The sequence below is a fragment of the Beta vulgaris genome, chromosome 3 (genome assembly GCF_026745355.1).
Source record: "Beta vulgaris subsp. vulgaris cultivar EL10 chromosome 3, EL10.2, whole genome shotgun sequence".
Lineage (NCBI taxonomy): Eukaryota > Viridiplantae > Streptophyta > Magnoliopsida > Caryophyllales > Amaranthaceae > Beta > Beta vulgaris.
The window spans coordinates 41,626,931-41,699,019 of record NC_079204.1 but is presented as its reverse complement, the minus strand read 5'-3'; the positions used below and the strand labels follow the sequence as shown (position 1 = coordinate 41,699,019).

The 72,089-nt window shown below is 35.6% G+C and overlaps 3 protein-coding genes and 1 long non-coding RNA gene across 8 annotated transcripts in view; 3 read left to right on the top strand and 1 right to left on the bottom strand.

The window, feature by feature from the left end:
• The first annotated feature begins 4,833 nt into the window (after positions 1–4,833).
• Positions 4,834–11,838, top strand: LOC130590926 (uncharacterized). Its single transcript, XR_008968823.1, has 2 exons — positions 4,834–5,317; positions 11,077–11,838. It is a non-coding gene; the product is annotated as an uncharacterized LOC130590926 (long non-coding RNA).
• A 13,123-nt stretch (positions 11,839–24,961) lies between these two features.
• Positions 24,962–59,448, top strand: LOC104906826 (hypothetical protein). 5 transcript variants are annotated; one of them, XM_010695650.4, is made up of 43 exons: positions 24,962–25,237; positions 25,452–25,590; positions 27,670–27,748; positions 29,037–29,117; positions 29,193–29,273; positions 31,629–31,705; positions 31,812–31,866; positions 31,994–32,042; positions 33,177–33,314; positions 34,584–34,665; positions 35,585–35,660; positions 36,017–36,063; positions 36,183–36,377; positions 38,998–39,073; positions 39,998–40,078; positions 41,036–41,116; positions 42,314–42,384; positions 42,946–43,000; positions 43,092–43,140; positions 44,039–44,176; positions 45,117–45,198; positions 45,290–45,368; positions 45,732–45,778; positions 46,430–46,641; positions 46,881–46,968; positions 47,087–47,203; positions 47,293–47,411; positions 47,488–47,560; positions 47,654–47,773; positions 50,318–50,386; positions 50,482–50,652; positions 50,787–50,834; positions 50,988–51,129; positions 52,400–52,497; positions 53,163–53,307; positions 53,489–53,577; positions 53,660–53,770; positions 55,800–55,874; positions 57,351–57,416; positions 57,659–57,847; positions 57,939–58,049; positions 58,729–58,809; positions 59,022–59,448. In XM_010695650.4, exons 2-43 carry the CDS (start codon positions 25,480–25,482, stop codon positions 59,199–59,201), a joined length of 4,134 nt encoding a protein of 1,377 aa, XP_010693952.2. In that variant the 5' UTR covers positions 24,962–25,237; positions 25,452–25,479; the 3' UTR covers positions 59,202–59,448. The 5 variants fall into 5 exon arrangements, with proteins under 5 accessions (XP_010693952.2, XP_010693953.2, XP_048497460.1 ...); XM_010695651.4 differs by having other exon boundaries at positions 25,449–25,590; XM_048641503.2 differs by lacking the exon at positions 33,177–33,314.
• A 6,080-nt stretch (positions 59,449–65,528) lies between these two features.
• On the top strand, positions 65,529–68,015 carry LOC104906825 (glutathione S-transferase U7). Its single transcript, XM_010695649.4, has 2 exons — positions 65,529–65,882; positions 67,532–68,015. Exons 1-2 carry the CDS (start codon positions 65,577–65,579, stop codon positions 67,889–67,891), a joined length of 666 nt encoding a protein of 221 aa, XP_010693951.2. The 5' UTR covers positions 65,529–65,576; the 3' UTR covers positions 67,892–68,015.
• A 3,046-nt stretch (positions 68,016–71,061) lies between these two features.
• LOC104906824 (U4/U6 small nuclear ribonucleoprotein Prp31 homolog) overlaps positions 71,062–72,089 on the bottom strand; it is a 1,483-nt gene continuing 455 nt past the window's right edge. The window contains exon 2 of the mRNA XM_010695648.4: positions 71,062–71,870. Within this exon, the coding sequence (XP_010693950.2) occupies positions 71,193–71,870 (678 nt within the window). The 3' untranslated portion in view covers positions 71,062–71,192. The remainder of the gene's footprint in view (positions 71,871–72,089) is intronic.

The window sequence follows — 72,089 nt, the reverse complement described above, 5'->3', positions numbered from 1 at the left end:
TCAGATAGAGATTCGCGATTCCTTTCGAATTTCTGGAAAAAGGTTCAGGAAGCTTTTGGTAGTGAGCTATTGATGAGTACAGCTTTTCACCCAGCTACAGAGGTCAAACCGAAAGAACTATTCAGACCTTAGAGGACATGTTGCAGAGTGTGTGCCTTAGAATACCAAGGATCATGGGAAGACCATTTGGACCTCATAGAATTCTCATACAACAACAGCTACCATGCTAGTATTAAGATGGCACCATTTGAAGCACTATATGGGAGAAAGTGTCGTAGCCCTTTGTGTTGGAACGACATTAGTGAGACTGTGGTGTTAGGACCTGAGATGATTCAGGAGACAGTGGATCAGGTGCGATTCATTCAAGAAAAGATTAAGGCTGCACAGGACAGGCAGAAATCCTATGCGGATCAGAAGCGAAGGGATGAGAATTACGAAGTCGGGGAAAAGTATTGCTTAAGGTGTCTCCAATGAAAGGAGTGATGCGATTCGGGAAAAAGGGGAAGCTAAGCCCTAAATTCATAGGACCATATGAGATTCTGGCGAGAGTAGGCAAAGTCGCTTATCGCCTAGATTTGCCCAATAACTTAGAAAGGGTCCATAATGTGTTTCACGTATCCCAACTCCGGAGATACGTACCGGATGAGTCACATGTACTTGAACCGAAAATGTCGAAATAGACGAAACCTTATCCTATGAGGAGAAACCTGTCCAAATTAGACCGCAAAGTGCGTAGTACGAGGAATAAGGACTCAGAATTGTCAAAGTGTTGTGGAGAAATCAAAATACTGAAGAAGCCACCTGGGAAGCCGAAGATGCAATGCGTCTGAAGTACCCTGAGCTTTTTCAAGAGGTACGTGAGTTACGGGGACGTAACTTTTCTTTTAAGGGGGAAGAATGCGATAGAATTTCGCGCTTTCACCCTAAAGTATGTTAATTATGATAGTTATTTGTAGTTATTGCTGATCTGTTGTGCGAACGTTAGAAAACGCTTATGAAATTTTGGGACTTAGAAGTGCAAAAGATCGTCGTTAAGACTGGCTACCTCCAAGTTTCGGGACGAAACTTCTTTTAAGGGGGAAAGCCTGTAATACTCCGTATTTTTGGAATTAATTCGTAATAATTAAGAAAATATAAAGAAGTTAATAAAAAGGATTTTAATATTATTTACAGAATAATAAGAATATAATAATATTAATACGAGTCGATTGTGCTAATTTCGGATTTATAAAGGTTAAGCCGAGTTTACCCGATCTAGGGTTACTACTTTTAGAAGGTTATAAAAAGGAAAGGAAGAGGAGAAAAACTTCAGAAACCCTAAATTTCTTCCTTTCCTCCTTCAGCCGTCACCTTCCTTTCCTTCTCTTTCTCTCTCGTTGCTCTCCTCTCCCCTTTCGCTGCCCTCCTCTTCTCTGTCGTTGTTTCCTCCTTTTCTTCATCTCTCTCTCGCCGTGTGTTGCTGTGCGAGGCTCGCGTGGACGAGGCTTCGCGAGTCCGAGGCTGCAAGCGTGTCGGTGTGTGCGAGACGAGCAAGGGACGAGGGTGTGCGCTGAGTTGTTGTGTGTGGCCGGGTGAAACGTCGAGGGGTGCGAAGGCTGTGCGAGACAAGTGAGCAGGACGCGACGTTGTGCGACGAGGCTCGAAGCGCGACGAAGGTGCGAGAGGTTTGGTGCGACGAGGGCTGCGAGTGCGGTGCTGGTGCGAAGGCTGCGAACGACGAAGCGTGTTGTCGTGTGTGTGCTGCGAGCAACGAGGCTGGATCGAGGGCTGCGGTAGTGCGCGAGTGTGTTGCGCCGTTGCCGGAGATCGGTCGCCGGAATTTGATTTCCGGCGAGCTTAACGGTATAAAATTCAATTTTATATATTGAATATATTATATTAAGTTTAATTATAATTTATGTTTTCATAATTATGTTAAATTATAATTAGTTAATTAATAATTCAAGTTAATGAGTTCATTTATTATTCTGACTATAATTGCGGATATAACTTTTGGACATAATACTGGATGGACCTAAGACTTTTGGACATAAGATTTGGACATAAAACATGGTTGGACTTATAATTTAACTGGTTTGGTAAAGATAGTGGACTAATGACATAACTAATATTAGTATGTTCACTAGCTTTGACTCCTAAAAGACGTTAAACTCTTTATAATAAGAAGTAACGAAAATCATAAACAAGGGTTTAGTTATCGTTTACGTTCGAATTATTAAACCGTATAGTCTTAATTACGTAGTAGTTGTTAATGTTATCAACGACGTAGCACTAAAGTTTTATTTAACGATTTAGGTCCCAATTTCATAAGCGGAACGTTCGATTAAGACAGCGAAAATTCTCCGTTACAAGGTACGTACGCGTACCGTTTAATCCCAAGTATTAGTATCATGATTAGGTTGCAATCTATGTTATTGGAACCTAGAACATGATAGGGAACGTTTGATTGATTGAGATTGTCTGGTTAGACATTTGTAATTGAAATTGATATGTTGCATGGAATGCGTAATTCTATCGTAGTATAAACAAGACATTTTTTAATCTTCCATAGTGTAACAAGGTTGTTACAAGAGATATGATTCGAGCATTGAACTAAGAGGACAGGTAAATGATTCTATGTATCCATAGTGTAACAGAGTGTTACAAGAGATACGATTTGAGCATTTTAATGAAGAGAACAGGTAATGATTCTATGTATCCATAGTGTAACAAGAGTGTTACAAGAGATACGATTTGGCATGTAACAAGAGAAAGTAAATGACTATATGTGGTTATGAAAGAATGGTTAATATTAAAATGAATTATGCAATATCTTGTAGTGGACTCCCTACAAGTGATGAACAATGGGGGAGTGTGGGACTTGTCCTACGCTCCTACGCAGGCCTACTGTGACGACAGTAGTGTCCTTATATTTTTGACACTCAAGTAGGCGGAAGGTTCCGTTCGATCTTGGGGGTATGCATACTAAGGTGATGGGTGTGAGACGGAACAAAACCGTATTTGCATTTCATCTAACAGACCTAGTGTCTGTTAAGGATTCAGTAGCCCGTATGATTCTAGTAAGATGACGGTGCCCGTTCGATGCCAATTAAAGATTAAAGATATAAAGGTTAAAGGATGTAACATAGTGTAGCATCATGCTTAAGATTGTTCATGTGTGCATCATTTATGTTTACATGTATTCAATGGTTCATTACGTACTCAGCATAGCTGATTGTGTGTTATTATGTGTTTGATGAACTGCGATGAACCATTGATGCTACAATGGGGAGCAGACTAGGTGTGCTGGTGTTGCTGCATAATCTCGAGCATACGGGGACTAGGCTTGGGTATTTACATTTAAAGCATTTTGAAATAAGTATTATTGGTTTTTCTAAGACTTATATATGGTTTGTGGTTTGAATGAAAGGGGTCATTGATGATTCCCGAGTTGTATTTATATTTTAATTCCGCTGCATTTTAGTTTTCAAGTTAATGTTTTAAGTTATCGTTAACCTATTATGCCTTGCGTTCCATCGCGGCGGTAACGCCCCGAGGTCGACGCGACGCAGTAGTGAGGCGCGTGTGGATTTTGGGGGTGTTACAAAACTGGTATCAGAGCCGAAGGCTCTGAATTTCAAAGACGTTTTAAAAACGATTTCAAATGGGTAGTATGGGATAGGAGCATATAGAACATATTATGTTATGTGCATTAAGTCATAGGAATGATTGCAAATGTGATTTCGTTTCGTGTCTTGAACTCGAATGTGTTGTTTGATTGTTCAATTGAAGTTGCGAACGATTCTTGCAATATTCAAATATGAATAGGTTAAGAGGATGTACAAGGATGTTTCAAAAATGGTGTTGAACTAAAACCTTATTTTTCGACAAAACTATTACTTGATTGAAGATCGTTTTATCTCTTAAATACATATATATATACATATATGATATATGTTCGAAAACCTTTAAGGATACTTTATGATATTCCTTGTTATGGTTGTGACGTCTCATGTGAGATGTTTGTGTTGCAAGTCAATAAAGACTTAATATTGTTCGTGACAATGCTTGCTATATGTGCAATGTGTATTGGTTAAGAAAGGACAGGATGATGTGTGTCACTGAGATAGCTATTATGTTATTTTCAGCGTAGAATGGTTCGGGAGGGAGGCACGCCTGAAACCTCTCTGAATATCGAGCAATCGATACGTGACTTGGTGCAAATCACTGCCAACCTAGCCCAAGGTCACAATCGTGAAGGGGATTTATCTGAAAAGGTTGCCCGTAGGAACCCACCAATACTGAATGGGAAAGGGGGACCTGAAGAATTAGAGAACTGGGTTGGGGAATTCGATAAACTTTTCTTCACCTTATCCTGCCCTGATGAGAAAACTGTGCCCTTAGCGAGCTACTACCTTCAGGGAGATGCTCATTTCTGGTGGACCCAAGCTAAGAGCAACCTCCTGAGTCAGCCTGGTTTTGGGTGGGAAACTTTCAAAAAGGCCTTAAGGGACAATATTACCCTCCATACCTTAAGAAGCAGAAAGCCCAAAATTTATGATGTTGGAACAAGGGACTCTGTCTGTTGAGGAGTACTACGGAAATTCATCGAGCTGATGAGATTTGCCCCGGAAATAGCACCTACTGAGGAATCTAAAGCCTCACGTTTCGAACTAGGACTTACCCTTGACCTGCAAGGAAGACTAGGGGGAGATACATTCACCTCTTTAGATCATGTGTTTGGCAAAGCTGCTCATCTTTATGCCATCAGGAAGAGAGAGGAAGGGGGTAAGCAGGGTGAGAAACGAAAGGATAATCCAAACCCTGAGGTCCAGAAGTTTGAGAAAAGCATAATGGGAACCAAAACCATCAAGACCCTCAAAGGAATTTCGGTAAGGGACCCAATAACAACAACGCTAATCCCAACAACAATAACCGCAATAACAACACCAATAACCGCAGATCTGAGCGTGTGTATAGGTGTAGAAAGTGCCCTAACAACCATCCTGGTAGGGACTGTGAGGGTAACAAGGTGGAATGTCGAGAATGCGGGAAATTGGGGCATAGGGCATATGAGTGCTACTCGAAGAACAAACTGATCAACCCTAATGGCCAAAAGAATGGGAATTATGGGGACAACCTCGAAATGGAAATGGAAACGGGAATGGAAATGGGGGAAGTGCTTACAATGGGAATTCTAACTACTCCAAGCCTGTAACCAACACCAATAATCAGACATCTAATGGGAACAATGCAACCAATTCCCAAGATAAGGGCAAGGGGAAGCTGTATATGATGTCGACTAGAGAACAAGAGGCTCGAAGGGATGTTGTCTCGGGTACATTTTCTATCAACTCCACTCTGTTAAAGTATTGTTTGATTCTGGAGCATCATTGTCATTTATTGCCCATTCAACTGTTAGGACTTTAACATTGATCGAGTCTGAGTCGATTTCTATGCCTATAGTCATTCCGTCTGGGAGACTGTTAATTCTCTAAAAGATTTCTAAAAGTGCCACTGAAAATAGGAGAGAGTTTCTTTCCTTCTGACCTGATAGAGTTTAACTTATCAAACCTAGACTTATTTTGGGATGGATTGGCTTGGAAAGTACATGGCTAAGATAGATTGCGATGCGCAGAAAGTGGAACTGAGAGATCTTTGGGAAAAAGATGTCATATAGGAGAATACCTCGAGAACCGGATTAAGGTGATCAATGCCTTACAACTTAAGAACTATGTAGACAAGGGATGGCCTCTCTTTATGTGTTCGGTGAGAAGAATTGAGGATGATCCGTTGAGCCTGAGGATGTGCCCGGAGTCCGAGAGTTCCAGGATGTTTTTCCTGAAGATATACCTGGTATGCCACCAAGGAGAGATGTAGAGTTCACCGTGGACCTAGTACCTGGGACTGGACCAATTTCGAAAGCCCATATCGAATGGCTCCAGCAGAAATGAACGAGTTGAAAAACCAGTTGGAGGAACTACTGCAAAGGGTATATTAGACCTAGCATGTCACCATGGGGAGCACCTGTCTTATTTGTGAAAAAGAAGGATGGTAGTTTGAGGTTGTGTATAGACTATCGAGAGTTGAACAATGTCACTGTGAAAAAAGTACCCATTGCCTAGATTGATGACTTGTTCGACCAACTTCAGGGTGCGGGGATGTTCTCCAAAATAGATCTAAGGTCAGGTTACCATCAATTGAGGATTGTTGATCATGATATACCTAAGACTGCTTTCAGGACTAGATATGGCCACTATGAGTTTACGGTAATGCCTTTTGGGTTATCTAATGCACCTGCAGTTTTCATGGATCTTATGAATAGGATCTTTCGACCCTACCTCGAAAATTTGTCGTTGTGTTCATAGACGATATACTGATCTATTCTAGGAGCAAGGAGGACCATGAGGGTCATTTGAGAGTCATTTTGCAGACACTTAGGGACAACCAACTATATGCGAAGTTTTCGAAATGTGAATTTTGGTTGGAAAGAGTGTCATTTTTGGGTCACTTTGTCTCCAAGGAGGGTGTGTCAGTCGATCCTGCAAAGATCAAAGCCGTGAGTGAATGGCCTACTCCAAAGAATGTCACAGACATAAAAGTTTCTTGGGTTTAGCCGGTTACTATAGGAGATTTGTGAAAGACTTCTCCAAAATAGCAAAGCCCATGACCACTTTGATGAAAAAGGATTGTAGGTTTAACTGGAATGAGGACAGTGAGAAAGCCTTTCAAACGCTCAAAGAAAGGTTAACATCAGCCCCTGTCCTAACCTTGCCTAATGGGAATGAGGGATATGATGTTATAGGATGCGTCCAAGAATGGGTTGGGTTGTGTTCTTATGCAAAATGGGAAGGTCATAGCTTATGCGTCTCGGCAGTTGAAGCCATATGAAGTCAATTACCCAACACACGACTTAGAATTGGCCGCAATAGTGTTTGCCCTAAAAATCTGGAGACACTACCTTTACGGGGTGACTTGTCGAATCTTCACGATCACAAAAGTCTAAATACATTTCACCCAGAAAGACCTTAATAGGACACGCAGATGGTTAGAGCTCATCAAGGACTATGACTTAGACATCCAGTACCATGAGGTAAAGCCAACGTCGTTGCTGATGCGTTAAGTCGCAAGTCTAGCCATAGCCTGAATACATTAGTCGTTGCCGACAAACTTTGTGAGGAGTTTCTAGACTCCAGATAGAAGTTGTTCATGAAGGGGAGGTAGAAAGATTGCTGAGTGCCTTAACCATCGAGCCCAACTTTCTAGACGAAATAAGAGAGAGTCAACCTGGGGATGTGAAGCTTGAGCGAGTCAAAGCAAAGCTTAAGGAGGAAAAGCAGAAGGGTTTGCGATCCATGAGGATGGAAGCATAAGATATAAGGGTAGGTGGTGTGTGCCGCAATAATGTGAAGAATTGAAACAAAAGATAATGAGTGAGGGTCACAACATGACTTATTCCGTCCACCCAGGGGGAGATAAGTTATATAAGGACCTCAAGAAGATGTTCTGGTTGGCCTGGGATGAAAAGAGCAGTAGCTGAATTTGTTTCAAAATGTCTAACGTAGAAAGTCAAAAGTGAACACAAGAGACCTCAAGGAAAGATTCAACCTTTAGACATTCCGACATGGAAATGGGACTCTATAATGGATTTCGTTGTAGCCTTACCTAGGAGTCGGGGAGGCAATAATACCATATGGGTGATAGTGGATAGACTAACCAAAACAGCAAGGTTCATACCTATGAAAGATACGTGGAGTATGGAAGCCTTAGCCAAGGCCTATGTGAAAAATATCATTCGATTGCATGGAGTACCCACGAGTATAGTATCAGATAGAGATTCGCGATTCCTTTCGAATTTCTGGAAAAAGGTTCAGGAAGCTTTTGGTAGTGAGCTATTGATGAGTACAACTTTTCACCAGCTACAGACGGTCAAACCGAAAGAACTATTCAGACCTTAGAGGACATTTGAGAGTGTGCCTTAGAATACCAAGGATCATGGAAGACCATTTGCCTCATAGAATTTCTACAACAACAGCTACATGCTAGTATTAGAGATGACACCAAGATTAAGTGAGAAAGTGTCGTAGCCCTTTGTGTTGAACGACATTAGTGAGATCTGTGGTTTAGGACCTGAGATGATTCAGGAGACAGTGGATCAGGTGCGATTCATTCAAGAAAAGATTAAGGCTGCACAGGACAGCAGAAATCCTATGCGGATCAGAAGCGAAGATGAAATTACGAAGTCGGGGAAGAGTATTGCTTAAGGTGTCTCCAATGAAAGGAGTGATGCGATTCGGGAAAAAGGGGAAGTTAAGCCCTAAATTCATAGGACCATATGAGATTCTGGCGAGAGTAGGCAAAGTCGCTTATCGCCTAGATTTGCCCAATAACTTAGAAAGGGTCCATAATGTGTTTCACGTATCCAACTCCGGAGATACGTACCGGATGAGTCACATGTACTGAACCGAAATTGTCGAACTAGACGAAACCTTATCCTATGAGGAGAAACCTGTCCAAATCTAGACCGCAAAGTGCGTAGTACGAGGAATAAGGACTCAGAATTGTCAAAGTGTTGTGGAGAAATCAAAATACTGAAGAAGCCACCTGGGAAGCCGAAGATGCAATGCGTCTGAAGTACCCTGAGCTTTTTAAGAGGTACGTGAGTTACGGGGACGTAACTTTTCTTTTAAGGGGGAAGAATGCGATAGAATTTCGCGCTTTCACCCTAAAGTATGTTAATTATGATAGTTATTTGTAGTTATTGCTGATCTGTTGTGCGAACGTTAGAAAACGCTTATGGAATTTTGGGACTTAGAAGTGCAAAAGATCGTCGTTAAGACTGGCTACCTCCAAGTTTCGGGACGAAACTTCTTTTAAGGGGAAAGCCTGTAATACTCCGTATTTTTGGAATTAATTCGTAATAATTAAGAAAATATAAAGAAGTTAATAAAAAGGATTTTAATATTATTTACAGAATAATGAGAATATAATAATATTAATACGAGTCGATTGTGCTAATTTCGGATTTATAAAGGTTAAGCCGAGTTTACCCGATCTAGGGTTACTACTTTTAGAAGGTTATAAAAAGGAAAGGAAGAGGAGAAAAACTTCAGAAACCCTAAATTTCTTCCTTTCCTCCTTCAGCCGTCACCTTCCTTTCCTTCTCTTTTCTCTCTCGTTGCTCTCCTCTCCCCTTTCGCTGCCCTCCTCTTCTCTGTCGTTGTTTCCTCCTTTTCTTCATCTCTCTCTCGCCGTGTGTTGCTGTGCGAGGCTCGCGTGGACGAGGCTTCGCGAGTCCGAGGCTGCGAGCGTGTCGGTGTGTGCGAGACGAGCAAGGGACGAGGGTGTGCGCTGAGTTTGTTGTTGTGCCGGGTGAAACGTCGAGGGTGCGAAGGCTGTGCGAGACAAGTGAGCAGGACGCGACGTTGTGCGACGAGGCTCGAAGCGCGACGAAGGTGCGAGAGGTTTGGTGCGACGAGGGCTGCGAGTGCGGTGCTGGTGCGAAGGCTGCGAGCGACGAAGCGTGTTGTCGTGTGTGTGCTGCGAGCAACGAGGCTGGATTGAGGGCTGCGGTAGTGCGCGAGTGTGTTGCGCCGTTGCCGGAGATCGGTCGCCGGAATTTGATTTCCGGCGAGCTTAACGGTATAAAAATCAATTTTATATATTGAATATATTATATTAAGTTTAATTATAATTTATGTTTTCATAATTATGTTAAATTATAATTAGTTAATTAATAATTCAAGTTAATGAGTTCATTTTATTATTCTGACTATAATTGCGGATATAACTTTTGGACATAATACTGGATCGGACCTAAGACTTTTGGACATAAGATTTTGGACATAAAACATGGTTGGACTTATAATTTAACTGGTTTGGTAAAGATAGTGGACTAATGACACTAACTAATATTAGTATGTTCACTAGCTTTGACTCCTAAAAGACGTTAAACTCTTTATAATAGAGAAGTAACGAAAATGCATAAACAAGGGGTTTAGTTATCGTTTACGTCGAATTATTAAACCGTATAGTCTTAATTACGTAGTAGTTGTTAATGTTATCAACGACGTAGAACTAAAGTTTTATTTAACGGTTTAGGTCCCAATTTCATAAGTGGAACGTTCGATTAAGACAGCGAAAATTCTCCGTTACAAGGTACGTACGCGTACCAGTTTAATCCCAAGTATTAATATCATGATTAGGTTGCAATCTATGTTATTGGAACCTAGAAACATGATAGGGAACGTTTGATTGATTGAGATTGTCTGGTTAGACATTTGTAATTGAAATTGATATGTTGCATTGGAATGCGTAATTCTATCGTAGTATAAACAAGAGCATTTTTAATCTATCCATAGTGTAACAAGGTTGTTACAAGAGATATGATTCGAGCATTGTAACTAAGAGGACAGGTAAATGATTCTATGTATCCATAGTGTAACAAGAGTGTTACAAGAGATACGATTTGAGCATTTTAATGAAGAGAACAGGTAAATGATTGTATGTATCCATAGTGTAACAAGAGTGTTACAAGAGATACGATTTGAGCATTGTAACTAAGAGAACAGGTAAATGACTATATGTGGTTATGAAATGAATGGTTAATATTAAAATGAATTATGGCAATATCTTGTAGTTGGACTCCCTACAAGTGATGAACAATGGGGGGAGTGTGGGACTTGTCCTACGCTCCTACGCAGGCCTACTGTGACGACAGTAGTGTCCTTATATTTTTGACACTCAAGTAGGCGGAAGGTTCTGTTCGATCTTGGGGGTATGCATACTAAGGTGATGGGTGTGAGACGGAACAAAACCGTATTTGCATTTCATTTAACAGACCTAGTGTCTGTTAAGGATTCAGTAGCCCGTATGATTCTAGTAAGATCACGGTGCCCGTTCGATGCCAATTAAAGATTAAAGATATAAAGGTTAAAGGATGTAACATAGTGTAGCATCATGCTTAAGATTGTTCATGTGTGCATCATTTATGTTTTCATGTATTCAATGGTTCATTACGTACTCAGCATAGCTGATTGTGTGTTATTATGTGTTTGATGAACTGCGATGAACCATTGATGCTACAATGGGGAGCAGACTAGGTGTGCTGGTGCTGCTGCATAATCTCGAGCATACGGGGACTAGGCTTGGGTATTTACATTTAAAGCATTTTGAAATAAGTATTATTGGTTTTTCTAAGACTCATATATGGTTTGTGGTTTGAATGAAAGGGGTCATTGATGATTCCCGAGTTGTATATATGTTTTAATTCCGCTGCATTTTAGTTTTCAAGTTAATGTTTTAAGTTATCGTTAACCCTTATTATGCCTTGCGTTCCATCGCGGCGGTAACGCCCCCGAGGTCGACGCGACGCAGCAGTGGTAGGCGCGTGTGGATTTTGGGGGTGTTACAGTTGGGAGTTAGGCGGTTAGTTTCCACAACTTTAGCCACTAATACACGCGTATCCATTATCCCACGCCTTATTGGTATGTGGGTTGTTGTGGTTCCTAAAATCTAGGAACTACCACAACTTATCCTCATTAGGCGCTTGTTAGGTTTGTTTTTGACGGCTCTTCTTCAAGGACTCTATCCAAAAAGCTGCGCACAAACTAACTTCACAGAATATTATGGAATCACAAAATATCACAATTTTTTATCCATAATATAAACGGTTTGTCACAAACACAAATAAAGTTTAACAACTTAATTTTGATTAATCACCTAATCAATTCTCCATAAGTTATTTAGCATATTATTTGTGATATCTAAAAGATAATAAACTAAAAAAGAATAAATCTAGATTATAAACTAAGCAAAAAAAAAACGACTAAATCTAATAACATAAAATTAAACTAATAACACACGAAAGAAAAAGAAACTAAATTAAACAAAGTTAATTATTTGTCATTATCAAAATAGTGAAACAACAATATTCCCCCTTTTTGATGATGACAAATAATTGGAAAAAAAAATTTATGTTTTTATGTTTTAAGAAAGAAAGGAAAAAAAATTGATAAAATAAAACTATAATACACACACACAAAAAAAAATAACACACAAACTAGACCTAAGTAGACTCAACTAAGACTGGGAACAAGAACAGGCTCTACTGGGAACAGGGATGAGAAAAACATGCATAGGAACTAAGTAGGAACGAAAAAAAAATTATACAACAATATTTCTTCCCCCTTTTGTCATTATCAAAACCAAGTTATGAACCTGCAGCACTAGAGAGTTAACAGTCTAGGCATCAAGCAAGTTGCTCAAACATACAGATCTCGTAATATTAGCCATCCATGCACAAAAATAAGCAGATAGAAAGCAGCAATATGGACAGCAGAACACAAGAGTAAAGAAGAAAAATAGAAGAGATTAAAGTGCTTCATGTGTCTCAAAAGGACACATAAAGAGAGAACCAAACGAAATTGTTTAACAATAATAACAGCCACAAAAAAACCTTGTCTGATTGTTTCAAAGTTAAAGGAAGTTAAGCTTAGAGCGTTTGAAGAGAGTGGAGACCACATAATCAATTTTTTAGATGACACCATCCACCTTGTTCCTAATCCCAATATCAACATTCTTAATGGCCATCATTTGTTGTTGTTGCTGAGAATCCAGAGTCGAGACAGTGGTCTCTATAGCATTGATCCTGATGTGCAATAGGGACAAAGAGTCTTGAATTTCCCGGAGTAGCTTGTTGAGCCCAGTATTAGGTAACAAAGGAAAATCAACAGTGGTAGAAGGAACTGGATCTGAGTCTAGGTGAATAAACACTGTTTCACCTTGATCCTGCTCCTTCAGATGCTTAGACCCAACAACCCTTTGACTCTTCCTCACAGACCCACTTGGAATGCCCTCTTCACCCAGCTTCCTCTTACCACCCACCTCAACCTTAACAGGAGTTTCTTCCCTCTCAAAATCTACTTCCCATTGACCAACCTTAACTAAGCCTTGAAGAGTTCCTTGTGTAGATAATTTTCTGGCTCAAGACAAAAGGGGACGCAGGCAATTGATTTGCAATTTTTGAAAGATAGGAGAGAAGTTTCCATAGAACTTTGGTGTTATGGAAATGCAGTGAGAGAGATGTGAAATAATCAAAGAAGGGAGGTTGATTTTGATGTATTTGCAAGGCAGTACATAATGGAGAGATCCATTAGACTGCCTGGTTCTTTTTGAGGAACGGGGTAGAATGAAACGCCAAACAAACTGGAATACAATTGTTGAAAGGGGACAATTCTTTTTGATCTAAAGATAATGCATTAGAATTCCTTAAAGAAAGCAAGAATTTTAGCATTAGACTCCATTGATGTTAAGTTTGCCCTACCCTTAATATATTTTGTAACCCTCAATTGGACATCAAACCATTCCCCCAGCTTCTTTTCAGTTAAGTACAACACAACCATTCACTACACTCACACATACCCCTCAGTGTGTTTAAAACTTGAACAAAACTCTTTCATTTCTTTTTCATAAAGACCCTCATCTAAACTACAATTTTCCACCATTTTGAAACTTTAATATGTTTCTACAGTTCCGTCCACTTGGACTTTTTGCACCATGCAACATCAACACAGAAACCCACAAGAAATTGGGATGACTTTGTTTTCTTACCTCGCTTTGTAGGAACTGTAATCTCTTTTTCTTGTTTGCTTTCAGCTTCGTTTTCACCATCTTCTTGTTTGGGAGAGAGAGAAACAAGAGCAGAGGATTCTGATTTTCACCCACTGGAATCGCCTTTGGTCTTAGATGATTCTTGAGCACTAATTTCATCAAGGGATGGTGTTTTCTCTCTGGGAAAATTTTCGTGATCACTGGTATTTTTACTGTGAGAAGACATGCTGAAAGGTTTTGGAGGGAGGTTGAAGATGAGCGATGAGAGAGAGAGATGAAGTGATGTGAGAGTTGAAAGTTGTGAGGGGTCAGTGATGTGATGGGTTGGGTTATAAAAGTAATGATGATACTGTGTGAAAGAGAAGTAGACGGTTAGGTTTAATGAAAAAGTTTATTGGGTTTTGGAAGATATTAATGAAGTTTCTTCATTTAACTCAGATTAACGAACGTGTAATTGTGGCAATAATACATTTAACGCATTTAATTATGGAATGGAGGTGTGAAAAGAAAAAATGAGCAAGGAAATTTGGAGGGAAAAATAAAAAAAATAGAAAAATTAAAAAAAATACTCTTGCATATGATAAAATTTGTCCATAATGTACAAACTACATACGTACCAAATATGTGCAAGGACAATAAGGGTAATATTCAAAGACATATGTGAGTCCTTATACTAGCTTGACCCTAGGTGTATGAAATTTAATTCATGAAAGTTGCAGGGCATACTTAGTACGAAATAATTTTTGGGGAATAACATCATTTGTACATTTAAACAATTTTTATCATTCCTAGTTCCAAGCGTATCTTTTCAAACCTGTCCCTAGATAGAGGTTTAGTCAATATGTCAGCTATTTGATTTTCAGTTGGACAAAAATCAACTTTGACTAATCCCTTTTCTACATTGTCTTTTAGGAAATGATGCGAATGTGAATATGCTTGACTCTAGAGTGATGAACTGGATCCTTGGAAATGCATATGGAACTAGTATTATCACAGAGTATAGGAACACACTTAAATTTTATGCCAAAGTCACGTACCTGTTGCTTGATCCATAATACCTGAGAGCAGCATGCAGCAGCTGCCACGTATTCAGCTTCGGCTGTTGAAAGAGCAACAGTGTTTGTTTCTTTGAACTCCAAGAAACTAAGCTTGATCCTAGGAACTGGCAATACCGAGGTGTTTTTCGATTCACCAAGTCTCCAGCATAGTCAGCATCAGAATAGCTTACTAGATCAAAGATGTCACTTCGAGGATAGAACAAAAAAGATCATCACTTCCTTTCAAATATCTAAGATCCTTTGACAGCTGTCAAATGAGATTCCTTAGGATTTGATTGGAATCTAGCACATAAACCAACACTAAAGGAGATATCAGGCCTACTAGCAGTTAGATAAAGTAAGGAACCAATCATACCTCTTTAGAGTTTCTGATCTACGGACTTACCACTTTGTCCTCATCTAACCTTGTCCTGTTCCTATGGAGTATGGTTTGTTTTTGCTTGATCCAGTCCATATTTTTTCAATAACTCCTTTACATATTTTTGTTGATGGATCATTGTTCCTCTTTTAGTTTGCTTGATTTGCAAAGCCGAGAAAGAAGTTTAATTCTCCCATCATGCTCATTTCAAATTCCCTACGCATTAACTCAGCAAATTCTTACAAAGAGATTCGTTAGTTGCACCAAAAATTATATCATCACATAAATCTGAACCACTAGGATGTCTGTTCCTTTGGATCAAGGAACAGGTCCTATCAACTTTCCTCGTATAAAATCATTAGAAAGTAAGAATTTTGAAGTCTTTCATACCATGATCTAGGAGCTTGCTTAAGCCCATAAAGAGCTTTATCTAGCTTATAGACATGTTAGGAAGATCAGGGTTTTCAAAACCAGGAGGTTGTTACATAGACGTCTTCATTAAATACCTTTAAAAAGGCACATTTGACGTCCATTTGGTACAACCTAAAACCCATGAATGCAGCAAAGGCAATCAAAATTCTTATTGCTTCTATTCTAGCTACAGGAGCAAAGGTTTCATCGAAGTCAATACCTTCTTGTTGATTGTACCCTTTGGCTACGAGTCTGGCTTTGTTCTTATGACTGTTCCATGTTCGTCCAGCTTGTTCCTGAAGACCCATTTTAGCCAATCACCTTTTGGTTTTTAGGCTTGGTCTCAAGATGCCAGACCTTGTTCCTCTGGAACTCATTCAGTTCCTCTTGCATGGCATTTATCCAGTCAGACTCCAGTAGGGCATCATTGTGATCTCGTGGTTCTGTCATAGACAAAAAGCCATGGAAAGCATAGAAATTTTTCAATTGGGATCTCGTTTGAGTTCCCTTTTCAATATCACTTACATTAAATCCAAGGATGGGATTTTAGGTGTTTCCATGGTCTTGGTTCAAATCTCCTTGTCTCTGCTCCTCCAGCTTGAGGATCTTCATTCGTTTCATCTGGATGAATTTTGCTGCTGTTCCTCCTGTATAACAGGATCAGGAACATCTATCTCTTCTTCAGGAATATGCTTTTTGTCGGTTCCTGCAGGTGTTAGTTCCTCATCAAGTTCACTGACTCCTCAGACGAGTCAGTCCATTTCAAAGTCATTTTCATGACTTAGTTCCTGCAGGAGTTAGTTTCATCGAAAATAATATGGACACTTTCCTCAACACACATTGTTCGTTTGTTGTAAACTCTATATGCTTTACTATTTAAAGCATATCCAATAAAAACAGCCTCATCACTTCTAGCATCAAACTTTCCTAAATTGTCTTTACCATTGTTATGTACAAAGCATTTACAACCAAAGATTCTAAAGTATGAGATATTGGGTTTTCTTCCTTTGAGTAGCTCATAAGGGTCTTCAGACAATGGTCTTAGCATGACTCTATTGAATATAGCATGCCGTGTTTACTGCTTCAGCCTAGAAATTCTTCAGAAGATTGCTGGCTATTATCATTGTTCTTGCCATGTGGCAATGTGCGATTCTTCCTCTCCACCACGCCATTTTGTTGTGGAGTCCTAGGAGCTGAGAAGTTGTGATCAAGTCCTTCATTTCTGCAAAACTCATCAAATTTGGAGTTTTCAAACTCCTTACCATGATCAGAAGCAAGTGCTTAATTTTAAAACCACTTATTCTTTGAGTTCTTTTTGCAAAGTTAACAAATTCATCAAATGTCTCTATTTGCTATGAAGAAAAATAACCCAAGTGTATCTTGAAAAATCATCAACTATAACAAGTACATATCTCTTACCAGATCGCTTTGGATTCGAACAGGGCCACATAAGTCCATATGAATCAATTCAAGAGGACTTTGTGTGCTTACCATTTTCTTTGTTTGAACGAGGATCTAACTTGTTTCCTTTTGCACATGGTCCACATACTTCATGATTTAAGACTTTGATTGTTGGTAATCAAACAACTAAGTCCTGACCACTTAGCTTCTGGAGCAATGCCATACTTGCGTGCCCACACATTTATGCCAAAGAAGTGGTTCATTGCGACGACACTTAAACAAGTTAGTTGTTCCTAGGAACAAGGTTGAGTCAACAACGTAGTGTTTCCTTTCCTAGTTCCTTCCAGAATCTTGGTACCTGTTCCTGATTACTTACTACACAATACTCATCAGTAAAATTACATTTCCCTTTGTCGCAAAATTGAGAAATACTAAGTAGATTGTGTTTCAAACCCTCGACCAAAAATCATTATCTATGGAATGTGACTTAGACTTTCCTACCTTCCTATAGCTACAATATTACCGGTAAGATTGTCTCCGAAGGTCACAGTTCCATCATAGGCTGAAAGCGAGAGAAATTTCTTTTTATCTCCTGTCATGTGTTTAGAACAACCGCTATCGAGGTACCACAGGTTGTTCCCCTCACTTTAGCCTGTATCAAAGAAATCAGTCAGTGAGGAACCCAGTTGACTTGGGTTCCTCTGTTGGGCTAGTATTTCTTCTTAATTTCCACACTTGCTTAATTAAGCGAGTGTTCATCTCAATATGTTCTTCTCTGGAGGAACAGTCAACTAGGTGTCCACTGTTCCCACAGTAAGAGCATATACGATTGCTTGGAAGATCAACATATTTTTTTTATTTTGTTTTTCTTCTTGTGATTGAAACCTAACCCACTTCTTCCTTTATTTTTATATTTTGTATCCAACTCACTGGATCAGAGAAGTTTGTTCTTGAAGATTCCATTTTTCTTTAAGTACCAGATACTCTTTAAAACTTTTTCATGTTCGAATTTTAATTTTCGAACTCGGATCTGGTATTTATAGAGGAACTGGTTCCTTCAGGAAAAATAGTTTCAATTCAGCCATTTCCATATTCAAGAAATAATTTTATTTTTAGCATTTTCAAAAGCTTCTCGAATACGTCGGTTTTCATCAAAACTTCAAAGAATCTTTCCTCATATTTGCATTCACTGTTTTAAACCATTTTGAATGACCTTTGGTGACTTCTAAGGCTTTTTCTAAATTTTCTTCTCTAACGCAAATGGCCTTGTAGTCATCCACAGTTTCCAAAAGAGTTTTATTAATTGATTCTTTGAAAGTTCTTTTAACTCTTCTTCAATAACATTAATGCGTACCTTTTGTTTGGCAAGTCCCTTCTTCGTCTTTGCCATGAGACACAAATGAGCTGTTTCTCTTCGGTTGTTCCTGCTCCTCGTCTGAATCGATTCTCCCAGGCAGCAACCATGCCCTTCTATATCAACTTTTGAGAAGGTTTTTGTTGTTCCTTTCCCTTCTCCTATTTTCCTTTCCCTTGTTATTTTTCCAGAGTGGACATTCCTTTATGAAGTGTTCAGGACTTCCACATTTGTGACAGCTTAGCTTCCCTGGCTTTTTCAAGTTCTTTCCTTTGTAATTCTTGTTGAAGAACTTCTTGAATCTTTTCACGATCAATGCTGCCTCTTCATCATCAATTTCTGAATTCTCTTGTTCATCGGACTTGAGAGCCAAAGCTTTAGGTCTACTAGAGTCAACTTCATGAGTTCCTAAATGTATTTCATGAGTCAACAAGGAACCGGAAAGTTGCTCGATATTGAATGTGGTGAAATCTTTTGTTTCAAGCAAAGCAGTGACCTTTGCCATCCATTTGTCATCTTGAGGTAGGCTTCATAGTACTTTTCGAACTTGTTCCTCTGGAGTGATGACCTTCCCTAGGGATTCAAGCTCATTTATTATGTTGGAGAACCTTGTGAGCATTTCTTGGACAGACTCCTTAGGCTTCATTTGAAATAGTCATATTTGTGCATGAGCATGTCAATCTTTGATCTCTTGACTTCGTTTGTTCCTTCGTGAGTAACTTGAAGAAGTTCCCACATTTGCTTGGCTGATTTGCATCCCATGATTCGATTGTGTTCATGGGGACCAAGGCCAGAGTGGAGAATCTTTTTGGCTAAGTTGTTCATCTCCATTTTATCAAAGTCATCTTTATCATATTTGGAGAGAGGTTTGGGGATGTCTGTAAACACAAATTTTAAATCTGCAAAATAGAGAGTCAAATTATGTGAACCAAAATAATATTTTATTAATTTTGTATTTTTGGGTTACAATCTCTAATGTTTTAATCCTCTGATTAAATCTCCACGTGTATTTGAACTTTGCAATTCACGAACAACTTTGATTTTCATGGATAAGGGCCTTCATGCTTGATCTTGTTCAAGGATGTTGATGTAGAATAGAACGGCACATCAATTTGTATGCTTGTTGTTCTTGTTCTATTGGAAGGATTTGATGTTGGTTTGTTGTTGCTCACAAACCAATATGATCTTCCTGAATGAGGGCCTTCAGGCTTAATCTCGTCCAAGGTTGATCTTGCAGTTTCCTTCTTCCGAGAGAATTTGATGTAACTTGACTGGCAGAGAGATTACTTGACAGGTTTACGTTGTGCTTTCTGCTTTTCTCCTTGATGGCTCTGGAGTCTGATTTTCTCTCCCCTCTGCAAGCGAAGAGGAGAGCTCTATTTATAGAGTTAGGAGAACCCTAGGGTTTTCACTTATCCTGCCTCATGGGCCTCATGGACATAACCTTTTCATTAGCCCAATGGGACATTGACCCAACAATAGATGATTAATTAAAATAGACCTAATTTAGTGATAAGCCCAAATTAATTAAATTTGATGATCATCCATTCATAAAAGTCAACACTTGACTTTAAAACTTTAATGGGTCAATTAAATGTGTGACGTGACATATAATAAAATTTTATGCCTACAATGTCTTCACCTTTTTCATTTTTCTCTGTGACTTCGAAGTTACTATCACTCTCCAAACTTGATAATTTTCAGCCTTAATGAAAATTTCCATACGATTCCTCCAGTATGGATAGTACTTGCCATTAAAGATAGGTGGACGCTGAGTTGAGTAACCTTCTTCCAATCTTTCTCCCGATGTGTTCATCATTTCCAGGAACTAGCTCCTCAGTGTTAACATTTTTGGAGGAACCAGGCTCTGATACCAATTGTTAGTCGAGTACAAACACTTAAGCAACTACAAGAGGGGGGTGAATTGTAGTTGGGGAGATTTTCTAACTTTTTGCGGAAATAAAAGAATGATTGTCTAAGAAAGAGATAAATGCATAAACAAGAAAGAAATAAGAACACAGGATTTTTACAAGGAAAACTTCCTAGGCCCAATAGGAAGAAAAACCTTGACCACGAGGGATTTTGACTCAATTCTCTTTAATAACTTTAGGCCAAAAGACTCTCTTTTGTACAACCTAAACTCGGACCTACTCTGTTCCTCTAGGAACTGGTTCCCAGTCAACTTGTTCCCCTGAACAGTTGACTTTCTCTCTTGACTTCACTCGAAGTCTTTTCTCTTTCTTCTTCTCTTTCTCTTTCTTTTTTCTCTCAAAATGATTACAATTTAGATTCACTCAACCCAATCTATAATACATAAGTATAATAAAGAAGAGTAAAATCGAATACACTTTCACTAAGATATTACACTTAAAATTTTGAAAGCATTCATTAAAAGATTGTTACACAAAACTATTTGTAGATGACAATCTTCCCATGATCTTCTCCACGATCTTCTCCACGATCATAATGGAGCTTGTGTTCAGCCACACTCCTTCCATGATCTAGCCGTTGCAAGTTACCTTTGGGAGTTAGGCGGTTAGTTTCCACAACTTTAGCCACTAACACACGCGTATCCATTATCCCACACCTTATTAGTAGGTGGGTTGTTGTGGTTCCTAAAATCTAGGAACTACCACAACTCATCCTCATTCGGCGCTTGTTAGGTTTGTTTTTGTCGGCTCTTGTTCAAGGATTCTATCCAAAAAGCTGCGCACAAACTAACTTCACGGAATATTATGGAATCAAAAAATATCACAATTTTTATATCCATAATATAAACGGTTTGTACAAACACAAATAAAGTTTAACAACTTAATTTTGATTAATCTCCTAATTAATTCTCCATAAGTTATTTAACATATTATTTGTGATATCTAAAAGATAATAAACTAAAAAGAATAAATCTAGATTATAAACTAAGCAAAAACAAAAACGACTAAAATCTAATAACAAAAAATTAAACTAATAACACACGAAAGAAAAAGAAACTAAATTAAACAAAGTTAATTATTTTCATTATCAAAATAGTGAAACACCAAAATTATCATTCTCATTTCATTGATCTAATTCTTGGAGAAATTAAGGAAAAAGGATACAAAAAAGAATAGCAAGCTGAATAACTCATTTAGAAGAGAGCTACAAATCTGTTGCCAAGAAATCTCACTATCACTCTGCATCAAACACCACCAGACTACCTTAAACAAAACCATACGATAAAAGTAAATGAGCATAATTCTCTTCAACTATTATCACAGTTTACTCAATCCTCGATTTATTATAAGTATAATTTCAGTTATTACGGATGGTGATTTTTGTAAGTATAATTATTGGACCTTTTTTAAAATACTATAATTTGATAAATACTATGCATGCTTTAGACTTCCCTTTTTTTTTGGAATTTTTTATAGTTAATGTTCTTTAAAATATGTATGCCTAGATAATTAAGGAAAAATACAATTCTTAGATAATTTAGTGCTTGTTAGCTTTTGCCTTTTAAAAAATATCGAAAATTTGATTTAGTTGCTTCTATAATTTTTATGTATTATGTATTCAAGTCTTCCAAAAAAAGTAATTTTGAATAAAAAACATTGCACAATCATCATATAATTTCCTAAATTTTATATTAATATATACAGTTGAATTATTAGTATCTAAATTAAAATGATTCAAAATCAATACTATATCCTAAACAAATAAGTTAATCTTTCAAAAATAAAATTGCGTTACTTAGCACAAACTTTTTACATATAAGTTCTAAATTTGAGAAACCATTAACAAAGAAAAAATATCATCATTGGGTACTTTTGCCTTTTGCTATATTATTCTTTAGAATAGTAAAATGACAACTTACTTTGAAAGTTCAAATGCATTTATGCACACAGTTAAATGAAGACGATGAGGCGATGAGCAAACAACAAAAGTACCTAAAATTTTGATAACGTCTATTGCATTCTTGTTGCTTGGAGCCATAACTGTCCTCTTTCCTACTAAAGAAGGTCCTACACTTCAGGTCGCCATTTCTATTGTGGGTACCGAAATATATATACAATATATGATCATATAACAATTTAAATTACAGACTTAACATGCTAGTATGGTGTAGAGTAAATAATTGAATTCTCTGATGGCAATCTTGGCAATCGAAATAATGCGTATCTCAGTTACAGTCTCAAATTTATAATATTAGCCTGAAAAACAATTCGATATCATCAACTTATAATAATCATTTCAAGATATTTAACAGGAATATAGATCAACCTCTTTGCTAAAAAAGATTATCAATAAGCTTCCATTTCTTCTCAAAATCATCAACTTAAGGGGCCATAACTCTTTCTTTAGCCTCTACATTGTTGCTGCTTTGACTGTGCTAATACCGTTGTAGTGTGGCGTAGTTGGTGCTCCAATTAAAAATCTGGGCTTTTGTATACAGATAATATAATATCAATAATCAATATTGAAACATTAAATTCAAAATAAAGAAACTTAAGAAAGATTGGCATACATAACATGTATATTGTATTCACGAAGAACGTATAAATATATCATTGTTAGGCAATACTTAGATGCTTAACTTATCTTGAGAGGCGATTGAATCTTGTGTTTGACGCATTGACTAAACCTAAGAAACATATTTTTTCAGTCGTTGAATATAATAAAGGTTTTGAGTATTGATTTATTTTATACTCTCTTTTTGCCAGCTACATATATATGCTTTTACTTTGAGAAGGTTTTGGAGTGATCACTTTGAGACTCACCAAAAAATTATTCTCCATCAAGTATACCGCAACCCCATTTTTCAAAGGGCCTATGTATGTGTATTTAGGTTTTGAAACAATGTTTAAAGAAATTAATCCGATTTGTTTCCTTTCGGAAAACCTTTTTTTTTGAAAAAAATGTAATAAAATATCATAAAATCACGAATTTTCATATTTAAGAGTGATTGAATCAATCCCTAAAATCAAGTTATGCAATTTAGGAATGATTGAGATTTGGGTGATCAAGTTGCACATGATTTAAGATTGTAATATATTCACAATTTCACATAGCATGATTTAAGGAGTTCAAAAAAAAATTCGGCCGTATGATTTGATAAGTAAATGACATGTGGCGAATTTGCTTAGTTGGAAAGTGTTTTAAGTGTCTAAGTAGACACGTGGGATTCGACTGATTGTGAATCGCAAAATTATCCAGCTTTATTAGATTAGAGTATATAGATACATAAATATCTTCTCAAACTTCTAATACACATGTTTATAATCTCATTTTAAATATTAACAATGTGTAATTAGTAGGATTCGAACACATGATCTTTGAAATGAAATGTGAGAGTTTAACCACTAATCCACTACATTTGAATGCTTAATGTTTCATAGTAAAACATAACAAAGTCTTATAATTATATGCTTTTTGATCTCTTACACCTTTATTAAGTAATAACATTTTCTTACCCTAATTCCATTGGATTTTTTTTTGATATATTGAAATTATTATTTTAGTTCCCCAATTCCTTAGAAGTTTTTTTAATAACAATTTATCATGTCATAACTTCCAGTGGTCTTGGCATAGTGGTTGCCCACTTTGTCCCTTAACCAATTGGTCGGGTATTCGATCCTCAATCTTTGGGAATGAAAAGAGATTCTTGGCCAGCCCTTTACCCTTTAAGTGGAGCACCCGGGGCGAGGGGATTAGTCAGTGCTATCGGCGGTGGATACCTTGGTTGTTCACGAAAAAAAAAACTTCCATTATCTAATTTTGCACTAGATATAATATTATGAAAAACTAATACACTTAGGGCCTGTTCTCTTCGGCATAAAACAGCTGAACTGAACTGAACTGATCTGAACTGAACTGAACTGAACTTATCAGAGTTGAACTGAACTGAATTGAACTGAACTGAACTGAACTGAATTGAATTGAATTGAATTGAAATAAACTGAATGTAATAAATATATAAATAATATTTTAAACAATAATTATATGAATATTAAATAATAATTATAATGATAAGTACTAATAATGAATAATAATAATAATAGTATTTTGGATATTTTTAAATGATAGTTATAAATAAATAATATTAATAATCATAAATTAATAATAATAATAATAATAATTAATGATAATAATGATAATTAATAATAATTATTTTATATTATTTGTATTAATATTTAATACTTGATGATGATATATAATAACAATAATATCTAATAAGTATATTAATATTACTATTTTAATAATTAAATTTAATAATATAAAATATTTAGTAATAAAAATAATGATTGGGTAGGACCACAAAAATTACATCATAAACCGTCTTGACGCGATTTGATTGGTTTATGGGCTAAAAAAAGTGGGTTTATTTGTGCTTTGACCTAAACCATGTTCCTCCTAATAATAATAGTAATAATAATGAGTAAAACTATAATAAACAAAATAATATATAGAAACAACAACAACAACAATAATAATAATAATAATAATAATAATAATAATAATAATAATAATAATAATAATAATAATAATAATAATAATACTTAATAGTAATGATATATATTTAAATAATAATAATAGAGTAATTAATAAAATAAATTATACCAACATAATAATAATATTTAACAAAATGGTTATAAAAAAATGGAGCTGAACTGAACTGAACTGAACTGAACTGAACTGAACTGAACTGAACAGACCCTTAATTATAATATTTATAAAAAAAACGGTAGTTTTAATTAATCTAACTATTGTCCCTTTTGCAAATCAGGCGCCTTAAGTTGCGAGTTCCAAGTGTCAGTTCTCCACATCAGATCATCATCATCATCGTAATCTCACTTTCATTTGGAAAAAAAAAAGTCTCACCTTGCTTTGACTTTCACTCCGCTACTTATGAATTTCTGATCTTCCCGCCGATCATCCCAAAGCAAAAACCCTTTCTTTGCCTTTTCCATTCTTGTTTCTGGGTACTTTATAAATCCAAAATTTGGAGTAATTCATAGTATAAAGTTCAGAACTTTACATTGTTCATCATATACCCAGTTGTGGGTCGTGCTTCTTTTTCTTGTATTCCTGGTAAATTTTTGGGCCCTTATTGTTAAAGCTTGACTTTATAACGATAACACTCTTTGTACTGAGAGTTGCTTATATTAGTATCACTTTTGATTGTATATGAAACTTTTGCCACTTTATAATCTAAATCAAAACAATAATTATTGCAATTATGTATATATTTGGATTTGTTCCTAGATTGCTGAGCTTTAATTTTGTCTTGTGCTACACTCAGCAGAGTCAAACACTCAAAGCTAAACACAAAAATGGCATCTCCAGCAAATGTTGTGGGTTTTGTGGGATTTGATGATATGAGTTTGGAATTGGCTGCCTCACTTGTTCGATCTGGCTATGCTGTTCAAGCATTTGATTCTCAGGTTCAGTTTAACTTAATCGATTTTATGTTTTGGACCACCAAATGGTTGAGTATACCTATGTATCTGATCATTTTGCTACTTAATATAAGTATTGAAATAATGGGAATGCTATTATATGTAGGAAAAGAGATGGGCTGTTAATTGCTAAGTGCTCGTTTGGTTGAATGTAGGAAGTGTAAATTCCTTGGAAAATTATCTTCCCATGTAATTGTCTTTCCTAGGAATTGCTAGATGTTGTTTGGTGATTCAAGGGAAATGAAAATTCTCATGGGAATTTCCACTTACCTAGGCCCCCCTAGGTAAGTAACTTCCTCCATTTTGTGGGAAGTGGAACTTCCTAGGAATTTCTACTTCCCATGAATTTGTCAACCAAACAACACCAAACAATTTCAATTCCTAGGATTTCTAACTTCCTATGTTAAATAATGTTAACCAAACAACCCTAGGGTCTGTTCGCTATCATTTTCTATTTCTGAGTCTTATGGAAACTAAAAAAGTAGTTTCTAGTTGTCTGGTGTCAAATTTTAAAATTAACATAATGGGTATAAGACTATAAGTATGACTTATTACGCAACCTAATCATATGTCTTTTAGAAACTTAACAACAACTTGAAAAGGGATGGCAGTGATACCGGAAAGGTCCTAGGAGATTTATTTTTTTGGTTTTTGCTTGCAACTTAGATGTTCTGGTTCTTGATATTGTGACTGAAATGTGAAAATAGTCCTTATTCCACAATATCGCTTGTCTTTCACGTTGTTTTGGTTGTAGACTGCTCAAGGCTTTATGTGAACAAGCTCCATTTTAACTGCAAAATGTTCCATAAAAAATTATTTTATATTGTTGATGGAATGCTTGTTTTCTGTCATTAGTAGTATTCTATGGTTTTCAGAAACATACTGTAATTGAAGTGATGGAACTTGATGCTTGTGCTAATTAATAACATGTATGGAAAACTGGCAATGGTTCCATGGTCTGTGGCTAGGATCTTGGGGCCTAAGATGGTCATTTATCGCTTGATGTTTGTATTTCATGAGATAAGCCCTATATATTCCAACTATGAAGTGATAAAAGAACAGGATCCTGAATAATATTGTCATGTTTAGAAAATAGTTTTGGTTGTTTTTGGCATATCTTGATGATTATAATCTATCAGTATATGTGTATGTTCATTGTGTTACAAGAGATATTATGGAGTGACGCAAGGGTACTCTGTTGCAAGGCTGTATCTTCGAGATTCTTGGTTGCTAGCACTGGTCAATTCATGAAGCATGATGATATTATGATATTTTTGGCACTCTAATCCCTTGCTTCTGGGCATTAATGAATAATACAGATATGCGAAGTATAGGATATGTCTCCATTACTATGTCAATGACCACTTTGTAGTAGCACTTATTGACTATCCATGTTAGTCAACATCAAACTTTTCTGAAATTCTATAATTCATCAATCATCATTACCCTTATTTCTATACCTTCAATTAAACAGAACAAGAGTAGACGATATCCATAAGTGAAGAAAGCATGTTTCTGCCCGTTAGAGATATCTTCCAATACGGGTTCCTAGGAAGATCTATATGTTACTCTGCTTAGTACCTGCCTGAATTAGTGATAATCGAAAATTGGAATTATAGCTTAAATTGCCAAGATGGAGATCTGAATAAGATGGTGACCTTGCCTAAATTCATAGCATCCCTAGAGCCCTCAACTTTGTTCTAGGGGAGATATACATTGTAGTTGCCAATCAGTATTATCTAATGTTCTCTCGGATAAAAAGGAATAAAATAAAATGTGTAAAGATGCATCCTTATTTCAAACGAATAATGTGCCTTTTACTTCTCCTATCTTCTCAAAATATAGTTTAGGGTTTAGTCGAGTGATATGATTATAAATGTGGCTCATAATTTATATTCACTTAGCAAGAATGAATGCCATTGTAATATTGTAGCTCAGACAAGGAATGTGATGACTGAATCTAGAATGAAGTATTCATTTGATTTCATTTTCGACAAGAAAGAGTTTGTCGGAGCATTAATTGTACTTGGTTTGGTCATTTGATCTCGTCCATTTCTCATCCAGCTTGATAGGCCCTTGATGGTGGAATTTTCAAGAAAGCTCGGAGGAACTAGATGTGCCAATGCCGTGGAGGCTACTAGAGGTAAAGCTATAGATACTAGCTATTTACCTTTAATTTCACAGCCTCTTTCTCAAATTCTTATTACGCCTATGCTGATTAGAGTTTACCGACATGTTGCCTCTCTCTCCCCTCCTCCTTTCCTCCCTCCTCTTGAGTTCTTTTAAGCAAATGTATGTATAGGGTGGGGGTGCTACATGTTTATTGTCATAATGAAGTTCTCTTTATTTCTATAAACTTTAATCATATCCTGTTTACTCTTATAAAAAGAGGATTAATTTTACCTATGGTCAACAATATAATGTAGGGTATAACCTCTATTATATTAAATGGATTAGGAAGGTGATTTTTTGTATCCTATCAAGTTTGGAGCATTTTGAGTGACCTTTGATGTTGGTGAGAAGGAATGTCAGAAGTCCACCTTATGGCTTGTGGTGCAAAGATTGTCCTTGGAATGCTTATTTTCTAAGTCTATTTGCGGTGGTATCTAATGCAGAACCAAGATAAATCAGCTCTAGATTAGGTTTCAGAGTGCTGTTCACTGGAAACAGGCTCTAAAACCAGTCCATAAGTTAGATGTTGTTTGTCCAAAAAGGAGCATGGTTCTTGCCCTGCATTTATATTTGTGTGGTTACTAATTGATGGGCTGAGTAACATTCAAATTAGATCTTTTCTTTGGGTACCTAAATTAAATCTTTCCTATTTGAAGCATTAGATTTCGAGATCCTATGTAAACTTAATGATTTTGTGAAGACTTTTGACCTCTTCTGCTCTTTGATAAATCGTTTTAGGAAGGAGTTGAGTATTCTCTTTTCTTCTAGTTATATGGCATTTGTTATTTCTTTCTTTTGGGTGGGAGATGGTGATAACTTTCTTGAGAGATATTTGGAGCCACCCTCATGATTAGTAGTCAGGGACTCTGGACTCGTCTTTTGTTACTTTATGGGAGTGTGTTTAACTTCTCTTTGGACTCACGCTCGTGGGGGTTTATTTGCTAATTTTCCAATCTAATGTATTGCTAGATTGGAGTTCTTTTCTTTTGCATTGATTATTGATGAACTTCTGGTCCTCTTTTTTCTATTACTTCTTTTGCTGTTTGAATAATCTCATCTTATTTTATTGTTTTTAAAAAAATGATGCTTTGATAGGTTGGACCATATATAATATTTTCTTAAGAGTTTAAATGAACTCACAGAATTAAAACTAGTCTGAACTCTGAAGTATTATACGATCAACTCACTGAATCTACCTTGTCTTTTAGTATCTCATAGCACTTGTGAGAAATGATATCTTGTGTTGTTTTCGATTGCAGGCGTTGCAGCTATAATCCTCCTGATTTCTCATCCAGCACAAATAGATGACATCATCTTTGGCCGAGAGGGCATTTTGGAAGGTGAGATTCTTTGAACTTGTTGCAATAAATAAGTTTTTGGTCAATGTTAATACTTTCTTATGTCTATAATTTCAGGTTTGAAGAAAAATGTAGTAGTAGTTCTTCGTACAGTCATATTGTCTTCCGAAGTTCAGAAGCTTGAAAAGCGTCTTACAGGTAAATCAGTGATATCACTGCAATTCCTGCTACAACAAGATCCTCTCATAAAATATTTGTGGATGCATTGTGATAATTGTTCTTTGTGATTGGTTGTCAACGCATTCTATCGCAAAGCCTCTTGAATACTTTGAATAATTTGGCCCATAAACCTGGATGCATTGTGATAATCGTTCTTTGTGATAGGTTGTCAACGCATTCTATCGCAAAGCCTCTTGAATACTTTGACTAATTTGGCCCATAAACTGTTTGACATATTATCATAATTAATGAATGCTATGATGAGCAAAAAAAATGACAGCCTGATAGTGTGTCTTTACCACTATAAATTACAACCAATTACCAAGATAAATATTAAATGTAGTAAATTAGAGGGTAAATAAGGGTCGATCATGCAAGTAGATTGGAAAAAAATAATTTCAAGTTGAACTCATTATATTATTTACAAATTTAATTTAACAAGAGAATATAACAATGTAAAATACAACTACTCACATATATACGTGAATTTGGGTGGTTTTAAATTAGTTCCATAAGATTAGTATTAATTATAATCTTATGAGAGACAAGCATCTATATATCAAAGGTACTAGACAATGGAACTTTTAATTATGTAATGAAACCCATTTTGTTAGACCGAAATTTCAAATATGGTAACAGCACAATCATCCCTATTAGGTTCTTCTCCATGTTACCTTAAGCCGAAAATCTATGCTATATCAACCTAACCAGTACGAGTATCTTTGAAACTTGCAGTTTAAATTGGAAGTATTAGATTTGAGAGCTTATGAACCATAATAATTCACACTAGACTAGATCAAATTATACCCTACCTCAGATTATAAATTATTTACCATAAGATAAACCCTTTGGTACTCAGTTTCTTCATGTCACCTCTAGTACCCGTGTTGGATCCTCGACGCCCCGACATGGGTATTGATACTTTGACAATACATTTTGGGCCAAATCATGGAAATGTCTTATATAATAAACAAGTCGGACACTTATACACGTGTCCTTGTCTTACATAGGTACCCAAGTTCAAGTAACATAGAGATAAAATATGCTACACCATGTAATTTATTTAAACTAAATCAAATTTAGTTATACTAACAGCATAGTTAATAGTTTACAATAATAGTGTGCAACTATCATGCTTAAAATTAAAACCTTAAATGCTAAAGTAAAAATTTCAGAATGGTAAACTAAATTTCAACTAAGCAAAATTTACATATCTAAAATATATGACAAACATATCAATTATACTAAGTTAAGAGGATGTATATGAGTAGTAAGAACAAACTAAGAATATAGAAAAAATAGGGAGAAGAGAATTAGAGAAAGCTCATGGATTTGCATGAGAAAAACGTCCATCTTGTTTCAGATTGGAATCTACAGAAGTATGCATCCTCGTCCCTTCGTTGGGTATGGAACCCATTCAATTCCCTATTCTTGTTTCTACTTCAATCATCCTTCCATACCTCACTTTGGAACCCTCGTTATACCTTGGATTTCAGAGAAGTATTAGAAAACAGAGGAATTATGAAAGAAACATCCAAATGACTAATTTTAGGGAAGCCAAAATATATGATATTTGGAACTAATCACACGCGGAGCAAGTAGTTGGTCAGATCTTTGATCTTAGGTATGAGATAAGTAATTACATATGGAGCAAGTAGTTGTTTTGTTCAAGTCTTTGATCTTAGTTATGAAATAACAAAGGCAATTGGAGTTGGCGAAGGTTTGGAGGTTTCGAAGTTTGTTGATAGTTTCAAATGTTTGTTATAGTCCAAATCTCTTTCCGTAGCGAGTGAAGAACGATTTAAGTTAAGTTCAGTTCTGCTTATAGTCTACATAGAAACTGCTGACCCGAGATTCACTTCACTCTGATAGAGCTAAATTTCGCAAGTCGAGACACTAGCTTGACTTAGCAACTGGAAATACAGATATCCAGTCAAGGAGGCACTTGTGCACCTCCCTGACACAGTCAAATCCTTAGGGCCCACAACGCAGAAATAGCAATTCCCATGCAGAATGTATGAAGAAAAGCCATCCTTAACAAGTACTGGAACAAACACCCATGTCGTATTACTAATCAATCAACATCTATTAGCAAATACCTCACGATCTACTCAATCCCCTTGCATACATACTACATATGTCCAACCTAAGAGTACACTCAAGCTGATGAGGATTACATCAACAATCTCAAGAACATTCTAGGATTTGCGTGGTATGATAATTCTATTACATTATGTATTTAAGACTTGCAAACTCTACGGTCTGATGATTTGCTACGATAAATGCGGCTTAGCCTTCTATATCTGGTAGTTGACTTACTCTATCATTTTGCAGAGGAATATGGGATAAATGTAGTGGTTGATGCTCATATCTGTAGGGGAACTTCTGAAGATTTGGATGGGAAAATTGTGGTTCGTATCTCGTTCGGATCTCCTATGTCGAGTTACAATCTCATCTTAATTCAAATCATAGTTCCCGTATATTCCTGATTACGCCTTATTTTTTTTTATTATCCAGATAATTTCTTCAGGGAAGACTAATGCAACTGCTAGAGCACGCCCTTTTCTTTCTGGTAGTCACCCTCTTTTTTCAGTCCAACTCCAAAGGCATTTGTTTAATTTCTTGGATTTTTCTATAATGAAGTTGCACAAGTCAGCAATCCTGTTCATTGACTCGATGGCTTGAATATCTTCTGACAGCTATGTGTGAGAAACTTTATGTTCTGGAAGGTGAAATTGGTGCTGGAAGGTACATATCTCTTGTATGCAAAGTGATAGTTTTATTTTATATGTAATCATATGCACAAGCTTCTGGTCTAGTGGTTAAGTTTGATTTGATTTTGTGTAGTTTAGTGGGTCAACTTTGATTCTCATCTTCTTGAGGAATGTATTAACTTTAGACTACAACATCACCGAACGATCATTTTTCGACTTCTCTTCTGGAAATCAATTGAGTTACTTGAGGGGCTTGCTTAGAGAGTTAAAAATGCAGTTCGTCACTTTTATACCGTCACAGCTATAGCAATTGTTCATCTATCTATTTCTCGGATGTCCTCTTATCATTCTTATTTACATATCCGGCTCTTCTCATGCGTGTCTGACTTTTGCGGTTAATCTAAGCACTTTGATTCTCACGACTTCTCATGAAATATTCTAATGGTGTTTATCTAATGGTATTTTAATAAAAAGTTGATGTGATAGGAGTTGGTGGGATATATTTTAATTAAAGAGAGAAATTTGGGTATTTCTTTTATTGATAGATATAGAGTGTGGGCCAAAGAGGTGTTAGAAAAGTAGAAAACTAATATAATAATAGTGGAGCCATGCCAAATATGGAAGTGTTCAAAAATGATGTGGGGCAAACAAAAACGGGAAATGTTCAAATTATTTTGGGATGGAGGGAGTATATATTTGACTTACTCTAGGCAACTTTATTCATTTAACTTTATAATCTTAATCAAATTCTTATTCATCCTGAAGACTAGAACTAATTAGGCGTCTCGGTACTTCTCTTTTTTTTCTTCTTCTCCTAATCAAATATTTGCAATTATTTTAAGAGAAATATAGAAAATCGATTTCTAGTTTATAATTATGTTATGCTTTTCTAATTAAAAATCCAAAGGTATCACCTAGAATCTAAATACATAGATAATAAGTGTTTTTCTTATTACATAACTTGTAGTTCAAGAGGATTGCAAAAAAGCAATTGCTGTATACAAAATTAATATTGCATTATGTCGAACATTCAATGTCTAAAATCAAATAATCTTAATTTTTGGTCTCTCAAGCCATGAGCCCATGACTGATCATGGATTGTGTGATACATGTGATAACCTGTGGCTATCAAGGGTATCAAGTAATGTCTTCTTTCTTTATTCTGCAGTAAAGTAAAAATGGTTACGGAGTTGCTTGAAGCCATCCATCTTGTTGCTTCAGTTGAGGCGATTTGTCTTGGTGTGCAAGCAAGGATTCATCCTTGGATACTCTATGACATTATCTCGAATGCCGCTGGTAATTCATGGTGAGTGTCTTAATACCATTGGGTTTTCTGTTGCTTATATAGGTATCAATGGTGAAGACCATAGTATCTATCATGAAGTACCTTGGAAACTAGGAACTTATTGGATACAAAAATAGGAAATGACACGGGGCTTGGCAACAGCAGAATGCCACAACATTCAGAGAAGTGTGTGCTTATGATTAATATTCATTTCTCAGCTGCTATACAGTTTCTGGATTTTGATACACTTAGATAGTTTCATTACTGGAGACTTGGAAATAAAACAAGATATGCTTGATGCCTGATGCTATAAGTGAGAGCCATTGTAGTGTGATGCTTTGAATCAAGATAGCTGATGAATGTCTTGACTTTTTAATTTGACTGATTATCCTGGTTGAGAAGAATTTCGAAAGTTGATTTACTTGGCCTTCGTCGTGGATAAAATGTTGCTTGTTTCCAAAGGAAGAAACCTGGTAGGCCAAAGATGAATTTTACTAAGATAAAGGCATTAATACAATCTGATATATGGCTTCATAATGCAATTAGAGGAAAGACAAGTAGTTTGAGGTGAGTGAAAGAGAAAGACTGATAGGTTTTCTTTACTGGCACTTCAGGTTGTAGGTATAAGTGGACAACACTGAGAAGGTTGACACAATAGTCAGGATTGTTATGAGTTATAATTCGGAATATTTTGAGAAGGTCGCTAAAATAAAAAATAAACCATGTTCCACACTTCCACCGCTTTCTATATTAAGGGTTTCATTTCATTGTTATTTTTTGACGTCTTCCAGCAGCAATATTGTGCTGGTGATGCGTCCCATATTATTTAACAACAATAGCTCAAATGTTGGTATTAACTCAGATCTTATATTTTATGGCTTTATGCACAAATTGCTGAACCTCGGTTTCCTTTTTAGTACAGCAATAGCTCGAATGTTGGCATAAACTCAGATCTTATATTTTGTTGTTTCTTGTACACCGCCGTTCTTTTCAGGGTTATTTTTTTCATGTACAACGTGATTATCATACACATATTATCTATTGACTTTCTTTGGTGCTGTCCTTATTCTCATCTTATGCAACTTCTCTCGTTATTTATTGATTATTCTTTTTTATTGAATAACACAGATTTTGTACTAGGATGCAATGAACTTGTTAAGTGTATAAGTTCCTTGCTGTTATGATGTCATGTAGAATTATAGTAGTCCATGTTTTGTAAGTGTGGCTATGTGAACTTATCTTTCTGTGACTATGTCTGTTTATCTGATGCCAGTCCTTGTAAATATGCAGGGTTTTTAAGCACCATGTTCCACAGTGGTTGAGGTCTGATCATATGAAGCATCAAACATTAAATAACCTAGTTGAAAATTTGGTAAGATTGCTGGATAATATGAATTACGTGCGAAAGTTATCCATTTCTGGGTGACATGATGCGTCGTGTGATATGTTTGTGCAATTTTTTAGTTCAGTTTATAGAAGTCTAGTTCTCCATAAAAACAAATTCGATTTCTGGTTGAAGGATAGGAAGGCATATAATGTGATGCAGTTTGTTACATGACACTTACCCAAATCCATGCCATATTTGACTATTTGAGGATATGTGACCAAACAATCATCCTAGAACGAGCAATCGTTTTAGTCAGGACAGATTAGAGTTCAAGAAGGGGGTGTGCTTCTGACCTCCTAAGGTTGTCTAGCTACTATTTACATTCAGTTTTTGTTGTTGTTGTTGTTGGAGTTTATTAAGCATCAGAATTTTGCTGCTCCTATGGTAGTTTCCAACTTTTTGACATGAGGCATAGTTGATTTTCCCCGAGCATCTCAATATATATTTAGTTTTATGGGTTTAGATAAGAACAAGGAGCTTAAGCGAAGTTTCTCTTTGATAGTGAAAAATTACCGTGTCGAGTGAATAATTGTCTTTTGAGTTTCGTGTAGGTAGTAGGATTCCTGAAGGCTAATTCTTTGTTTATTTTATTCGTTCCTTTTTTTATTGTGTTCTAGTTATGCCTTTAGAATTTTAAAATTAGAAGAGTCAATCACAGTTTCTTGAAGCAAACGAGTTTTATTTTTGTTTTGCTTACTCGATTATGCACTGCAAGCTGTTTTGTGATGTGAAGTAATCCCAAGTAAGTTGATGTAATATCCGAAACATGTGCTATCAATTTTTATTTGAAGTATCTTCATACTCTCTTATTTAAAGTCTTACACACTGTCTGACGTTTCGTTGATCTGGTATAGCTGTGCTGTTTTGAAATGCTGCTAATATATAATATACTTGCATATTAAAGGGAACTATCTTAGGTTTGGCTAAATCTCTTCCATTTCCACTGCCGCTTCTTGGAGTTTCACATCAACAACTTCTTGGTACTGATTGCCAAATTCTTTTGGAGAATTCACAAGAATAATCCCAACTATGGACAGTCTTCCCAGTTCCCATAATAATTGCAACTATGAATGTTATACAGAATAATTTCAACTATGAGGGGTGCCTTCCAAAAATATTACCTAGTGACTAATAACTTGTTTAAGTAGTTTAATTTTTTATTTTCCAGCCTTTTGGCTTTCCTTTGTTTTGTCCCTCCCCGGCTACCCGTGCCTAAGATTTACCATAGTTGGGATTATTCCTACATCTTTTTCCATTTTTTCCCCTCCTTTCTCTATGTATTCGCTTTTTCTGTCCAAATTATCTCTATCTTGATTGTTTTTGATGGAATTTACAGGGTGTTCTCATGGTAGCGGAGATGAGGAAAGCGCACCATTATTTAAGGTGATCCTGGTTTTCCATAATATTTTAAAAGATGCTGCTCTTGTTGTGTTTCAGGCTATAGCTAATACTGTTCCATACAATGTGGCTGCTATGCATCTGTGGTTACCTCTTTTGAATAGGTATGGGGAAAAGTTCTTGGAATCAAACTTGAAGATGCAGCCAATGAAGAAACTTATAACCCTTTGGAATTAGCAAAAGTGCTGGATTCCAAGTTAAAAGCAGTAAACCGAGTCGGTTTCATTGGTCTTGGAGCAATGGGGTTTGGCATGGCAACTCACCTACTGAGGTCAAGTTTTACCGTCACTGGTTACGATGTAATAACACTTCCTCTTTCTGCATTCATTTTTGATCTTTAATGGGCTAGAAGAGATAATGGAACCCAGTTATAAACTAATTGTTACTTCATCTCGTATTTCTTGTCATGTTTAGGGAAATAAATAAAGGAACGTCATTGAATGTATTGTTTTCCACCTTTTATATAATTTCTTTACCAAAAGAAGAATTTAGTGGAACATTTAATCCTTTTGTTGATTATCATTTGAAAAAACGAATATTTTAGGACATACAAAAAAGGAAAATTTGACAACCAATATGGGATGAGGGAGTATTATTGTCGGTGACATCATTATTATTATTATTAATGTTGTTAATTAAGCTACAATTAAAAAAAATGTTTTTAAAATTACTGCTGTAGTGATCCTTGAATTAGCTTTTGTTTGGGCTGCACTGTTACGTGAAATAACTTTTTCACCCAATTTTTATTATTTTTTAGTCTTTAAAGGATATTGTAAGGGTGAAATATTGCTTTTATTAGAACATGAATACTTCGGTATCCTCTTTGTACATGAGAAGGAAATTGTGTCCATTTCACATACCTTCTAGTATTTCCTGTTTGCATTCTGATGGTGAATGGACGGACAGAAGCTGAAGATCTAAATATCAATCAGTTCTACATCAGGTTTATTTGGGTAATTTGTGAATGAAGTTTCTGTACGCTGGGAGCGACTCTCGAGTTGTCTCCTCCTGCATGACGGTTATTTTTAAAAAACAGTCATATCAATTCAGTTCACTTGACTAAGATTGTTTATCAGTGATGTGATTACTTGTGTTTAGGACACTAAGAAACATAAAATCTGCAAATTAATAATAGCATTACAGGGGCCCTTTATTTCTAATTTTTTCCCTCTCCCCTTTTTCTTATTTTGTATTGGTCTTATAAAGACTGTTTATTGTTGCTAAATGCGAATGTCAAACGTCTTTTGTTCAGTTGACAGTACAACTATGAAATTTCTTAAATGTCTTCTTAGAGATATTTTCTTTGTTGTATCTAAAAAATTAAATTGCCATCTTTATGTAATTTTATAAGACAACTAATGGAGAAATATCGAGATAAGAAGAAGGATTTACATATGGTTTTCATTGATTTGGAGAAGTAGTATGATAAGGTATTAAGGGGAATTCTTGGGTGGGCTTTAGGTAGGAAAGGAATTTCGCTGAAAAATATTGATATCATTAAGGACATGTATGAGGGAGTTAGGACGAGTGTGCGAATTACTGTTGGAAAGACCGAAGAGTTCCTGATTACGATTGGAGTATATCAAGGTTCCGCACTTAGCCCGTTTCTTTTTGCTATAGTCATGGATGAATTGACAAGGTCAATTCAAATTCAAGACGATATACCTTGGTGCATGATGTTTGCAGATGATACCGTGTTGACTGATGAAATAAAGGAAAGATTCGAAAGTAAACTGGAATGATGGAGACAAATTTTGGAATCTCTAGGCTCTAGGTTCTAGGATCTAGGCTGAGTAGAACAAGACGGAATATTTGGAGAGTAAGTTTAGTGGGTTCCTAAACAGAGGCAGGGGCAATTACCTTAGATGGGAAGATTGTCCAAAGTTCTGAATTCTTCCGATATTTAGAATCCATTATCCAAAAGGATGGGGAATTGGATGGCAATGTGGCATAGAACCAAAGCAGGTTGGTTGAAGTGAAAGGGTCCCTTGGGGTTCCTATGGATCCAGGTATGCCCCAGGAAAATTCTACGGCACGACAATTAGACCGGCGTCGTTGTATGGCACGAAATATTCGGCAGTGAAACATTATCACGTGCATATGATGAATGTGGTGGAGATGCGTATGTTACGTTGGATGTGTGGGCATACAACTTACAAGAAAGGATCGATTCAGGAATGAGATTAACCAGGAAGAAAGTAGGGGTTACACCAATTGAGCTGAAGATAATGGAGAATCGTTTAAGATTGTTTGGACATGTAAGGCGGAGACCAAGTGATTCCCCGATTAGGAGGCTAGAGTGGTGACAAAGTGACAGGGTTGTAAGGGGTAGGGGAAGACCTAAGAATTCTTGGATGAAGGTGATTGAGAAATGTATGATTCTACTTGGGATTGGGAAAAATATGGCGTTGGATAGGGCAGAGTGGAGGGAGAGATAATATGTTGATGACTTGACTTTGTATATCTTCCCTATTGATCCCTTTTAGTTTACTTCTTGCGTTTTAAAAACCTTTTGCATTGAACATTATTTAGATATTCCCTTTTTTGATGTTTTCTCTAACATTTTCATTTATTTTCAAAGCTGTTTTTCTCTCTGTCTTTTCTTGGCTCTCTTCTATATGATATTATCAAATGTATTTATTCTATTTATCTATCCTTACATTTTTTGTTTTTAACTTCTCTTATTTTTCTTACCCCTTATGTTATTTTTATTTAATTTTTTTCCTTCTTGTTTTACTCTTATTAATTTTACTTCCTCTCTCTTCCTTTTTTGTTCTTTTTAACTTCACGCTCTTTACTTATTTCACTGATCACGCCGTCACGGTGACGATTCATGTTAGCCGACCCCAAATCATTTTGGGACTAAGGCTTTGTTGTTGTACCATCTTTATGTAATCTATTTAATTTTATTCATGCTAGGTGTATGAACCAACACTTTCCCGATTCATTGAAGCAGGTGGATTAGTGGGTAACTCTCCACTAGAAGTATCGAAAGGTAAGTTGCTGCTTACACGTCTGTTTGATTTTAGATGCTAGATTTGCAAATAGCATTGAACAAGTCATGAATGAAGCTTTTGATATAGCATTAAATCTTGAAATTTTCAATTGTTTTCCTCTCTGACTGCTTTCTTTCTTTACTACTGTCATTGTAGGACTATAGATTCTTCAGACTTAATTGTCAATTTCTGAAGATTATAATGATTATGCCTTTTCTAAGTTTAATCACAGACATTATATTGAAGGGCTTTGCTGGCTTTCCCTTCAATTACAGATAGAACTTGGCTGCATAGGGGCTATTGTGCCTGTAACCTCATCTTCTCCTTTAATCACACTATATAGGGTGTGGAAGATAACTCGTCGCTATAAGATAAACTTTGTTATGACGATTGTAAATTAAGTGCATTATTGCAATACTATATTACGTGAAACCTTTGAAAGATGTTTACTCGTTAGAAATATCTGATTCAAAAATGGCAAGCTTCTCTGTGTTTTGGAACCTTTTTCGAGGATTATAGTTGAGCTCCATATCAAAGAAGCCTGCTCTTCCATAAGGTGCTGCACCGTTTTCTCTTTAATCCATCAAAAATGCATGGTTAGAGCTTTTCTGTTTCTCCTTGGTGGATATCAAGAGTTCTAGTTCTCAATCTTCCTACAAGGGGGGGGGGGGGGGGGGGGTTGAAACACTGATGCAGATTCAACAGCGATAGCAGTTTGGCAGTTGTCTTTAATTTTCATGCATTGTTTGTAATGGTTAATATAATTCTGCTTTGAGTTAACAAAATACAATCAAATAAAAACCTAGTAGCATTGTTTCATTTTGGGCATTTGTAACATGGATCACTTCTAGTATACAAGCTTTAACTCCTTTTTTTATTTTGTGAATGTTATCGTGATTCAATATCGAGTATTTTATCTTCAGGTGTCGATGTGCTTGTGATAATGGTTGCAAATGAAGCTCAAGCAGAAAGTGTCCTGTTTGGAGATCAAGGTGCTATCCAGGGTATGTGTTAATTGCTTGTTTGCTTAAAGGATCATGTTTTCATGGCCAGGTTTGTACAGACCTGGAGGATACTTTGTAGGGTGGACTATATATGCATTGAAAATATATCTCAGAGGAAACACCACAGTGTCTGCTCTGTGATATGAATGGCTGTGAAGCTCCATATTATTTTCTGCAGTGACATAAATACAGCAGAAAACAATATTAACCTGACATAGGGTGTTAAATGCAGTAATTTCGTTTTTTACTTTTGCAAACTTGCATTCACAAAATTACCTTCTTCACTTTCAACACTTCTTTGGCCCTCACATCGAACACTCCTCTTTGTTAAAATAATTATAAAAAAAAATTGAGTAAGGTTTGAGACATTAGGTACCAAAGTGACTTTATAGGATGAACTAACATCAACAACATACCAAAACAGTACATTAATGGAACAAAAGAAAGATTAGGGAAGTGAGGAAGATGATTAAGGAAAGAAACTATTGAAGATTTGATTCAATAGATGATTAAATCACCAATTACAACCTAGCCACTCTTTCGAGAGGAATGACACTCTTTTAATTAATCTAACTGACTACTTCTACCAATTTTCAACATCCCTTCTTTCTACCTAATTTCCTCTATTTATAGTCTCTCTTCCCTCCTAACCCTCTAACTCATTTCTCAAGCTACTGATTATGAAGTACCAAAAGTACCCCTGTCCCTAGGCTGGTTCATTACACTTTACTTTTTTATTTGCCAAACAATCCGATCTTCATGCAATCATTGTCCTTAAAGTGCATACTCTATGGGTATATTACCGAGAGGAGTGCAAAAATGGAGTGGGGTTTGAGATGGAGAGAGTGAGAATGCAGACGTGGGGAAAGTTCAATTTGAAAAACCATATTGCAGTTTTTTCTTTCTTTGCCTGCATTTAGAAATTATGTATTTGACATTTGTTTTTGCTTTTCCCAGCTCTTTCAGAAGGAGCAGCTATAATTTTGTCATCCACAGTTTCTCCAGCATATGTCGCCCAGCTGGAGCAACGTTTACAAGGTTTGTTAATATTTTAATCTCTCGTGTATAGTTATTAAAAAAAGAAAATCGCTGTGTGGGTCAAATTCTAACATTATGGACTTCCTGAGGTTGCTTATGTATATCAGGAAATCAACAGCTGTCTGGTTTGCAGTTATGAGAAAGATGTTGACTATTTGCTTACTTATGGACTTCTTCGAGTTGTATTTTATGTCCTTATAAATGTATGGAACACTTTTTTGTTTCCATCTACAATAGAGTTTCAGGGCCATTCTGCTGTCAGTCTGTATGTTGGATTATAACTTCGAGAAATGAAGGGGAGGAGTGGGCTAAGAGAGGGGAGGAGTTGGAAAGAAGCATAATGTTGGCCTTTGTATGATTTATCTGTTTTTTTTTCTTTACCTTTTTCCTACCTTCCCTCCCGGGGAGGTGGAGGAAAGAATCTCTTCTATATTATGACCAGCTCAGAGTCATGGTAGTATGGTACCCTCCTCCCACACAATCCCCCATGGCTTGTTATTCCTTCCATTCTGCAGAAGATCTGTGAGGTTGCCACAGCCACTTGCCATCCTCTCCCTCGTTGGATTACAAGACCCATCAGCTTCCTGTCCCTGCGACAACTACAAGATATACCCTCTCCAAGCAACACTGGCAAACTGTACCCCAAACCTGACAGTACAAAGCATTATGCACCCATGTTGATTTGTTCATGATATGGGCAGCCATGTGTCAGTTGGTGCGCGGTTCTGTAGGGATCCAGGTGCGCCGTATTAGAATTCAGCCACTCTATCACCCTACTTACCTAGGAGGAGTTGAGCTGCTGACTGCAATCAACAACACCTGGCTGTCTGTCATGAAGTTGGAGGTTGTGGGAATTGTGTCCAGGGAAGGAGTAGCTACCTAATGGTGTTAGCTACCACTGCCCTGGTGTTAGGAAACTACCAGACATCCCAATGACACTTAAAACAACAGGAAATTGTCCAACTCGAGTAATGGTCTAATTACACTAAAATGGTCCCACCCTTTATTTGGTGTACTGTTACCTCTTTTTGTCTTGTATGCTTCTTGTGTTATCACTCCATTGAAGGTCATGGAAGTGAGTCATTTTCTATTATGTATCATTTTTGTTTTATGTGATGTTGCTTTGAACTCCTATACATTGTCAGATATGTAGTGAGTTGTCCTGTCAATTTAATGCCTTATGTGAACTGCATGCAGGCAAGAACTTAAAACTGGTGGATGCTCCTGTTTCTGGTGGTGTTAAGAGAGCCTGCTCAGGAACTCTTACAGTATGTAAATTGATAGTCTTCTGCTTTGAGCTCCATCCTCTCTCTATCTCTCTCTCTCTCTCTCTCTCTCTCTCTCTCTCTCTCACACACATACACATTTGGGAACATAATCTGTAATTATAAATTATAATTATTTGCTAGCGGCCCTAGCTGCTTGAAATACTCCATAGTAGACTCTTATAAGGTGATTGCTGAATAACTAAGGTCTTTGCAAAGAAGTTGCTGGGCATTGAATGCATTAAAAAATTGAAGCTGCAGTGTACAATATCATATCTGCACAAAAGACAGACATGCACACAGAGCAGTAAAATGTAATTGTTTGAAATCAAACTGTATTTTGTATCCATTGCGTTATTGTGGCTTGTGAGTGAAGCGCTTTTGCGATTTATTGCGAAGTTTTAAATTGTCTGGCCGGTTGACAATGTAATACATTCAGGAATAAGCCAACAGTTAGAGCTTGTATATATGGCACTCCTTTTCCTTTCTATTCTAGAACCTTTTCTTTGCTGTTGCATCATCTGGTGACTATAAAAACTGACGAGTGCTCTACATTTTCATTAGGTAATGGCATCAGGAACAGATGAAGCTCTGAAGCAGTGCGTTCCAGTACTTTCTGGTACTGGGCATTACAATATTTGCTCATCAGACTTGCCCGCTTAAGTTATATCATGATAAAATTGACTGGTAGTTGCATGTCTTGTTCACAGCATTGAGTGAGAAGCTTTACATCATAAAAGGAGGATGTGGAGCTGGAAGGTAGTGTTACCTTTTTTGGTTCTTTTGAAGATTTATTTACTTTTCTCATTATGTTTTTGCTAGCTGATCTGGTGAAGTCATCTAAATCATACTCCTCTGTTTTTTTATCATTCTCACTTCCCTGTGCGCGTCTTCCAATGCACGTTTTTAAACTTAAACTAGTTATTAGGCCCGGGCTATTCCCCGGGTAAGAAAATTTTCATTTATTAATATTGTACTTTGATATAATAGTACTAAATACTACTTGGTCTAGTGGTTAAAACTCTTGTACATGAACTTGAGGTCACGGAATCAAAACCTATACAATGCAATTTCTAATTTTTTTAATTGTACATGGATTACATGATCTAAAACTCCCTAGGGAGAGCGCCATGTGGCACCGTTCCTGGTTTACGCACGCCTTTTAATATATTAGTATAGATATCTTTCATACATGACTATGTTTTTCTTATAAATTGAGAACATTTGAGAAGATTTATTCTAAGCATGAATAATGTCGAGATTCCAAGTGAGAAAGATAAAAAGAAAACACAGGGAGTATGTTCTATCCATATAATGTAACCCATCATGTTTCTGCCTGAAGTTTTATTAGAAAGGATTGTTCATCGTACTATTATAAATCGACAAATCATTTTGTTTTCTTGCTTTTCCAGGTAGATTTTGTAATGTTTCTTCTTAGTTCAAGTATAAAGGTAAAAAAAAAAAAAATAGTCTACTGCCTCTGTGGGAATTTTGAAAGCTATGTATCTCCTGTAATGATGTGAATATTTTGTAATAGGACATCTGTCATTACACTTAACACATTTTTATATATGTATTCATTTTAGTTTATAAATAATGTAGATACACCACCTGGGCACGTAATATGTGGCTGATCTTTTTCTAAAATTTCTTATAGCTGCGTTAAGATGGTTAATCAACTACTTGCTGGAGTTCATATAGCATCTGCAGCTGAAGCACTGGCCTTTGGTGCTCGCTTGGGTCTACATACAAGAAACCTATTCCAAATTTTAACCACCACTAGCGGAACGTCCTGGTAACTTTCGAGTAGTTGACTCCTATGTGGCCTGTACAAGTGCATGTTTAAAAGTTATATCATTTTAGACAATTTGTACTTCCTCTGTTTCTTTTTACTTGCAACAGTTTGACTTTTACACTATTCACAAACTGCACTGAGTGATTTATAATTAAGGAAAAACATATTCATGTGGGATCTTGTTAGATTCATCTCAACGCGTATATTCCAAATATCTCCTTTTTATAATTTTTAATTAACGATAATTAAAGTTATTGATGATTGAAGTTATGTATTGGCAAACGTGAAAGTCAAACGGTTGCAAGTAAAAAGAAGCACAGGAAGTATATGTAATTCTTTATTTATTAAATATTATTCTCTAGCATTTTTATTTTCATCTTTCTTTAAATTCTTTTTTAGGAATTTTCATATACTTAAGGTATAATATTTTGTTTGGAGTTTATGTATCTTCAGTTGATTGGGATTCTTACTTCACAAATCCAACTATATAAAGAAGTATAAATTCAGTTGCAGTCACACTGTAATTTGAAATGAGGTATATCTTGTGAGTATAAAACTGTAGATCTGATCTGTAGTGTATCTTGTCAATGGTCACTTAGCCACTATTGCTAATGCCAAGAATACAACTCAAAACTGTGAGATAGAGATTGTTGAACAACGGAAAATTTTATTATGTGAGATTGATACTTTCCCGAAAATTGCCAAATTTGAATTAATTAGAGCTGCTGATTTGTTGCTATGAAATATAAAACCAGATTGATCTTTTTTTTTTTTTTTTTTTTTTCAAATTTAAATGATGATGAAAAGAAAAAGCTATACTAGTAAGCTGGATTCTTAGTCAGTTGTTTTTGGTTTTACTTTTGAACTATATTTTAGGTTTGGAGCTGTGTAAGACTCCTCAGTTCATTACTTCAATTTGCTTACCTGCTTCCTTTTGCAGGATGTTAGAAAACCGTGGTCCACACATGGTGGACAATGATTTCACTCCTTATTCTCAACTTAACATCTTCGTGAAAGATCTGGTTAGATAAATTACTTACGCTTACGCAGGACCTATTTCTATGCCTCCAAAACTAACCTTGAAGTAATATGGTTATAATGACCTTTGTTTAGGGAATTGTTTCTCATGAATGTGCATCACGGAAAATTCCACTGCATGTTGCTGTCACCGCACACCAATTATTCTTAGCAGGTATATACTGCTGGATTCCTTTTTTTTTTTTTTTTTCTCCAAGACAATATTGTGAACTGTATACCATTTCATCTCTTGCATCAATTCAAGACTTCGGATACCATGTACAGTTTTTCCTGCTTGGACTGAAATTGTGTTGGTAGTAAATGATGTGGGTCTGAGCTGCATGTATTTGATTAGTTATGCTTGTTGCATGGTGGATAATTTACATGCAGCATCAACTTTGCAAGTTCCAGAACTGGATAATTTACAGTTGCTTTTTATTGAATTGGTGAAAAATTTTATCATTTGGTTGCTTTGGAAGTACTTTGTTTTAGCTTTTCAATTTTTTCCTCACATGCAAGCAATACTTCTGGCTGTAAGGTTCTGCTGCTGGCTGGGGTACCCTTGATGATGCAGCTGTTGTCAAGGTACATAACATGCATTCCTTGATACTTGAGTGTGAAACAGTTTTGATACAATTGAATGTTTGATTGGTTCAATTTCAAAATTTTAACGCATTTAGGTTGAATTTTATGGGGGTGAAGTTAAACCTAGGCCACTGCATATCTTACTGATCAGGGGGAATTGGTATTTGAATGTCACAGACCAGGCCCACCGTAAGTCCAGTTCATCTACTCTAGGTGTGGGAAGAAGCAATGAAGAAGGGCAAGATTTGGGAGAATTGGGACACATCAGTATAATACCTTTAGCATTCAGTATTTTCTTGTGGGAGAAGTAGGAAGGATACCTCAGGGAATTCGATATTAGTTAGTTATGATGTTAGTAGTGGAAATATTTAAATAGAGTCGATAGGGATAAAGGGGAGTCATGGAAAAAGGTTCTGTTAGCATTTCTCTTTCTTCTTTTGGAGTTTCCAGCCACTCGAAGGCTTGGAGATGTGTTGCTGTGTTGGTGATTTAATTTCATTAATATACAACCATCTATCTATGATCAATGTATAATTCTCTTTCTCTCTCTTTCTACCTATTTTTCCCATCTATTCTTTTACAATGAACTTCCATTTTATGTTTGAGTGTAGTATTTAAGTTTTAACTTTGTATTTTATGCTTTCGTTTCAGTTTTATGAGTCTCTAACAGGAGTCAAAGTTGAAGGAAAGCTTCCTGTCCTTAGTAAAGAAAATGTGATGAAATCTCTTCCTCTTGAGTGGCCTGTGGATCTTACCACTGATATAATCAAGCTATGTGAGAACAATATGAAGCCCTTGGTTGTTCTAGATGATGATCCAACCGGAACACAAACTGTTCATGATATTGAAGTTCTAACTGAGTGGTAAGCATCTTAAATTTATATTCACATCTTTTGTTGCAAGACATATCTTTCTACAAGGTCATATATAGGGTCAATCTTATCCATAGTTTTGAGAAAAGAGTAAACCTGGTTATTTCATGACTTTCTGTTAAAGCGGTATCTTGGTAGTGTTGTGATAATTGCTGTTGTAATAGATGAGGTACCCATTTTGTCTAACGATTGAAGATGTGGGCGCTGGTAAATTTCTGTCTCTCTTACAGGAATGTTGATGCACTTATTGAGCAATTCAAAAATAAGCCTAAATGCTTTTTTATACTCACGAACTCGCGGGCTCTGAGCTCTGAGAAGGTATTTTAGAGGAATTATACTTGTAAATCGATTGTGTTATGTAGAAAATATGGATGTATGCTTTTAATATTATTAATTTCTTACATTTGCTTTCATTTTGCAATACGACTTCATACAGGCTAGTGCACTAGTGATTGAAATCTGCCGCAATCTGCAGACTGCAGCTAAATCAGCTGAAGTCGAGTTCACAGTGGTATTGAGAGGGGATTCAACTTTAAGGGGCCACTTTCCCGAGGCAAGGCACTTCACAGTTCACACATGCAAAGTATTTTCATTCGTTTTATTGTCTTTACAGGGTAGATTTGATGCTTACTGCTTTGTCAGGAAGCTGATGCTGTTGCTTCAGTCATTGGGGAAATTGATGCATCGATCATTTGCCCGTTCTTTCTTCAAGGCGGTCGTTTCACTATTGGAGATATACACTATGTTGCAGAGGCTGACCGGTATATTTTAAATATTCTCGGCTATGTGATATAGTATTGATCTGTCTGAATATTGATGCTTGAATATGTACATTAGGCTTATTCCTGCTGGAGACACAGAGTTTGCCAGAGATTCTGCTTTTGGCTATAAATCTTCAAATTTGCGAGAGGTTTGGCTTGAACCTTTCATGACCAACTCTCACTCTTAAGGACTTGATTTTAGTCTAGTAATTATATTTATGATTTGGTTTCCCTGACAACAGTGGGTTGAGGAGAAAACAGAAGGGCGTATAGAAGCTAGCAATGTTTCTTCCGTTTCAATTGAACTCTTACGAAAAGATGGTCCTAATGCTGTTTGTGCGCATCTTTGCAGTTTGGAAAAGGTAAAAGAATATGCTTCCTTATGCATCTTAAATGTTCTGTTACCTTGTTGATAAATATTGCCATGCACCGCATTTTAAGCAAGAGAAATGCAGCACCTTTTTTGTTCCTGAATGATAAATTTTATGCTTAATAAAACTAGTTAGTGTTCATTAGATATGCAAAGACTGCGGAACATTTAGGTTGGAAGTGAAACTCTGCAAGAATATCCCTTCAACCGAGTGATTTTAAATCAATATTAAAATCTTAAATAAATTAAACCTTAAAAGAGTTGTTGATGTCATTATTAGCAGAAAACTCTCATTTCCATATATGTTTTCCAGCTTTGCTTCATTCCTTTGCATTTATTTGGTCCCTCACTTATTCAACTTCTTTATTTGTTCTTTAGGTCCTTTGATCAGGCTTTATTTGATAGCATATCTGAAAGAAAAGCACTATTGCAAATCATTTATATGCTAATTTTCTCATATGAGTGTGTATAGGAAAGTGTACTTAGGTCTTGTAATTGTGTCCCTAATGATGAGGTCAATCCATAGGGTGACTATATATAGGTTTTAGATCTACAGATCAAACCAAGGGGCATCTGAAGTCATCATGAACTTCTCCTTTATTTTATAATAGCTCTGGAACCCAAAATGAGAGAACAATAATGGAGCTTGGACATTCCATTCTTAAATGAGGGTATGGGTTTCTTACCCTTCAGTTTGACCCTTCAATTTTCATCCAGAATCCACATATATCTGAGCACATATGTGTAATGAAACATTAAAGAAAGGGACAAATATTTTATATATATGCTCATGAATGAGCTTGAGATCAAAATTTTAGCTAACAAGTCAGCCTCAAACGGTCCATATGTATTTGAGTGTAAAACGCACATGGAAGAAAGTGCTTCGAGAATGAAGAATATGCTCCATGAATGCCGTGTCCCTGTATCCACATCAAACCTGAGAACACTGTTCTCTTGTCAGAGTCCTGATGTGGATGTGACTTGGATATGTACTACCCATGTCTAAGTCTCAGTAATATAGAACATTACTTAGGTCTATATAGCCACTATTGCATAAAGCATCTAGCTAAGAAGGCAAGATTTTGTCAAAATATAGTTGAGTTTCAAGCACCTAGCTAAAGAAGGATAAGAAAACAAAAGAGTCCCTCTCAGGCTTTCATTCCTAAGATATGTATAATCTTGTATTATCTACAAACTGGAAGAGAAAAAAAACATTATCAACACCCGTCATGCACCAACTTCATATACGGTCTCCTCAAGACCATTTTGCTTAGAATATCTTGCTAAAGAGAGCCACGGGTTGACTCCTGTAACCCTTCAATATATGTACCAAGAGTCCGTGACCATCATACTGATTTTTCTTCTCTTTTTGGTGTCCGGCTTTCTTATTTTCACCTCCTAAACCCTTGTCGAATTTTTCTAAACTTATCTTCTCTTATTTTCCCTAATTTTTTCTAATATTAATTTTAATGGCCCTTAGAGAAACTTATTTCAGTTGTGAAGTAAACTTGGATACCCCTTAGCTGAACTTAATATTCCTTCTTTGGACTTATTGGCCCTTACAGAACCTTTTTTCTGTTTACTAAATTTTACTTCCTCCAATCCATTGTTATTGCAACATTACCCCATTGGCACATTTTTTTAAGAAACCCATGTGAAGAGGAGAGAAATAGATATAGATAAAATTGGGAACCATGTACTAGGAGAAAGTGTAGAGATAAGATATTACCACATAAGGAAATGTTGCAATTCATATAGAACTTTTAAAGAAAGGGAACGTTGCAATTAAAAAAGAACGGAGGAAGTATTTTTTTAAGATGAAAGGAACAAAAAGTGTACTTCCTTCGTGTTTATAAGTTCTACTACTATGACCTTTCGTTCTATTCCCAAAATTTTCTTTGACCATCTTATATCAAATGTAGTAAGAAAGAATATAGTCATGTCAGATCTTATTGGTTTCATCTCAATATATATTTTTCAAAATATCGATTTTTATAATTTTTACTTATACCTAATCATAGATATTTATGGTTAAAGTTGTGGTTGACAAACGTGCAAAGAGTAAATGGTAGAACGAAAATGGAGGAAGTATTTCATCAACATTAGACTTTTCATTGCATCAACTGAATTTTTTATTTATTAAATTCACGATGAAGAATAATTCTGCCATATAACTGCTATGAGTTCACACGAGATCAAATTCTTAATTCCGAGCTATTGTGTAGCTGGTATACTTTTACATTTCAGAATCATGTAGATAGAAGGGTAAATGATAGCTTGAGGGCATAAGTTGACTTTAGACCTCCATATGTATCTGGGCAACACCCCTGTGGTATCTCTAAATATATACTTTATTAGTTACCCAAAAAATAAACTGTAGCTAGCACTTAAAGAAAACACCCTGTATACTATACAAGTATACATAGTATGTTATTGCTATGGATTATAACTAGTTCCTTTCCACATGCTGGCTAGAATAATTTTCACACACTTTGAGTCGGCCTAGTAATGCCTGTGCCATACTTGGATGAAACAGGGATCAACCTGCATAGTCAATGCAGCTAGCGAAAGAGATATGGCTGTGTTTGCCGCTGGGATGATCCTGGTAAATTATCTTCTCCCTTGATGTAGAACTGCCCCCAATTAGTGTTTGTGCTTCCAAACCTTTTTATCTCTCTTGTCGGCTTCTTTGCTTTTTAGGCAGAACTGAAGGGAAAGCGTTTTTTATGCCGCACTGCTGCTAGTTTTGTTTCTGCTAGAGTTGGGATAACTTCAAGACCTCCAATCTCTCCAAAGGATTTGGGAATACACAAGGAAAGCACTGGTGGTCTTATAATTGTAGGATCTTATGTCCCAAAAACTACAAGACAGGTGATAAACATTTTTCTATGCAACATTTCTGCAGATTTTTTTTTTTTATATATCTATCTCCAAGTTTGTTTGTTTTCTTTCTTTTTTTTGCCTCATTGTTGAGGCCTAATTATTAGAAATTTGATATTGTGCAGGTTGAAGAATTACAAGTTCAGTTTGGACCTGCCTTAAGATGGATTGAGGTGATTCATATTTCCTTATTTCCATGCTAAAACATGGATCTTCTTGTTAATATCTCTTCCCAGGGGAAGATACAAATTGGAAAACATGGCATGCTAGTGTTGCATGAATGTTGAACACTTGAACCTTTCCTTGTCTACCTTGTCTTTCCCCAGATTTCTGTCACCAAGGTCGCAATGAATTCGCCAGAAGAGAGAGAGAAAGAAATCAATCTAGCTGCAGAAATGGCTGATATTTCCCTTAGGACTCGCATGGACACAGTTATTATGACCAGTCGAGAGCTTATCTCTGGAAAAAGTTGGTGATCTCGAACCTTGTGCTCTTTTATTTTCCTAATTGTTTGAGTGATGACCTGTTCTTTTTTATGTTTATTGTTTTGTGTAAAGCGGGGGAGGGGGTTTGCACGGGAAATCTCCATAACTTTCCCCTTGATTTATGTTTCTGTACACATTCCTGTCATTTGTAGTAAGATCAGTCAGCTTTTCTTCATTCATTCTGTACAAGGTCTCCATCTTTCCGAATGTAACAATATCTGTATCTGTAGGCAGTATGACACTCTCTGGTCTGTACCCTTTGTCCAGGTTTCATCCCTTTATTGCTCTGTCATATTGCCATGTCGATTTTGATCATTGTCCCTGATATGTCCTGCTATCAGTTCAGATTTTAGAGAAACACAAATTTTCTCCACACCACAACTGCATCCTCACAAAACTGTCAAATTTCTTCAATGAATGCCTATGTGATTGGTATTGGTATTGCTCTCTTGATCTCATAATTAAGGATCCTTCTTTAAGCTCTAATAAAAATGAGCTACACAGCAATTCACTCTATGTTGCCTTTGGTAATATAAATGGGATAGGTCAAATTGGTTTCTTTTGCTTAATATGTAGCTCCTAAATCATAAACCACAGTGAGTGAAAAGTGAAAACTATTAGCCTTTTATTAGCTTATGATTGCATGAACTCTTTAATAAACCAGTTTCCATGCTGTTAAATTTCTTTGCACACACAATTATCGAAATTTGAATAACATCACTGCTGACTACCACAGTAACTGAAAACCATGTAAGATCATGCATGATCACATAGATTTGAGGATTTCAGTTCTTGTCCACATTTCTTGATATAGAAAGCTTGTAGGCAACTTGGGGGTACAGTATTGACCCAGCCCCCGAGTTTACTCTCCATCCTGCTTATTTGAGGAAGAATCTTCCCCATGAACCGATAAATGGATCTATGATATTTCTTCTGATGTAATGTAGTTTAGTGAACATCTTGGTGTCACATTATGCTTATGATGACAATTCCCCAGCTTTCTGTTTTCTGATTACCAACTAGCAGGCACCTTGTTATGTTATTTTCTTTTGCTCCAATTCTGGTTTGATAAGAGGGTGGATTGACCTCATACATTCTATTTGCTTCAATTTTTTTCCCCTTTGGGAAAGAATTTATATACATGTATGCTAAAGACAAGATGTACCGATGGACCTAAAAATTGCCCATGTTATAATATTCTTGCATGAATGTGAAAGTTTCCCTTTTTATATTTCTTTCTTTATATTTTCCAGCTGCTTCTGAAAGTCTGGAAATAAATTTCAAAGTAAGCTCAGCCTTGGTGGAAATTGTTAGGCGCATAAGTACAAGGCCTCGTTATATTCTCGCAAAGGTATTTCTTGATATAACCTTTCTGTGCATTACTTTCACAGTATTGTTGCAGGTTTGTATACCTACTATCCACTTTGCTCTATGAAAAATGATATTAGGACCAGTAGAGTAAATTCATCTCAAATTTTCACTTTAGCAATGTGTAGCACTTTCAAATCAGCCACATTGTCAATCTCAGCTGGTATCAGGGAATGTGCTAGTGTCAGTATCCCTGATTGTGACTGGTTGAGCATGCCATTAGTAGCTAATTAAATAAGTATAAGAAACTTCTGGAGTGAAATTTGGATAAAGGTGATCCTGTGCCAAACCTTGATGATAATTTTAAGAGCTCAAAAAGTGTCCTGAAACTGCAACTGAATTGAAAAGACCCATGTCATGCACTGAACTGGATAGCATGCTGAAAGTGAACAATCTCTTGTACTGCGAAATGATTGATGTTCTAATACTGTTTTAGTTGTTTGACGTTATTTCAGATGGCATTTAGTAAACCTTAATTTATTTAATGTTTACAGAATAAATGTTATATTTATATATTTTCTGTTTCAATTAGGTCTTATGACAATACAATAAGCTTACTAAATTACTGTATGTATCGCTATTTCAAAATGAGGTAGTTGCATCAGCTTAGATGATTGTGTCACAAGCCCTTATGTTGCTTCTTTTCAGGGTGGAATCACTTCATCTGATATTGCTACCAGAGCTCTTGATGCGAGACATGCTAAAATAGTTGGACAAGCCTTGGCTGGTGTTCCCTTATGGCAGCTTGGTGGTGAGAGTAGACACCCAGGAGTCCCATATATAGTTTTTCCAGGCAGGTGTTGTTTCCTTAATTTCATGTTTGGTCCTTACAATATTCATTGCAACTTATTCATAATGTAGTTTTCTGGAATTCTCATACCTACTCCCAAAATAATGCTTGTGCTTTAAATTTTTTGTCAATATCTACAACTTATGGAGCTTTTTATGTTTGAAAAATCTTCCGAAAACTACAGGCAATGTTGGTGACCATAGAGCTCTTGCTGAAGTTGTAAAATCTTGGGCTCGTCCTTCCAGACTTTCATCAAGCAAAGAACTTCTGCTTGTCAGAACACTAAACATTTTCTGTTGTCAGATTCAATCATCATAGGTAATTCAACTCTAACTATATTTTGTTGGTTTTGTAGAATGCAGAAAGAGGTGGATATGCTGTTGGAGCCTTTAATGTCTATAACTTAGAAGGAGTAGCTTCAGTCGTAGCTGCTGCTGAAGAGGAACGCAGTCCCGCTATTTTGCAGGTTAGAAATGGCTATGCAGCAAGATGACAAATATGCAGACGTTACTCATTTTATAGGAACTTATTGACCACACAAAGTTGCAAATAGTTCAGGCACTAATCTATAAAATTATAAAATTATTTCCAAAGGCATTGTTTTACGGAATTTAAATTTTGAGTATTTTTTTTGGTGAAATTAATTTTGAGTACAAATTAGTAATTTTATGTTAATGACCTGAGTGGAACAATCTTAGTGGACTGAACTGAGTAAACGGATTAGCTGTGATGCTTGATGATCTTGATGTTTGAAAATAAATTATTACCCTTAGATCACTATAATTGAACTCAAAATGCCCTGGTCCTGGATTTCTTAGTTAATGGCAGTTGTGTTGGAGTTTTTTTTTTGAAATATCGCTCGAACTTGGACAATTGTTATTTTATGCTCCCTGGACTGGAGTATGATGCTCATTAAGCTCCTGATTCTCAGTTTCTGAACATATATGCTTTTTCAAAATATACAATTAAAAAATTTAGAACATACAGTTAAAACCTGTGAAGATTGAAAACATCTTAAACACTCTAAATTGTGAACATAGACAACTTTTATATATGTATCAATGTATGTTCAAATTGGGATTGCTGTTTCTTCCTATGTATCGAAAGTTTAACATGTATGTTTAAGTTTTTCTTTATATTCAAAAAGCATGTTGGTTAAAAATCTATTTGTTAATGTGCTGTAGTGATGTTTCTTTTCTGTGTGCATTTCCAACATTGTTAATTAATTATTGATGTCTCCTAAAATAATTCTTTTGTACTACCTTTGTCTGTTCTAGTGATATACTTGTCTTTTTTTATGTGAGCCTTTTTAAGAGAAGTGTTTCACTTAAGTATGTTCTAAATTGTATATCTTTATTTTGCAAAATCGATACAAATATATTAAAAGGCGTGCGAAAACAAGAAACTGTGTCACGTGGCGCTCTCCCTAGGGAGTTTTAGTTCCATGTACACTAAAAAAATTAAGAAATTGCATAGTATAGGGTTTGATCCTGAGACCTCAAATACATATACTAAAGTTCTAACCACTAGGCTAAGTTATATTTAGTGTTATTATTGTAAAGTATTATATTAATAAATGAAATTTTTTCTCACCCGGGACATAGCCCGGGCCTAATAACTAGTTTATACCTAAAAGATGTAGACCCAGGATCATGTTTGCTTTTTCTAGGACAGGCTCTCTAACTCATAATTCATAAATCTCCGTGCCTCCGTGGGAAAGATCTATGTTATTTACTTCTCTTTGGTTTGTGCTGTTGGTTTTTTTTTTCTAGGGGTTATTCTGAGTGATCGTATTTGTAGGTCATGGTTGGCATGCTCACTTACAAGAAACACCTTTTTCTTTGGCTAGTTGCAGTAATATGTGCTAACTTTCATACAACCACCTTCCCAATTTGTGCGCATTGGTTGGTGAAACTTGCTAATTCCAAATAATCTAGTCAAATTGAAAATTTTGCACTATATCCCTAAAATTTAATGGCTTTGGAAATGTGAAAAGCACTTAGTTTATATTTTTATTTGATGCCTAATAGGAGCACATTAATTGATATTCACAATAATTGATGGTATAATTTCAAAACCTGATTGGTATCTATGTAGATAATTGGCGGACTTTATGGGGATATCCCAAAAAGGTAAAAATGAGTGAACATTACAGGATGGACAGAGTAAAACATGATTGGGATGACATCTGGCATATAAGAAGCCTCTGCCCGCCCTCCCCCCCCCCCCCCCCCAAACCAACCCAACCCAAAAAAAAAAAAGAAAAAAACGTTGCAACACTACCTGTTTTGGCTTCTGGTTTTTCTCTCACCCCCCCCCCCGGGTCTAGTCACGCAGGCTGCTTTTTACCTAGGAAGTATTATTGTTCATATGGCTGTTGTTCTATGCTGTCTTACAAATATTCAGCCAAATAATCGGCTATGATCTGTAAGTACTCATTCCTCTTTCTGTGCTTCACTGCTGTCTTTTCTTTTCTGATTTTGTTTTTTTAACAGATACACCCCGGGGCCTTGAAGCAGGGAGGCATTCCCTTGGTAGCTTGTTGTCTCTCAGCTGTTGAGCAATCCAGTGTAAGTAGTCTTTTCATACATGATACCTGGGCTAAGAATGAGAGAGAGAGAAAGCAGCAGATATCTGCATGACTACATCAATTTATTCATAAGAAAGCCTCACATTGATGCTAATGGTTTTCATCTTCTGATAGGTGTCATCAGACAAACAAATTAAACTTTTACCACCTGACTAATTATTTAAATATGGTAAATAAGGTGCCTTTCCCACAAATAGATTAGTTGATCTATCAAATCAGAAGTTAAACTTCATGTCCTGAATATGTACAAGCTCCTGTTTCTAAATTTGACATAATTATGGTTAGTGTAATGTGCGAGCGAGCGCGCACGCGCACACGTTAGTAATATTTGAGTAAAGGAAAAACTTGTATCGGAAAAAAAATACCGAAAGCGGAGGTATAACAAACTTCTTAATTGAACAAGAAATTGATGCTATTCCATTTCAATAAGTTTTAGAGGGCTTCAACAGCAGCTACTGCTTTTACTTGTGTGGATCTTATTTCAATGAAAAATTTGACAAGTCAATCTGCCTACAAGTCTTGTTTCTACTACTATATGGGGAGTTACCCTGCTTATATACTCATCCACACACACACTCTCTAACACTAATGTAGTTTTTTAATGTGAAGGTAAGCAATCCTAATTGAGGGTAAACATACTTGCCTATAAAACATATTTCCCTAGACTACCTTTACAGTGAATTTAAGCTCAATTTTTTCTCTCCTGACAAAAAAATAGAACTTTGGATTTCCTTCCTACTTATTAATCAGTACTCCCTTCATCCCTCAAAGGCGTTCCCCTTTGTTTTGGGCACATAGATTTAGGGGAGGGTTTTGGTGGGCCTTTGTTGAGTAAAGTGTAGATAAAAAAATTGAGGTAGTAGATAGTTTTTGTTCTTTCAGAGAGATATAGAAAAAAATATTATGATTGGTGGACCCAATATTGCATAGGAAATTAGAAATACAATCAGGAAAACCCAAAATGGAAACATGGGAAACGCTTGGAGGGACAGAGGGAGTAACTAACTAGGCCAATATGAATTCTAAACTAACTAAATTTGGAACAGGCCTAAAGTGAATACATACATGCATGATTTAATTAGACCAATCATACTCATACATTAACTGAAAGCATCACTACATATTTGACATTAAATTAGTCGTCACCTGATGATGACCAACAATTTAACTACATATAGCATATAGGGTATGTGCATAAGATAATTTTAGTTTAAACAGTTCTGGAGAGGGGGTGGGTTACTTACATTTCCTCTGCCCTTGTTGGACATCAGACTTGTTGGAGTTGCTTTCCTACATTTGTCAAGATTTTATCATTTTGCTGTCATTAAACATGTTTCAACTTTGTATGGCATGTCATCAAGGTAAAGAGCTGAATATATAATAGCATTACACTGATATAATTTCTGGTACAGCAACTTAGAAGTCATTACACTGATACAATTTCTTCGTTTGACAGGTTCCACTTACAGTTCATTTTGACCATGGAACGTCCAAGCAAGAATTACTAGAAATGCTGGAGATGGTGAGTTTATTTCCATAGTTAAGATTACTTTTTCATATGGTAGCTTCTAATATCCTTTCCTTTTTCTTTTTTTTTCTCTGTATATAATAACTCTTTTCTTTGTTCGCCGTTGCCAAATACAAAAAAAAAGAACAATAGAAAGTAAAATAAAATTAATTGTTGATCCCCTCATGATTGTAAATGCAATAAAAGAGGACATTAGTTCGCCAACTTGTTTAACAATGTCTGAGAAATGCTATCAGGGATTTGATTCAGTGATGGTGGATGGCTCACATCTTCCATTTGAGGGCAACATAGTGTACACTAAATTCATAGCCGATTTGGCTCATCAGAAAAACATCTGTGTCGAAGCTGAATTAGGCAGATTATCAGGGACTGAAGATGAACTGACTGTTGAAGAGTATGAAGCAAGGTTTACTGACATTAATCAGGTTGGTGTACTGATTAATAGTTTAAACTTTCTGTCTACTTTTGCGCTGTCCATTTGGCTGATTTATTGAAGTTGTCGCTCTGTATTTCCAGGCGGAAGAGTTTATCGATAAGACTGGTATTGATGCTTTGGCAGTGTGCATCGGCAATGTCCATGGGAAATATCCTGTAAATGGCCCAAATCTCAAGCTTGATTTGCTGAAGGTAGGGTTTTATTACTTTATCTAGCAATTTTGATGAATAATCTATGACATAACAAGTTATGGAGGAGGACTAGACATCCAATACAACCGAGAAAAGGAGAAAAGAGAGAGACGGAGAGCTTTTATACTGATAAGGACGTACAAGGGGGAATGCCTCTTCAATGCGAGGCCAGAAAGAGGCTACAAACACATACTCTCCTGCAAGGAAACTACTCTGGACTGGATACTAGATCTATACTGATCTTTTCATTTCTCTCTTGCCATTTGCCAAATTGCCCTCAATTTCGAAGAAAGTTGATCCCCACAAATCACTGTGCCCTTGCACCTCCTGATGCTCATACAATGGAACTGTAAAAGCTCCAGCAAAGTAGCTGGAGAAGGCCTTTCATGCCACCCATACTATACATGACATCTGCCATAAGTTCCCAGTTTATGCATTTGGTTTATGCATAACTTGTTATCCGCTCTAGCAGAGCCCAATCTGTTTGTGTATTACGTGAAAGGTTCTTGAAACTTTGTCTATTTCTGGTGGAGTCAAAAGACACATTACACTTTAGCTTTGACTTGCTCATAAATGTTGAATTGTGAGTTTTCAGTTTGCAGTATTTTTGCAAACTAAAAACTTCTTTGAACCAAGTTCTTGAATCCAGTCTTTTTTTTTTTTTTTTTTTTTCTGGCAGGATTTGCATGCTTTGGCTTCCAGCAAAGGTGTGATCCTGGTCCTCCACGGAGCATCTGGTTTACCGCAGGAGCTTGTTAAGGTAATCTCTTTCTGCATTATGCATCCTTCTGTTTTTTTCGCCAATAAGACTTTCATCCATCAAATGTTCCTCAAAATTGTTGACATATTTGTTTTATGAAATCTTAATATTTTTAGTTTGTTGTTTGTAGTGCTAACCATTTTCTAATATAGAAGTGCTTGCTGAAAGTTATGTGGTTGTTCTATCTTTGGAAACATGTAATGTATGAGCAGAGCTGCATAGATCTCGGAGTGCGAAAGTTCAACGTGAACACTGAGGTTAGGAAGGCATACGTGGACTCGCTTGCAAATCCTGGAAAAGATCTTGTAAATGTTATGACTTCGGCCAAAGACGCTATGAAAGCTGTTGTTGTGGAAAAGATGCGTCTGTTTGGCTCCAGTGGAAAAGCATAACTAGGACATCATCAAATTTGTTCTTAGCTGATGAAATGCCCCAACAGACTATATGGTTCTAATCATTATATTTCACTCCATTCCGAAATAAAGGTCATTGTATAACACTGTAATATTTGTTCTTTTGAGGGGGTACAACAGTGTAATCTGAAATACCAACAACTATCTAGACGCAGTTTCAATTACAGAGGTCGCTCCAGTTGCATTCGTTGTTGCGTAAATATAATATTATTCAACTTAAATTCAATTTTCATCTTATCATGAGCTCATCACAGATTCTTTTAAGTATTTTCAATTATCAGCAAGTTATTTGTACGGCTAGGCGTGTGATCAGCAACAATACCATAACGTGCATGAATTATAGACTAACTATATTAAGACATAAATAATAAGTAATCTAATCAATAAATAGTCACAAATAATTGTAAGTGTCCCAAAAAGCGATAAATAACCCCAAAATATTGACAAATTATTACCAAAGATTGCCTAACTTTAACATTGAAGTTAGACTAGCTCAAGCCCAATTCCAATAGAGAAGCCCAACCACAACCAGTATCATTTAACCCAACGTTTCTTTCTCTCTACTCATTTGCTATTAGCTTAGGGCAACAAAAAAACTCACTGATCCTCATTTTCTCTCTCCTCTGTATTTCTCTATCCTTTCTTCCATTGATAATCAAGCATGGTGGACGGCATGGAACATCTCTTAGCTCACCTTTCTCGTGTTCGAATCCCTAAACCAACCAATCGCATCTTCAAAAGAAGATTGTTGCGTTTCTTTTGATACTCTGGTGAGTTTTCTTTGCATTTTCGCTGATTTTTGTTGTTTTCTTTTTTTGTTTCTTATCGTGAATTTGAGCAAATGTGTTGAATGATGATGCTGTTTTGTTCTTATCTCTGTTTCTTGAGCTATTGAATGATGATGTTTTATCTGTGTGTTGAATTTTAGTCGAAAGAGGTTTATTTCAAATGTTGTAGCTAAAGATTGTGTGTGAAACCTAGGTTTCAAATGTTTGCAATCATAGATAAAACCTGAAATAACAGTAAAAATTCAAAATGTATCCGCTGTCATTTGAGTATGCTGAGTGAAAACTAGTTGATTTTCGTTTCTCAGACTCTGAAGAAGGAAAAACGCATCGGTGTTTCACAATCACAAATTCACAACAATATTTCTGGATATTCAGAACCTAACTCCTACAATATACAAATTCAAAAGACATGTTTTATATAGATAATTTTGTTTGCCTCAATTACTTTGGAGAATGATTAAATTTGAATTTACGTGGTCAAACTTTTGCGTCCTAATTAGTTCCATTTATTAGCGGGAATTCATGCAAAAGAAACTATTTTATGTGTGAAATATCGGGAATTCGACGCTGCATAGTATTAGTTAGTTTTTTCGAATCTATTTTGTATTTTTTTAGATGGATGCAATGTATGAAGTTTTTGAACAATTTTTGTTGGAGGATGGACATAAATCTAATTTATTAGGTGCTTCTATTGTTGTGAATCTACACTTGATTCAAGGTTTGAACAATTTTTGTTGGAGGTTCCACAAGATGATGAATTAAATTCAAATGTTTCTGTTGTTGCCGAGTATAATGTTGAATCGAGGTCTTTAGTTGTACTTGGTAGGTTGGCTTTTTAAATTATTATTTTTTATCTTAGTCCCTTTTTGTCTTATATTAGTCTCTTTATGGAATAAATTGGTCACGTAATAAATTGTCATGATGTCTTTTATGTTGTTATTGATTTGTGGCAGAAAATAATGTTGCTGATCGTTCTCCAGCGATTGCATTCACTCGTTGACTCAGAACTCGTCCTCGAGAAAACTCAACGCGAAGGCGCCGGAGTTCATGCGCTCCGAAGAAACGGATTGCATTTCATGTTTATCTTGCGCCGAAGATGGTTCATGTTTCACAAGGAACTTACTGATTTGTCAACACCACGACAGTGTCGCCAATGTAACGACACTCCTTCACCAGAGCGTGATGATTTGTCACCACCTAGACAACTTCAAAAGTTTTATGATTCTCCATCACCTGAACATGAAACAGAGTTAAAGAATGCTAGATTGTTGTAGCTTCATGAATGATTATAGTGGTCACATGATGATTTATGTTGGTGACTTAATGGTTATTGTTGGTTACTTATTATTTTTTAAACATTTATTTAGGAACCCACACATGTAATTGGAGTGAAATTTTGTTAGTGATTATGGTAATAAATACATTTGGTTCTTTCCATTTCACATTTGAAGTTTCTCAGTTATTATTATATATTTGTCATTTGATTTCTTAAATATTCAGTAAATGATTAAAGTGGGCACCAATTAGCTTAAATTAGGTACCAAATGAATTTAAATAGTCACTTATTGAAATATATTAGAGTTCAGCTTTGTGTTTTTTAAATTAAAATCACCAAATGAATAGGTGACTAATTTGAACAAGCATCAAATGAATTAAAGTAGTCTTTAATTTCAAGAAATCTAAAGTCATCATGGAATAGTGACTAATTGACATATCATGGTCTCTAATTGACACATAACAGTCACTTAAGAACATAAAACTTACTGATCAATATAACTTGTAATTAATTAGAACCTAAAGTTGAGTACCACTCAGCATAGTTTTTCAAAAATAACAAATCAATGGTAATTGTTTTGTTTGTACTTCTACTAAATACATAAAATTCTACTTTTGTTCAAAACTAATTAATCATCAATGTAGTAACCAAATCAGTTTTTGTTCAAACTACTTTCTTGGAGAGGATCTAGTTGTTGGTCCGGATTCCTTCACAGGAGAGTTTTGCTTTGGGGGAGATGATTTTTGCAGCTTTTGCATAACTACAATGGTTGTGTTGGGTACGTCTTGGTGTCTTTTTCATCTCCTGCAAAACGCTTGATTAGTTTCATCTGCTTGCTTGGTGAGAATTTGAGGTTGTTGTTTTTGTGCCTATGGAATCAGATTATACAACAAATCATTTACAGTGAAAACCAAATGATTTAAAATGCTTACAAAAAAATAAATTGGCTACCAAAGAACTTAGACTGGTCACATAAGGAAGTAAACTAGTTACTTGATGAAACAAACCTGTCAGAAAATTAAGCATATTTCAAATAACAAGAACTCAAATGACAATTTATTAGGAGACCAGTGTGTTGCAATGAGAACTTATTTAGCCTTATAGAAGAATTAGGAAGGCAATAAGTAATTGAATTTTAAACTTCTCACTAAACGAATGGAGAATTGAATTAAAGTGGTCACACATAAACCTGAACTAGTTACTAAATGAGTTAAAGTGGATACTTAATGCCTGTAACAATTTCAGTTTCATTTGTAGTCTTTTTAGTGTCCATATATTATAAAGGAGTCTCAAAAATAATAATAAGAAACTAATCAACAATCAAGTTATTATAATGGATATTATAAAGGAGTCTCAAAATGATGCAGCAAAAGGAACTATATATTTACAAACAAGATTCCAGAATGCAAAGCAGAACATATTCTAAACAACAGACCAAGAATCAGGTCAAGGGGCAGTCTCCATTTTCAGAGGAACATGAAAATGCATACCTAGCTAGTTGTTGCAGCCCTAGCATTGACATCATCCACATACTTGAAATCCTGCACTTCCTTGAAGTTCATCCATGGCTTAACCCACACTTTTGCTTCGTAACCCTTCTTCTTTTCACCATTAGTTGCCTCAAGAGTAATATAATACATAGTACCAGAATATACCTGTTCTTTTGTATTTACAACCATATGGAATTCAAGTAAAGCATTCTGCAAAAGAAGTACACACATCACTTCTATTTTTATAACAGGCTAGCAAAATGCAGGTTTTATTTTATAACAGGTTCATTCCAGATTGTCCTATAAAAAATGATGATAAATCATGAACAAATTATCTCACACCCCCAAAAATCAATATTTTATAAGATACGTTCAGATACACATTCAATCAAAGTATTACTCATGAACAAATACACCAATTAAATTAGTAAAAAGTTTGGCCAGTTTTGTACACAACAGTTGGCTCAAAAGAGGTGATATCAGAATCATAAGTTCATAATCATGGTCAAAATTACATTTAGCATTAGCAGCATGAATTGGGAGGGAAAATGAAGCATCTTTCAAATAGGAGAATAGTATGTTGCAATGAGAACTTGTTTAGCCTTATAGAAGAATTAGGAAAGCAGTAAGTAATTGAATTTGAAACTTCTCACTGAACGGATGGAGAATTGAGTTAAAGTGGTCACAAATAAACCTAATCTGGTTACTAAATGTGTTAAAGTGGATACTTAATGCCTGTAACGGTTTCAAATAGAGCTTAGAACTTCAAACAGAGACAATTCGCTGTTCGTCGTTCAAACAGAGAACTCCAAGAATATCAATATAGCATGCAAAATCAAAGCATACATACAATCTCACGTCCGTTCGCCGTTTTCAGCTCCAGAAACAATTAGAGATAATTCAAACACTAAATTAACACCGAAAATCTAAAATTCAACAGTAGAATCGAAGACGTAAACACACAAAAATCAACGAGAAAAAGTCAAAATTCAAAATTACTGTCCCAAATTTGAAATTCGCCATGGATAGGGCGGGAAGTGATCGGGAAATCGCCATACCAAGCGTCAATTGTGTGAGGTAGAACATTAGAGTAGAACTTGGAGAGAGTATCTTCTAATGGAAGATTTTGAAGTTCTAGAGAAATGGCAATGGCGGACGATATGGAGCAGCAACGAAGAAGTTTTTTTTTTTTTATTTGAGAGGAAAATGAGCCAGCAACAAAGTCTAATTAGGCGGATTTCAATATGGGCTGATTAGGCGGTTACCTCATATTGTTTGGGCTTGGGCCTGCCTAATTATAATGTTATAATTAGGCGGTCTCTTGCAAGACAAGCTGCAAAATATTATAGGTAACTCGTAGTATATTAATAAGTAACCTAATACAAGCAACTTAAAGAGGAGGGGCATAAGTAACCCTACTATTTAGTGTAAGTAATTTCTATTGTAATAGTTTGTAATTTCATGTTATAATAATTAACCTTATATGAGGACTGGCTGTATCTTTAATTAATGATGTGACCGGTCACATATAAGACTTAATGCGAAAGTATACCTAGAAATAGGTTCATACTTTCTCTATTCTTGTGTAATTGTGACCATTTTACTTTAAAGTTATTTATGTATTCTATTTTAACCATTTTTCTAGGTATATTTTATAACTTACGCATGATCTTTGAGCACATAATTTTTTGGGACATGCATATAATTTTAAAAAGTCTCAGAAAGCAATTTTACTTTCAAGTGAGTCAAATTACTTATTTTCAAAAGAAAAAAAAATTGTAATAAAATATTTTACTTTTTGAATCCTTAAGATGGTGTTATATTTGAAAATATTGTACAATATATTTGAATGTATTTTTTAAAAAATATCAACTTTTATAATTGTCACTGTAATTAATGATATTAATAGTTTACATTAATAAAATGTAAGTCAAAAGTGTTGCAACTACTCACTCCATTCTTTATAGTATAATATGGATCATTATTCTTTTTGAGATCTCCCCAAAAGAATGTTTCATTTTATGTTCAATTTTCAGTTTGACAGTTTTAATTTTACCAATATCAAGAACAAAAGTTATCATGCCATACGTTATTAATTTATTTCATTATTTTTAAAATATAAACTTGTAATAATTTCTATTAAGGGCCTGTTTGGTTTGATAGAAAATGATTTTTCATGTAAAACATTTTCCAGTGAAGTACGCAAATGAATATTAATTTTTCTTTATTTGGTTTGATGGAAAACTATTAAGCTAAGAAGAGAAAAATGAAGGAAAATGGTTTTCCTTCAAATTTTGGAGCAAAATGTTTACAAAATGATGTAAAATTCTTTTCCACCTTAATTTTCCTTTTTAAATCTCTCGTTCAACCAAACAAAAAAAAAAGGAAAAAGTCATTTTCTTAAGATACATTTTGCTTCAAAATAAATGGAACCTAAGTTAAAGTTATATATTGACAATTATAATTATAATATTGAGTGTAACTTTAACAATATGAACAAATCATAGATATGAAGTATAGACAAAATGATTTGGTAACAATGTATCATGAATAATACCATCACATGTGTTACATACCATTCCAAGAAGAGTGAATAGGTGAGCTCAGCAGTGAGCTATCAAAAATTGACAACCGCGCACTATTATTTAAATATGATAAAGTTTCAAAATTTTAATATAAAAAACTATACTAAAGTTTGACCATGGATAATGATCTTGGGTACTATTTTAATTATATATACACAACCCAAGCACCATCTTAAAGCATCCAAAGCATAGAAAAAGCTACAGAGAAAATAAAAATGGGAGTGAAAATATATGGAACATGGGCGAGTGCATTTAGTATGAGAGTAGAGATTGCACTACAAATAAAAGGTATTGAATATGAATTTGTAGAGGAAGATCTGCTTAACAAGAGTGATGAACTTTTGAAATACAACCCAATTCATAAAAAAGTACCAGTTTTGATTCATGATGGAAAACCAATGGTTGAGTCATTGGTAATTTTGGAGTATATTGATGAAACATGGAAAGCCAATCCCATCTTGCCTAGTGACGCTTATCAGAGAGCTCAAGCTCGTTTTTGGGCTAAATTTGTCGATGATAAGGTATGCTTATTTTTTTACTCTTCTTACATTATAGTTCGTGCTATTACTATATATAAATGGGTTTTGTTGGTTTTTTTTGTTTCATAACATATTCAAATTTCTCTTGATGTCAAAAAAAAAAAAAAAAAAAAAAAAAAACATATTCAAATATCTCATTTGTTCTCACATCATAGCCGTGCATATTATTTGGGTTGGTGTACAAATAACTGTTTTTCAAACCACATATATATTGTGTAAATATAAGTTGTCCTAGAGAAAGATGAGAAAGTATTATAATGTAAGTTAGAGAATGTACTCCTACTATTGTCAATTGATTTTAGTATAAAACTTTATTCGTGTTTTTATTGTGGATTTAACTCTCCTCTTTCATCACTATGTGAGTTGGAAATAGTTGTCTAACATTGAAGAATTATAGAGAAAATGACTATTATATAGATTGGTAGATTCATGATAACTCTATTTAAATCCCCTCTCACGAATTCTTTTTTTTTTCTTCTCAATTTTGATTTTCTTACTTTTACTTCCATTTCATTTGAGCACGTAACTTGAGAGTCAACAATAAGGTATTTAATTGAAGCATCTACTTAAAAGTTTTCTTTAATATTGATTAAGTATTATAGAGTTCGTACAATCATTTTTTGAGATAAAAAGCCCTATATAATTTCTTGTAAAAAATAGAAAAAATTTATCTATAGAAATATATTAAAAGCCATTCCTATTAAATGAACGATGTCACGTGTCGCTATTCACAAGCTTCTAATACACATGTTTATAATCCTATTTAAAAATATTAACAAAGTGTAGTTACTAGGATTTTGACACATAACATTTTAAATTAAATGTGAGCGTTTAACCATTGGTCTACTACAATTTCAATGCTTAATGTTTCAAAATATAAAAAAATTAGTCTTATAATTATATGTAATTATTAAGACATAAATAAACTTTTTGATTCATAACACTTATTATTAAGTAATAAATTCTCAAACCCTAATTCTATTTAAATTGTTATTTTATCCCTAATTCTTTATAAGTTTTTTTAAACAACTTTTCATGTCATAACGTTTATTTTCATATTTTGCACTAGACAGGAATTTTATGAAAAGTTAGTAAAATTCAATTATGAAATTTATGAATAATAATAAATTGTATAATTGTAATTGATACAGAGTATTGCCTAGACCAAAATACTAGTATTGATTGAAAAGTGGGGTAACTAAAAAACTAGGACATATGTATGTCTAAGTTAAATTCCACTATACATTATGTCTATCTATAGTCAATGTTCTATGTGTTGGGTAGAAGGAGTTCTCTTCATCTTTTACGTCCCCACCATCTCGAATATTAATTACGATTGTTTTCAATTTGGGTTGTTCTAATCTATTTGTCATATAACTTTTTGACAATCTTTTCTCATCAATTAATTAACGACAAATGGTGTACTATGTTCTATGTATATCAGGTTGTGTGCATAGAAATGTCGAAAATGTCATATTACTTTCTTAATGACATTGATATGAAAAAGAAAATGTAGTGAAATCATATTATAACCAAAGTAATCTAATGTTGATTTTAACCAAGCATGCATTATTTAGTAGACACACTATTCTCCCTTCCTATTGATAGTTTTTGCATATATGTTTTGTTAGGTGACGCCTTTGGTGAGAAGTGCACTAATGAGTGAAGGAGAAGAGAGTGAGAAGGCAATACCACAACTAGATGAGGTTCTCCAAATCCTGGAAAGTGAGATAAAAGGAAAGCAATTCTTTGGAGGAAAAAGTATTGGATACTTAGACATAGTTGCTTCAATGGTACCTTTTTGGATCACATGCTTGCAAGAAGTAGTTGGTAAGGAGGTAATTACAAAGGAAAAGTTTCCATCAATTTCCAGTTGGGCTGATGAGCTCTTGGGTTGCAGTGTTATGAAACAAAACGTGCCTCATCATGACAGATTAAAAGAATTCTACCAAGCTCGCTTTGCCTTAATGAATGCCAAGACTACCAATTGAGAATATGGATATCATAGCATCTTTTAGATTGTATTTTAGTAACTTAATTATTATATGTATTCACCTGTGGCTGGACATAAATATGGCATTATTCCATACAATAAAGAATTGGGTTTATAACGAATGCAGAATTTAATTTAGTTAAATGGTTGTATTGTGTCTAATTATATATTTAATATCTATGATTCATATATATATGGTCTTTATATTGAGGTAGTAATAACTAATAACATCAAAGGGAATGAGAGGTCAAAGGTGGAAGAGACGAAAGCAAGGAGAGTTTCTTAATTAACCTGTCATAATAAATAAATACTACTATAAAAACATCCTTTATAATACTTGAATCTTTCAAAAGAGTAACTATGAATGATTTTCACTTTCACAGCATCAATACTGATCGGAAATTTGATTGACTAATATACAAAATAAATGTTGGTAGGTGAGGTGTAAATTTTCTATAATATGCACTAATAAGTGCTAATAGGAAAATTTGCAAGAAACAATTTTTTCAACCACTTTTTTGCGAGAAATAAGCTTTTAATTTTTTTGGGCATTTTACAACCTTAAGCAAAATACGTTTTGTGACATCAGACCTGAAGTCTACTTTTCGATGTTAACTTTCGATAACAGACATTGGTCACGACATTGAACATCTTTAAGTGTGAGCATTTCACATAGAAATTAAACACCTTTATCAACACATGCAAACGAGAATAAACGCCCGAAAAAAGCCTTGAGGCTTGATCTCGCAAACAAAATTCAGTTAATGTTATCAAATGCCAAGAAAATTTTATTAAGATTCGAAGAGGATGGGAAATAAAAGATAAAAACTGAACAGGAAAAAAATGAGGAGATTGGTACCTATAAAAAGTCATTGCTGGAAAAAAAATTCAGTAAATGTCAAAAAATGGTTGAGTCGTTTGATTTGACAAGAAAATAGAGTTTAAATGTTATTTCCCACATAAGAAAGTATAAGGTTGTTTCATTCAAAAATAAAATCTAAGTATTACTATAAATAAGAAAGCGTTGAAAGGGGAGTAAATCGTTTTATTTGTGTGGATAGGAGATGACACATATATCAAAGAAATCTGATCTTCGTGAATTTATGTTGAACAATGATTAACATACCACCTCCATTTTTTTTTTATCATACACAAATATTAACAACATAGAGAAAGCAATGATAGTACCAAAGAATATTATTCCCGACCCAGATCGAAAATTAAAACTTCAAAAAATTCGGACCAAACAACTATTTATTTTTTCGTTCTGGACCGAAAAATCAAACATTCAAAAAACTTGGACCTTATTAGGACTCTAATATGTAGGTTCGTCATTGGGCCTCAAAAATCTCATAATCGGGATTGGTCTTGACACGCAGGGTCGCCACATTCCAAACCCGAGATGGAGCCGACCGTGACAAGGAACGTATGAGGTTTCATGGTAGGCTTTAAGACGTAAATGGTAGTTTTTTTTCCTTCCGGACGGAGTGGGACATAGTTCATCACTCTTTTCGTGATTCTTGGTATAACTTTATGGTGTTCACTACTGGGTTCATTTTAGTCTTGTCGATTGCCACTCTCCTATCCGGCTCTACCAACTCCGGTATTTGTCAATGCCGTATATTTCTTCCTATTGTTTTGGTAACTACTATCGTTTGCTCTCTATTTTTTCTAGTAGTTGTATTGCATTTTCTTGGGCGTGTTACAGTTTGAACAAGTTTAGGAGAGATTACGTAGTTTTGGTCAGAAGACAATTATCCCTCAAGTATAAGTCTAAGTGTTTCCTTCATATGTTCGAAGATGACTCAAAACTCTCTAGGAAAGATGATGATTTCTTCCGGTATGACCAACAAACTTGATCACTCTATTTCTAGCTGTCATGTCAAAGATATGATGTTCTGTGGTTGTCTACATTTTGTTATCTTAGTTTTGGCAAATATATTTTTCCATGTTGTACAAGTGTGGAGAATAATTGTTAACCTGATTAGACTAACCTGACATTCAATATATATAGTGTTTACAATACAGACCTATAACTAGTAAAAGACCATTTTATCTTTTTACATATAATGTTACTCTAATACAACCCCTCAATCTTTACGAGGTGAAACAGATAGATTGATACGATGTTTAGTAAACAAGTCAGTAGATAGGCCCTTAGTAAAAATATCAGCAACCTGATACTGTGTAGGTACATGTCGAACAATAAGACCTACGTTGGCAATCATTTCTCGAACAAAGTGATAATCGACATCAATATGTTTGCTACGATCATGATGAGCAGGTAACTAGGACACTTGGTTCATTGAAAGAATTTTTGGTGTAAAGGTGGGATTATTCCTGAATAATCCAAAGATAGGATTATTAATTGTGAAACGGCAAAAGGTGGGATTATTAGAATCAAATAATCCATTCTAATACAAGTCCTATGTTTTCTACAAATTCACCATAGCCATCAGCCCATCATCACCCTAAATTCACTTTTCCACATCAGTATTATGATGATGCTCTTTTTGACAGTGATGATGCCAGATCTGGGATGATGCGATGAGTTGTGATGATGGTGATGATCAAAGATCAATTGATCATTAATTTCCTTTTTTTCACAAAATTGAACAGCTGAGGGTTTGAGGGAGGTGACGAGGCGGTGGCCGGCTTTCAGCCCAGTCGCCGGCACCACCGAGATCACGTCCCAGTCAAACAAGGGTTGGGTAGTGCCGGCGGCTGGCCTAAACACCGGCCACCTCTCCATAACCTCCCTTAACTGTTCACATTGATGCTTAAAATATGATTTAATTTTTTAAAAAAAAATAATTGAATTTTGGGAACAAAACCTAAACGTCTTTGAAAGAAGTCCCTCTTGTTTCTCGAACGTCTGTCAAACATCTCCGGCAGACGTTTGAGCATAGTAACAAACGTTGAGTGCATATGTCAAACATCTCCGGCAGACGTTTGAGCATAGTAACAGCTCTTCCCTTCCCAGTCAACACCGAATGTCAAAGGATATTATCGTCTTTTCACCTTTTTTTTTCAGCGATTTTAAGTATTTTTCAGGCGATGTTTAGGGTTACATGCCAGACCATGTTGAAAATCGGACACACATGTCATTTGTTAGACCATGTTGAAAATCTACTACTACATACGAGACAAATTCAACCCAGCTTGGAGTTCTTAAAGGGCGTTTGCCAGGTAATGTTATTGATTTTAAACAGTAAGCTTTCTTGTGAAATGACATAAGTCTAACAAATAATTGCTAATAAGTTAAATGACATGAAACTTAGTACTTGAATCTAACAAATTTAGACACACCTGTCGACAAGATTTTTCAATATCCCCCCAACTCTGCTATCTTTAGCTTGTGAAGAAGATGTATTTGAAACATTCTGAGTAGGTTCTGCTTCCGCCCCACAATATCTCTTAATCTTTTTCCTAACAGCTTCTTGCAGATGCTTTCCAATATTCCCACTAGGGTCTTTTCCCATAAAATCAATGCGCGCAGCAGTAGTACAGGCGGCAGCAAGCACAAGATAGGCACCCATTTTTAAAGCCGAGGAAAAGCCTTGGATTATTTGAGACTCCTGTAGATAGCCAACTCTAAGTTGGGTGGAAAGTTCATTCAGATTTCTCCTGTGGAATCCCAGAAGTTGAACATTACATGTCGTCATCTTTCCTAATAACCCCAATCCTCCGGATGTGGCCATGAGCTTTGCTGCAACAGTTGTTCCAACGACAGCAGACAAATTTGGTGCAAGATACACCATTTTGGAATCCACAAAATCAAGGAGCCTCTTCCTCAATGTAACAAGACCAAGCACTTGATCATTGGATTCCTTGATGACCTCAAAATCAGCCTTCTTAATGCCAGAAACATAATCAATAACTTTATCTTCAATTTCGAACAATAGATGAATGCAATCAGAAATAAGCTGATATTCATCTTCCACCGCCAAAGAAACCTCAAGCAACTCTTCAACTTTCTGCCATTATTATCAATTTAGATTTTGATTTAATTATCCACTTTCATATTGTTGAAATTGCACATAAATAAAAATATTCCCCCACATTCAAAAAGGAAGAAAAAATCCTCCACAATTCATAACCTCCAGATTTTTAGTAGCTTCTGCCATTATTATCAATTCTAATTCAATTATCAAATACTCAGTATTATAATGCTGAAATTAGCACTGAACTAAAAA

Excerpts from the sequence above, each read along its gene's own strand:
- LOC104906825 (XM_010695649.4), top strand. The coding sequence starts at position 65,577 with ATGGGAGTGAAAATATATGGAACATGGGCGAGTGCATTTAGTATGAGA. Across the intron at positions 65,883-67,531 it reads CTAAATTTGTCGATGATAAG|GTGACGCCTTTGGTGAGAAG; the intron begins GTATGCTTATTT and ends ATGTTTTGTTAG.
- LOC104906826 (XM_010695650.4), top strand. The coding sequence starts at position 25,480 with ATGGCATCTCCAGCAAATGTTGTGGGTTTTGTGGGATTTGATGATATG. Across the intron at positions 33,315-34,583 it reads AATGCCGCTGGTAATTCATG|GGTTTTTAAGCACCATGTTC; the intron begins GTGAGTGTCTTA and ends GTAAATATGCAG. Across the intron at positions 36,064-36,182 it reads AAAGCGCACCATTATTTAAG|GTATGGGGAAAAGTTCTTGG; the intron begins GTGATCCTGGTT and ends TCTTTTGAATAG.